General features: G+C 42.0%; 1 protein-coding gene across 2 annotated transcripts; it reads right to left on the bottom strand.

The window, feature by feature from the left end:
- Positions 1 to 12104: 12104 nt before the first annotated feature.
- orai2 (ORAI calcium release-activated calcium modulator 2) lies at positions 12105 to 63158 on the bottom strand. Of its 2 annotated transcripts, XM_087977525.1 has the most exons (3): positions 62851 to 62981; positions 34547 to 34757; positions 12105 to 15413 (listed from the first exon to the last, which is right to left on the bottom strand). In XM_087977525.1, the coding sequence occupies exon 3, from the start codon at positions 15405 to 15407 to the stop codon at positions 14862 to 14864; it is 546 nt and encodes a 181-aa protein (XP_087833651.1). In that variant the 5' UTR covers positions 15408 to 15413; positions 34547 to 34757; positions 62851 to 62981; the 3' UTR covers positions 12105 to 14861. The 2 variants fall into 2 exon arrangements, with proteins under 2 accessions (XP_087833651.1, XP_043574693.1); XM_043718758.2 differs by lacking the exon at positions 34547 to 34757 and having other exon boundaries at positions 62851 to 63158.
- Between the last annotated feature and the right edge of the window lie 8931 nt (positions 63159 to 72089).

Below are 72089 nucleotides of genomic sequence, written 5' to 3'. Positions count from 1 at the left end.
GGGAGTAAGGCTTTGAAAGGATAAATAAACAACCTTCTTCCAACAACAAAAGGAGACAAATTCAAGGTAACCGGCAAAAGAACTAGAGGAAAGATGAGAACTTTAAGCAAGTCATGATGACCTGGAAAGTACAGCCTGAAAGAGTGGTAGAAATAGATTCATTAACTTTCTGAAAAGGGACTGGGGATAAATCCTTAAATTTCAGAACAGATGCTCAAATGGCACATACCAATCCTCTGCCTAGCCCGTCCTCTGACCTAACCAGACTACCTCAACAAGCAACTAACTACATGCTAATCTGATAGCCCCATGAACCACCTCCCACTATAGGAGGCAGTATGTAGTGATGTTGCTGCTGGACCAGTAAGCCAGAGATCTAAACCCAGGTTTTAATCCCACCATGGCAGATTTTGAATCCATAAAATACAAGAGTAATAGTGACTATGAAATTGTTTTTGATTGTGGAAAATCCCATCTGGTTGATTTATGTCTTTTTGGGAAGGAACTCTGCTACCCTTAACTAGTGTGACGGCAGCAGCATGAAAACATAATCAGAGAGATGGAAAGCAGACATTAGGAAAGCCATTTTTTCAAACTGGAGGGAATAAGATAACAATATTTCCCAGGGATCAGTATTGGAACCACTGCTCTATTTGATATTTCATGGATTTATTGAGTAGTTAGGACAAAGTCTGTGGATGACATAAAAAAATGTAGTAATGAGCAATGGAAATAATAACAGACTTCCAGGAGGACAGAGGGTGAAATGGCTAAATGGGCTCAATTTAATGGTAAGAAATGTGAAATGATGTGTGATTCCAGACTCTCAATGACGTAGTTGACTCTTAACTGTCCTCAGAAATCGTCAAGAAGCACAAAGTTGTAACAAACCACTGAAATGGCTCAAAAATGAATAAAACCAGATTAACCACCCTGGCATTGATCTAGGCACCGGAAACAATAACAACAAACAGTCCTGGCAACCATACAGAATCCTCCTTACTAAGATCTTGTGGCTAGTGCCAAAAGCAGGAGAGCTGTCTCACAGACTAGTTAAGCAGCAAACCCTCATAGCTATATTTACCTTACAATGTTCCAGGCACCATCTCACCATTCTTTGTTATTTCCTGTCCTACTGGTGGTGGTGGCGCAGTGGTATGTAATTGGGAGGGAGTTTCCTTGGGAGTCCTTATCATTGACTCCAGGTGCCATAAGGTCTCGTTGCATCAGGGACAAGGAAGCCTCCTGCTGATTACCATGTACTGTTCCCCTCCCAACTGGTGGGTCAGTACTCCTCTATATTGCACACCACTTCGAGGGTGGCAAGGTCACAGAATAGAATAGAATAAAATAGTACAAAATAGAATAGAATAGTACAGAATAGAACTGCCTTTATTGTACTTTGGGTGGAGAACTTCGATGGCCATCTACCAGAGAGGCTTAGCAACATGATTAAGCTAATCAAATCCTACAGAACAGAACATCTAGACTACGTTTGTAGCAGGTGGAGAAGGAAGCAACAAAAACATACTTTACCATGGAGGGGTTTTAAAGCAAAGGTGAGAATTTGTAATTTTCAAGGTGTTACTTGACTGGGAGCCAATGTAGGTTGTTGACTTGGTACAAGTTAAGATACCGGCAGTATTTTGGATGACTTCAAGAGCAAGGATGTTCAAAAGTGTGAGGCCAACTCAAGTGCATTGAAATAGTTAAGTTCAGAGGCATGACAGAGGGCTTCAGCAGCAGTCAAGAGGAAATAGGGATGAATTATGCTGCTGTTAAGGGAGTGGGGCAGGGGAATAGGTGCATTTGTCAGTGGCACAAATGAGAGATGGGAAGTCGAAGTCGGGATCAAATGTGATACCAAGGTTACACAGACTTGATTTGTCTCAGACCATCACCAGGGAGATACAGACAACATTGACAGTTAGCGAACAGAGTTTGGAGTGGGGATGACTCTGATTTTCTCAGTACTTACCTGGAAGAGATTCCTGCTGTCTTGTCGGATGAGCAGTATGATCACAGTGACAAGGTAAGAGGGCTGGTGGTGAGGCAGAGCTGGCGTTTGGCAGCATATACCTGAAGATTACACACTGATTTACAATGATGTAACTGAGGAGCAGTAGGATGGATCACTGGGGGAACGAGAGCTAACTGTGCAGGAGCAGGACGAAAACCACTGCAAATGATACTCTGGCTGCAAAGAAGAGAAGCAGGCGATTGCAGTCCCACCTCGTGGGACAACAATGGAGAGGCTTTGGAGGAGAATGGTGAAGTCAACCATGTCACAGGTGCAGACAGGTTGGTGAGTTAGTGAAGCGGTAGTTTGCTTTTGTTGTGATCACATAGGATGCTATCTGTAACCCTGCTACGAACCGTTTTTTTACCAGGACAGGGACAGAGAAACCTGATCAGAAAGAGTCAAGTATGACATTCGCTAAGCAGATGGCCTCCAGCTTCTACAATATTGGATTTATAATGAACACCAATAAAAATGAAAGTGCCAAATTGAACAGGGGGTGGATTCAGCTGTGTTGGCCGAATTCTGCATTTCAGTACAAGGGCCAGGTTCAAACACAGGTCAGCGAAAGTCTTTGCTGCTTGAAGGTCCCAAGGGTAATTCATTAAAATTCAATTAACTTACATTATTATACTTCCTCTAATTTGGCACCGATGCACAGTCTTGTTCAGAGGGGCCACGGAATGGTGAATGGAGATATCAATTGATGCAACAGAAGTACCAATGAAGATGTGATAATGAATTAAACGATGCTTATAGGAGACTGACTGCCTGAGATAGAAGTTCTGCTGTCCTCAGTAATAACATGCCTCAAACAAACATTAAAATGAAAGAAAATAACTTACAGAGTCATACAGCATGGAAATAGATCCTCCGGTCCAACTAGCCCATGCTAACCATAATCCCAAACTAAACTAGTCCTACCTCCCTGCGCTTGGCACATGTCCTTCCAAACATTTCTTATTCATGTACTTATCCAAATCAAAAAACAAATTGGATTTAAATCATTGGAATAACAAATAGGATGCTAATAGTATAGACAGGTTACAAATGGGACAAAATGGGAGAAGCTATTTACAATGTTTCACTCTATTAACATCTCTTCTACCCACACCAGGACTCAAGTAGATCAACCTTTTAACAAAGAGAAAGTAAGAAGGTCAGAAACATACATCAGCACTGGAATTACAAAAGTATTGAAACAGGAAAGACTTTGCAGTTGATCAGGCAATTTCAAATAATTCCATCGATATGTTGCTACCTCAGAAATGTATGCAATTACATCTAATACCCCAGATATCTCTAATTCCCACAGGTGTCCATTCAATCACTCCACCCACAAACACTTCCATCTTCTAGACATTTATCCGATCTCTTCCTCCCCACTCTCCCCCAGCCAAAACATTGAAGGACCCAGTCTCCCCAACCCATGCCCATCCAATGCTGCCTGACCCCAGGTGTTCACCCAATCCCTAGAAAGATACCTCCAACACCCATTCAATCCTATCCCGGCATCCAATTCAAACGGCCCCACTTGTCCCTCATCAGAATCCATTCAATCTGGTTTACCCCCTCCCCACCTCGGTGCTGATTCCATCCTCCATGGCATCACTTCAGTCTGCCCATTCTCCAACCCGGGCATCAACGCAAAGCTTCCTCCACATTGTTTTATACTGTCTGCTCTGCTACTTGGAGCAGAAAGTTCAACACATTCAGTATGACCATCTGAGTGATGTGATTAGTAACAGTCTGTGCATCTTGCCTATTTGAATAGAAGTCTATTTTGGCATGCAAATACTCTTCAGATCTGGCCTGAAACATTACCCATATTTGTCTAATTGCTGAATAGTTCACGGGTTATTTCCATTATTTTGTGCTTCCACATAAAATTTCCATCCAATATTCAGACTATTCATATATTAGTTCTGGCTTGGTCCAACACACACATTTTTCTTATTCATTAAAATACCAGCAGACCAATTGCTACTACATTACCATACCACTGAGCAGTAACCCTCTGCTGCCAGACTTTAACTAGCTATTGGGAAGAGGATTAATAGAAGGCGAAAAAAATCCACTTGTAGCAAACTCGGCTGCTAGTGTTAATTTAAAGCCATGACCTTTGCATAGCTTTGAGTTTATTAATAAAAAGAAAAAGCATAGTTTCATTCTTTGACCAAAAAAGGTATTGCTACAACTTACAGAACAAAGCATTGCCAAAGCATTAAAAAGGACATCAGCAGCCAAAGACAGAGATGATCTCAAACACAGCAAACTTCATCAAGAACTAGAGAATTAAAACATCAAGAGTAACGATGCTACATATTAAAAATAGCTTTTAATAGGTAGTGAAAACAAATACGATTTTGTTTTATTAAAGTTGACCTTTGAGAGCTCAGGTTAGTCCCTGGTTTGGTCATTACTCGACCTAGACCCAAAACCTACAAGAATCCTCAGCCGACAGAGGCACTGAATTAAGTTGCCAAGGGCCAACCATGTATCATGCCTTTTTTAAGTTTTGTTTGTGAATTTGGTGTACAACTCCCACTAATCACGTGAGGCAATACAATGCTGGGGAAAGAGGCACTTGTCGCTTCAAGTTATGCTTTATCTTCTTCAAAAAGACCTGGGAAGATCAGAACACAGAAAGGAGCAAAGCAGTATTCTACAAATGCACCAGTCTGTCACTACAGCTGACATTTGTAATAAGGGACGTGGGCAAACCCAAAGTCCAGGTAAAGGCTTTGGACCTTCAGAATTTTGATGCAACAAACTAACTTCACAAAGACACTTCAGCAAAAAGACAGCATTTATTCCAACATTCTAAGTCTTGGTTTTGAATGCATGACCATACTTAAAATTATATTTCTCGCAGACAGGTCTTACTGCCTACCAGTATAAAGAGAGATTATGTTGAAAGTCTTTTCACTTTCTAAAAGCAAGCACACCCCACATTGTTTATGTATTGTCAGTTTAACAGTTGTATTCTTTTGCTCAGGAAGTAGCTTTCTTTCACAGTGTAATGGAGACCTCTGCGAGGTTGAAACCAAGATTTCACCATCAGGGAATGTTTGGCAAGGTCTCGTCTTTCTGCGGGAATGTAAACTCGAGCACTGTCTGGCAAATTCAAACTCTAATTTGAATCATCTGTAGAAAGGCAATTAAGGGGGGAACTAAGATGGCGGCGACTCAGCAAGTCTGAGTCTATAGTGCTCCTCCCAAGACCTAGGCAAAGTGGGCCACCCTCCTCCACCATACTCACCAAATCAATTAAAAATAGTTTTTACTTAATGTAATTAGTGGTTTAGTACTACATTTATACAGTTCAGTCTCCTGTAAAAATGACTAGGGGGAAAGGAGCCCACAGTTCTCAGCAGGCAGATACCCCTCCCCAGCTGCAGCAGAGGTGTCCGCAGCCACCCCGGGGGACTTACCTACAGTGGCGAGCCTCGCAGAAATCATCTCTAAACTCGATGCGAAGATCAACACTTTTATTGAAGAGTCCCGAAGTCGGTGGAATTCACTCTCGGCCGTGCTACAAAAGCACGGCCGAGACATCGAAGAAATTGAATGCCGAGTCAGAGGGCTGGAGCTAAAGGCCGCGACCTCCGAGGCCATTGCAGAATTGGCCGTGAATCGGGTCCAGACTCTCGGACCTTAGAGAATCACATCAACAACCTCGAGAATCGAGGTCATCGAAAAAATATTCGTTTGCTGGGCCTTCCCGAACGGGAAGAAGGCCAGCTTACAAGGTTCCTTGAACAGTGGCTTCCACAGTTATTGAATCTGAAGGCTGGATCAGGCCAGGTAAGGGCAGAATGGGCCTACCGGGTTGCAATATGCGGGCCTGGCTCGAACCAGCGCCCCCGTCCGGTCCTGTTCCGGCTGCAGAGTTATAAGGTGAGGCAGATGCTCTTGGAAGCCTCCAGAAATTTTGGGAAAGATCCCCAAACCATGACTTATAAAGGATCCAAGATTATGTTATTTCAGGATTTTTCCCCAGCTTTGGTCCGAAAGAAGAAGGCGTTTGATGAAGCAAAGAAGTGTTTAAGGGATTTAAACATTCGATACTCCTTGTGCTACCCAGCTATACTACGCTTTAGCCATGAAGGGTCCGTGTATAACTTTGGATCACTGGAGAAGGCCAAGAAACTTTTGGATTCTCCTAGACAAATTGTAAGAGTTAATTGATGTTGTTTTGCCCTACCCCCACCCTGGTTTACCCCCCTTTTTTTTCCTTTCATTATCTTACTGTTCAATATTATCTCCGGGGGGTGGGAAGAAGGGTTTATTTATTCATCCTTTACTTAGCGATTTCCTTTCTCCCCCTTTTTTTAAAATAAATATATATAGGCCAGGGGGTCTAGTTAATGTAGATGGGGGGGGAAAGGTGGCTACCTTATCTTATTTTATCTATGTCCTTGGGAGCGGGGTTGTTTTCCCCTGTTATTTTGTATTAATATATTTAATTATTATTTGCTGAGACCGTAATTTTATAGTCATATATGTTCATATATGTTATTAACATTACTAAATATATCCAGGTATTGGTGAGATAGGATACTCACGGTTAGTTCTAGTTCAGTAGTATACTTGAATTTTCTTTATCCTATCGTGGGGTGCCTGGGTCAAGGGTGGGGCACTGGTTGGGACAGGTTAGGATGGGTTTTTTGGAAAGGAAGTGATGCCCCCTGGGAATAAGGGGGAAGATCTCCATTTAAATACGTTTTATACTTTTTTTTACTATTTAGAAATAGTTTTTTTATTATATTGATCTGAATATACTAGAGAGCTTTTATTTTTGTGAATTTTGTATGCTCTATGCTCGGGATGTTTTGGATAAATACGGGTTTTGTTGTGATCTGATGTTAACACATTCCAAGCATGTATATTACTGCTCAATTTATGTGTTATCCGTTGGGTTTTTTTTTCTCTTGAATAATGTAAGAATTTTAATGATACACTCTGGTTAGTTGTAAGTTAGATGAGTAGTTAGTTGAGTCTTGTCTTTTTTTTCTCTTGGTATTTCTGTTTTCTTGTTTGACAGATTTTGGTTATCATTTATTTAAGATTTAACTGTATACCAATGTTTATACTTGGGTCTTTTTTTTTTAAGTTTTCTTTTGTAAACTTGTTAAAACACATTAAAATTTTCAATAAAAATATTTTTAAAAAAAGGCAATTTAATTTGGACAGTTGCAATTGGGGAAGAGAGTGGCGTTGTTGCTAGACTACTAATTCAGAGACCCAGGATTTCACTGTACCAGATGATTGTATCCACAGCTCAGAAAAGGAATAAACTAGGCAGACCACCTGGCATCAAATGAGGCACTGGACACAATAATGGCAAATAGGCAAGGGGGACTTCAGTGTCCATTACCAAACATGAATCGCAGCATCACTGATTGAGCTGGCAGAGTCCTGAATGACACAGCCTCAGGTGGTGAAGAAACATAGGGGAAAACTACTTGACCTCACCTTCAGCAATCTGCTTGCCACAGATGCTTATTACAGTATCAAAAGCGGCAATAACCACACAGTCCTGACAGACACAAAATCCCATCTTCATACTTAGCATACCCACCATTGTGTAATGTGGCACTACCATCAAGCCAACTGTGATAGATTTTAAATAAATCTAGCAATGCATGATTGAGCATTCATGAGGCCCTTTGGGCCATCAATGGATTTATACTCAAACCACAATTTGAAATCTTATGGCCCAGCATATCCCCCACTGAAGCATTTCTATTAAGCCAGGGAAACTTCCCTTGTTCAATGAAGTGCATAGTATAGCCTGCCGAGAACACTACAAGGCACATCTAAAAATGAAATGTCAACTTGGTGAAACTACAAGGCTACTTACGCACCAAACAGCATATAAGCAGTAAGACAGACCGTTCAGTAATTCCATGATCAACAGCTCAGATCAAAGCTCTGCACCGCTGATGCATCTTATAGTGGAATGATGGACAATTTATCGGAAAAAGAGGGTCTACAAGTATCGCCACCTCAATAATGGGAGAACCCAGGACAACAGTGCAAAAGATAAGGGAAAACATTTTGTAATAAATTTCTGCTGGAAATGCCAAATGGATGATCCATCTCAGCCTCTGCCAGAAATTCCAAGTATCAAAAATTTAATTCACTCTACGTGATATAAGAAAAGGCAGAAGGCAATGGGACTCAACAACATTCCAGCAGCAGTCCTGAAGACTTGTGCTCAGAACTTGCCATGTTCTTAATTAAGCTGTTCAATTATAGCTACAACACTGGCATCTGCTCAGCAATGTAGAAAATAGCCCAGATATGTACTGAACACAAAAAGCAAGACAAACTGAGCCGTAGTCTACTCTTGATCATCAGTAAAGTGATGGAAGGTGTCAGCAACTGTGCAACCAAGCCGTTTTGGTGAGCAATAACCTGTTTATTGACCTACAGCTTGTGTTCTGCCAGGACCAATCAACTCCTGATCTCATTACAGTCTCAGTTTAAACATGGACAATAACTGACCTCCAGAGGGGAGGTTAGAGTGACTGCCCTTGACATTAAGGCAGCATTTGACGGAGTATGATATCAGGGATATGATTGCACTAAAGGGGATACAGAGGAGATTCATCAGGAGGTTGCTTGGATTGGAGCATTCTAGCTGTGAAGATAAGCTGGATAGTTTGGGTTGTTTTTTTTTTAAAAAGGCAGAGAAGGCTGAAAGGGGACTTGAGGAAGGTGTATATAGATCAAGAGCATGGACAAGGTGGATAGGAAGCAGCTGTTTCATTGAATCATAGCATCCCTACAGTGCCATTTGGCTCGTTGAGTCTCTACTGAATAAGAATATCCCATCCATTCTCTAAGAACATCCCACCCAGACCCACGCCCCGACCATAACTCCCTAACCACGCATTAACCATTGCCAATCCACCTAACCTGCACATCTTTGGACTGTGGGCAGAAACCAGAGCACCCAACAGAAACCCATGCAGACATGGGGAGAATGTGCAAACTTCACACAGATAGTTATCCAAGGTTGGAATCAAATCTGGGTCCCTGAAGCATGCCTATGGTTAAAGGGTCAATAATAAGAAGAGATTTGAGGAAAAATGTTTTATTGGAACATAGGAATAGGAATAGGCCATGCAGCCCCTCGAGTCTGCATCAATGAGATTGTGGCTGATACGTGGCTGAAGTCCATGTTACCTGCCTTTGGACCATATCCCTTAAAATCTTTGCTTAACAAAAGATTATTTATTTGATTTAAAATTAACAACTGAATTTGTTACTACTTGTGGAAACAGTTCCAAACATCTGCCATCCCTTTTGTGCGCAGAAGTGTTTCCTAACATCTCTCCTGAATGGTCTGGCCCCAATTTTTAAGACTATGCCCCCTAGTTCTATAATCCCCAACTAGCTAAAGTAGCTTATCTTTAGCTACACTATCTTTTTCTGTTGATACCTTGAGGATTTGATTCAGATCATCCCTTAACCTCCTAAATTCTAGAGAAGACAGGCCTAATTTTTATAATTCACCTCAGCCTAACCCCTGAAGTCCAGTTCCATTCTTGTAAAACAATGTTGTACTCCAAGACCAATAGAGTCATTCCTACGGTGTGGTATCCAGATCTGTTCACAGCACTTCAAGGGAGGTCTAGCCAGGGCTTTGCATAACTGCAACATAACATCTGCATCCTTTTACCCCAGTCCTCTAGATATAAAGTCCAGCAATCCATTAGCTCTCGATTATTTTCTGCACCTGTTTGTGATATTTTAAATATCTATGCACTCCCAAATCTCTCTGAACATCCATTATTTAACTTCATTAAATCTAGAAAGTACCCTGATTTATCACTTTTTTGGTCCAAAATGGATAATTTCATACTTGCTTATATCTGCCACAGTTGCACCCATTTACCTTGTCTAGCAGTATGCCTTTGTAGGTTTATGCTATTGTCGACAATGATCTACATCTATCTAAAATGCTGTCTAGTTTTCACACAGAGGGTGGTGGGAATCTGGAATGCACCGCCTGGGAGGGTGTTAGAAGCAGGAAACCTCACAACTTAAACATGTATGTGGATGAGCACTTGAAATGTTATGATACTCAATGCCGTGGGACAAGAGCTGGAAAATGAGATTCAAGTAATTGATTAATACAGATTAATAATCGATGGGCCTCTTTTCTACTCTATGACGCTAAGGAGTCCTAGCAAAATTGGGCTTAATGGGAAATAAGCAAAACTCCTGTTAACTGCAGTTATATATAGCACAAAGGACAATGGTTGTGGCTTTTAGAAGATCAATCAGCTGAACTCCAGAACACCTTTGCAGGAGTTTGAGGATAGATACTTTCTATATAACACCTCTGAAGCAGATAGAATTTGAACACAGGAGTCCTAGCTCAGAGGTAGGGACACTACCACTGTACCACAATGACCCAGTGTACTGGTAGAGTGGTAGTGTCTTAAGCCCAACCATCTTCAACTGCTTCATCAATGATTTTCTCTCCATCATAAGGTTAGAGTGGAAGTGTTGACTGATGATTGCACAGTCTTCATAATGACTCAGATTCTGAAGCAGTCCATGTCCAAATGCAGCCAGACTGGGACAATATTTTGGCTTAGGCTGACAAGTGGCAAGTAATATTTGCACCAGAGTTTAGATCAGAGTGGTGCTGGAAAAGCACAACAGGTCAGGCAGCATCCGAGGAGCAGGAAAATCAATGTTTCGGGCAAAAGCCCTTCATCAGGAATAGAGGCAGGAAGCCTTCAAGGCGGAGAGATAAATGGGGGTGGGTGGGGCTGTGGAGAAGGTAGCAAAGAGTACAATAGGTGAATGGGGGTGGAAATGGAGGTGATAGGTCAGGGGGAGGGTGGAGCAGATAGGTGGGAAGGGAGATTGGCAGGTAGGACAGGTCATGAGGATTGTGCTGAGCTGGAAGGTTGGAACTGAGGTAAGGTGGGGGGAGGGGAAATGAGGAAACTGGTGAAGTCCAACTTAGCACTGTCCTCATGACCTGTCCTACCTGCCAATCTCCCTTCCCACCTATCTGCTCCACCCTCCCCTCTGACCTATCACCTCCATCCCCACCCCCATTCACCTATTGTACTCTTTGCTACCTTCTCCCCAGCCCCACCCACCCCCGTTTATCTCTTCACCCTGGAGGCTTCCTGCCTCTATTCCTGATGAAGGGCTTTTGGCCGAAACGTCGATTTTCCTGCTCCTCAGATGCTGCCCGACCTGCTGTGCTTTCCCAGAACCACTCTAATCTAAACTCTGGTTTCCAGCATCTGCAGTCCTCACTTTTGCCTAATATTTGCACCATCGAAGTGCTGATCTTTGACAATTTCTAACAAGACAGTATTTAACCCTTGACATTTAATGGCATTACCTATCAACATCCTGGGGGGTTACCATCACCAAGGAACCAAACTGGAGTAATCATATAAATACTGTGCCCATAAAAGCAGGTCAGAAGATAGGGGTCCTGCAGTGAGTATGCATCTCCAGCTTCCAAAGGTCTGTGCACCGTCTACATGGAATAAGTTGAAAACGTGATAGAATGCTCCACACTTCTGTGAGGAGGGCAAATGCAACAAAACTCAAACAGCTTGACACCATCCAAAGCAAAGCCATCTACGTGATACACAACATATCCACAAATATATATTCCCTCCACCAATGCTGAGTTGTAGTATGTACCGTCTACAAAATGCACTGCAGAAATTCACCGAGGCACTTTCTATAATACCTTTCAAACACACAACCACAACCATACAAGGATAAGGGCGCAGCAACAAGGGAATATCAGCACCTACAACCACTCCCCATCCTAACTTGGAAACATATCACCATTCCTTTGCTCTTGCTAGTCAAAATTCTGGAAAGCCCTGCCCAACAGCATTGTTAGTATACCTACATCAAATTGACTACGACAGTTCAAGGCATTCTCAAGGGGTGAGAATGAGGGGTCAAAAAGAAATGCTCGCTCAGCCAGAAAATCCCATGAGCCTCTGAGTACTAAAGAAAAATGTGACAAGGAGAAACCATGGGCTAATTTATTCACAAAATGACAAGTCAGAAATTGAAGTTCTCATGTTTTTGACACTACATATTTTATTTTGCAATACTTTGTTTGAAATGTAACTTTAAATTCTCCAACAGCTACAGGACAAATTGCCAAGGTAGCAAAACAATAATGGTACCACATACAAAGTATGTACAAGGTTTGCTAGCAGAAAATAGTAAATAAAGTACTGTACAAGAGAAAATTTGTTTTAAAAAAGGCAAAATCTTTGTCCAGAATTCAGACAGGATACCAACTGTACCTGTCTTACAAGTTACTGTAACTATAAGCTTTATAATAAAGCACAGGAGAAAGTGAGGTCTGCAGATGCTGGAGATCAGAGCTGGAAATGTGTTGCTGGAAAAGCGCAGCAGGTCAGGCAGCATCCAGGGAACAGGAGAATCGGGCATAAGCCCTTCTTCAGGAAAAAGCACAGAATAAAGCACAGGGCACACTTCAGTGCTCTCCAATCCAAGTAACAGAAGTTTTTGACCTCAATGATTTAAGACAATTAGGTGTTCACATATGAAACATAAAGTTGGCAATACATTGTACACAGAAAGCTTTAAGAAATGATTACATGCTGCCTAATCCAAGGAACACATTACAATAATGCATTAAAAAAACACAAATAGTATCAAAGCAGATGAAGTTAAAAGTTTCAGTAAAAAGGCCACAATTGTTGTTAAGCACATAAAAGCTGTACAAGTAAACATCAAAACAGCAAACGTGCAACAATTGGTCTCATTTGATGTGTGCAACAGGGCTGAATTCATAGCCCTCAAAACTTCTATTTTGCAATTTGTACAGTCCAATTGACAGATTTTCATCTCTCCTGAACCCTGACTGAGAAGTATGGATGCTACAGCCAAATTTCCTCCTGGAAATTTCAGATAGAAATTGCTCTTACTAGCCAAATCTCTCCCTTTCAAAAGGGATTATTCATCAGGATTAAACACTTCAAGACTAAATGCTGGATCAGTTCAAAAAGAACATTTAGCACAAATCAGTGTTAGTTTCATTACGGCACAGAAAGGCCATTCAGCCCACGTGAGACTCAACAATGAAATGTCACCAATTTTCATAATCAGCTCATACCCTCTGAAAAAGGCAGCTGATACAGATAAGGTCTGAAATGGGCACATTTTGATTTTTTTTATTCATAATTCAAACTGGCCAGCTTTTAAATACTCCAGATTTACTACAAAGCCCATGCAAGAAAATATCACTTTTATTCTTGTAACTCATATTTTAAGTGATATCTAATTTTAGATTAGATTAGATTCCCCCTACAGTGTGGAAACAGGCCCTTTGGCCCAACCAGTCCACACTAACCCTATGAAGAGCAACCCACCCAGACCCATTTCCCTCTGCCTAATGCACCGAGCACTATGGGCAATTTAGCATGGCTAATTCACCTAAGGGGCACATCTTTGAAATGTGGAAGGAAACCCACGCAGACACAGGAAGAATGTGCAAACTCCACACAGACGGTATCCCGAAGCTGGAAACCTGTGAAGCAGCAGTGCAAATTTAGCTAATAACTACTGGCACCTCTGATATTAAGACATCTTTTAAAAGACTTCAACTTTTAACTGAATAAAGGGCTAAGCTCTCCAGTGCAGGATAATCTCATGAATACAAATTAAGTAAGCAATGTCCAAATAGCCCACAACTGGATTTAAATTTACATCAGAAAATATTTCCCCTTTCTGTCATGAGCAATTGCCCTTTCTGTCAAAGGATGTAACAGACAACAGGCCTCCATTTCAATCCACATCAGTGGTGACATTACTTGCTGTGATCAGAACAGTGGACACCCTATGCATCATTATCTGGGGCATCACAGTAGAGGTGATTCAGGTCAAGATTTGAATCATTTATTGTTAATAAATAAAATGGAGGCACTGTGGCACATCACAATGCAGCATTAGTAAACCTTGTCATGAAATAAGGAGCACAGGCTGGGTCTGCATTCCAGCTAGCTCTTGATACCATTAGCTCAAAGCAGTAATGCTGCAAAGCAGAGAACAAGTAGCAGCCCTATTTCACTATAATACTCTTCAGACCAGTTGGGAGCAGCGTTGGATATCGTTTACACCTGCAAGAACCCAGAAGAAAAAGCTGGTTTTGTTTTCATACTTATAAAAACCACTATTAGTAATTTTGGAGTAGAATAGGGAGGGGAAGAATTTACAGTGATAAGTTTCCATATTCGACAAACAGGCCAAACACTATTCCGTAAGCTCATTTCTGGATCCTCCATTCGGTTTTCCTAGTTATCAAATCCATCACCCTGTCCTTCTGCCAAACTCCTGACCTGCATTCACTTTTGTACTGTTAAAAAACATACAAGCATTAGGGAAAACCTGGCATTGAACAACATCTCTGCATCCATTTCAATCTGGAGTGATAGCTCAGTTTTTATGCCTGTAAGGAACTACGCATTAAAAAAAATCAGCTTCCTTTTAGTTCAAATCATATTTCATCAGCAGTTGGTGTAGTATCTGAGTAATCTGAAGTATTTTTGGATAACCTCATATTTCTAGTTTTACATCTCAATTTGGTGAGTGAGAAAGTTGCATGAACCTTGGTATATTTTTTCATTAGACAACGCAGCAAGTGCTGTAACCACAAAGATAACTAAAAGCCACAGCTGTAAACCTGGATTCCTGAATAAACACGCGGCCACTTGGCACTTGCAATGAGAGCGTCTGTAGAAGCCCAGATCCCAGGATGGTCGAGGAATTAAATCTTTTATTTTTGTCATTTTCAACTATTTCAAACCATTTGCAGGACCCGGTCATGACCATCCAGTTGCACTTTCAGTTTATGCAGCTCTTCAATCTCTTGATTGTGGCGCTCTGTTTTATGCCCTACCAGTGAACGGTAAAAGTGTATTGTGAAAATCACAAAAATAAGGCCCACAGGTACCATGATGATAGTGGATGCCAAAGCTGCATTCCACCCAGTGTGTCCGTCTCCTGCCTGGACTGGACCAGTTTCCTTGTCATTCATTACAGCTTTGTCTACTGGTAGAAACTTGATCCAGCAAAGCAGTACCACCTCCGTGAGAAACAGTAAAATGCCGAGAGCAGTTGAGAAACCCCAAGCTAGCTCGATATAGTAGTGCATGCGCTCATGGGGCGACTCGTTGACAGAATTGAGATTGTGAATGTTGCTGACAGCTTCCACGTTAGGAAGGATGCATGTGCTGATCAGTAGGGCAAAGAGGTGGACAGCAACCAGTACTGTTGTGCAGGCACTGAAAGCAATGAGCAGAAACTTGGGATAGTTGTACTGCATCTCCAGCTGTACTTCAACCATGGCAACCTGCAAAAAAAAAAAAGAAACCTCATTGAGGATTGTTTGATAGATCCTGGCAATTCCACAGCAATATTAATACAGGTAATTTCACAATGATGAGGTAAAAAATACTCTGGGCAGACTGGGATGTGCAGAAAGAGGTAGCCTCAGAGTTTAAGTATGCTATTTATGCCCTCAATACTATTACTGCATGCTTCATATGAAGGGCATCAACCAACACAAGTCACCAAGACAAACATAAAAATACACAAATATTTTATCTGGTATAATAATTTTCCACTTCATATCAATGGAAATGCACAACTTTGTATCAAAAAGTGAGGATTTCAAATTGAACCTCACAGTAGTAATGAAAAATGAATGAAATTTATTTTGAAAAGGCCAAAACATAACACAATAAGCACAGGAGAACATGCAGAAGTGCAGAATTTTGGACCAACGGGATCATGATGCCCCATAAGATAAACAGGATTTGACATGTGGGATGGTATCCATGTGAATTAACACAGGCTACTGAGGTTGTTTAGAGTGCTGTTCAACAACCCACAAAAGTTGGACATTCCACGAAATTGTTAGAATGATGGGAGATAGTTCAGATTTGCAGAACCAAATCTGCCAGCCCATTTATTCTATAAAGATTATCAAGTTACTTCAAACTGCAATATCTCAGCATCATTCTAGTCCTACAGCATTCTATGTGGATAATATTACAGGGTCTGCATTACTTGAGCTCATTGCGTCAGCAAAATTCTGGAGCCAAAAATAAAAGCGCTGAAAAATCAGATTTAATCATCCACATTTTAGTGATATTAAATTGCCTGTCAGAATCCATATGAACAACTGACTGATATTTATTCTTTAAAAGTTCAGAAATCATCCAGAAAATAACAAACATGTAGTGGAACCAATCACAATTTGTTATTATGTCAATGAATGAGGTCACCAAAAAATTTTTTTTTAAATTACTATGAAAGGGAAAAGATACAAGAAATTTGTCATTTTACGAACTGGAACATGGATGTAGGTTCAAGTTCCATAACGCAGAAAGGAATAGAGATGGTGAAGCAAGTTTTGACCAGGTGATGTGAGATTCCAGCCACTAAATGATTTCAGGTATTTGGTCTCCCTTACGACACCAGTTTTCACTTCCAGAAACATGAAATGAATTGCCTATTTTTATTCGATATGAGAAACACATTCAGTGCTGTAAAGCCTTAAATAGTCAGTAAGTGAAAAGAAAGCTGCCTGGGCCATAATTTTAAAAAATCCCAATTCAATTTGACTAAAGAATCCCCTCTCAGGTTAGATTTCTACCCTTGCTACCTGTATAGTTATCGTGATATAACTCCCAATATCAATTCTCCTGATAATTAGTGGAACAGTCCACAACTGTTAAACAAACAGTCCATCCCTTTTGCACCCCACAAAATAGCACAACAGCTGTGTATTGCAAAGCATCGATATAATTCTTCTTACAAACAGAAAGAGCAAATGAGTATTAATGGACTGCACCCCAGAGATCAAGACTAGACCATTTTAGTTTACAGCATGAACGGATGCACACACCCACCATCCACTCCTTCCAACAACAAAGTGGTAGCAGCAGTGAACATCATCTACAACATGAACACAGCAATTCACCAAGGTTCCTTCAACAGTATCTTCACAATCTCTACTGATGACAGAAGAATAAGGACATCAAGTTCCCATCCAAGACAAACAACATTCTGACTTTGAATGATAATACTATTCCTTCACCGGTCAAAAATCTGGAAATCCCACCTCTAACAGCTGTGGGTGTGTATCTACGACATATGGTGTGCAATTGTTCAAGGCAGCAATCAACTCACCACTACCTTCTCAAGGGCATTGGTAGGTAAGTGAGGCAGTTTGCAAGCAGCAAGGAATACTGAGAAACTTCAAAAAGGCTTTGACAAGTTAACACAATAGGCAGAAAATTAAGCTGGAAAAGAGAGAGGTAATTCACAATACTGTTTTCAGTTTGAGTGTATATGAATCCTAGGGGATCCAAATACATAATTTCCTGACAATTGAGGCAGGTAGATAAAGCAAAATATTTATGAAATACATTGTTTAGGTCAGAATTCCACCCATATCCACAATTTGGAACAACCCATGCTAAAATGGGCTTTAAATTACGAGGGCAAAAAGGGGACGAGATAGTTTTATTTTAAAAAGTTAGAGTTAATGAGAATCCAAAGGGCTTTTATAAATACATTAAGGACAAAAGGGTAACAAAGGAGAGAATAGGCCCCCTCAAAAATCAGCAAGGCAGCCTTTGTATGGAGCCGCAGGAGATGGGGCAGATACTAAACGAATATTTTGCATCAGTGTTTACTGTGGAAAAGGTCATGGAAGATAATAGAATGTGGGGAAATAGATGGTGACATCTTGAAAAATGCCCATACTACAGAGGAGGAAGTGCTGGATGTCTTGAAAAGCATAAAAGTGGATAAATCCCCAGGACCTGATCAGGTGTACTCTACAACTCTGTGGGAAGCTAGGGAAATGATTGTTGCGCCCCTTCTGAGATAATTGTATCATTGACAATCACAGGTGAGGTGCCAGAATACTGGAGGTTGGCTAACGTAGTGCCACGGTTTAAGAAAGGTGTTAAGGACAAGCCAGGGAACTATAGACCAGTGAGCCTGATGTTGGTGATGGGCAAGTTGTTGGAGTGAATCCTGAGGGACAGGATTTACGTGTATTTGGAAAGGCAAGGACTGATTAAGGATAGTTAACATGGCTTTGTGCGTGGGAAATCATGTCTCACAAACTTGATCAAGTTTTCTGAAGAAGGAACAAAGAGGATTGATGAGGGCAGAGGGGTAGATGTGATCTATATGGACTTCAGTAAGGCATTCAACAAGTTTTCTCATGGGAGACTGGTTAGCAAGGTTAGATCTCATGGAATCCAGGGAGAAATAGCCATTTGGATACACAACTAGCTCAAAGGTAGAAGACAGAGTGATGGTGGAGGGTTGCTTTTCAAACTGGAGGCCCTGTGTCCTGTGGTGTGCGACAAGGATCGGTGCTGGGTCCACTACTTTTCATCCTTTACATAAATGCTTTGGATGTGAACATAAGGAATATAGTTAATAAGTTTGCAGATAACACCAAAATTGGAGGTGTAAGTGGTCAATGAAGAAGGTTACCTCAAAGTACAACGGGATCCTGATCAAATGGGCCAATAAGCTGAGAAATGGCAGATGGAGTTTAATTCAGATAAATGCGAGGTGCTGCATTTTGGAAAAGCAATCTTAGCAGGACTTATACATTTAATGGTAAGGTCCTAAGGAGTGTTGCTGAACAAAGAGACCTTGGGGTGCAGGTTCATAGCTCCTTGAAAATAATGTCACAGGCAGATAGGATAGTGAAGTAGTTGTTTGGTATGGTTTCTTTTATTGGTCAGAACACTGAGTACAGGAATTGGATGGTTATGTTGCGGCCGTACAGGATGTTGATTAGGCTACTTTTGAAATGTTGTGTGCAATTCTGGTCTCCTTTCCTTCCTATCAGAAGGATGCAGAGAAACTTGAAAGGGCTCAGAAAAGATTTACAAGGATGTTGCCAGGGTTGGAGGGTTTGAGCTATAGGGAGAGGCTGTGTGATATTAAAAAGTTAATTTGCTCTGCTGACCTGCAAGAAATTGAATGCCCTGGGGGTAGGGTGGTGTGTCTTTGTCTTACCGGTGGAATGTGGGAGGTCTGTATTCCCATCCCTTGCCATTCAGGGGTGATTTACCTTTTTCATCCCCTATTCAGAAATCAGTAAGAACATTCCAGTTGGAATTTGACTACTCCCCCATAGTTATAAAAAAACTATTTGCAACAGATTTGACCATTAAGGATGATTTACATTACACTGTTTCTGGGGGGGTGAGGTGATCACTGCTTTGTGTCTTGAGTGGCAGATGACTGTGAGGGAGTGACTGGGGGATGTCTTGTGGGCATTGCTAATTGTGATGTGGAGATTTTCTATAAAGGAAGGACTGTTTCCTTTGTTCAGAGAGAGCTTTTGCCACAACCCATAAGCCTTGTGAGGTGTGTGTTGAAAGGTTCCTCCAGAGACCCCTGGACACAACTCGCAAGCATGGTGAAGAATGTTCAGGGTTTCTCCAAAGCTTGTATTGTACTGTGCTTAATAAAACTTGGTTGTTCACAGAAGTTGGCATGCTGCAGTTGCATCAAGTACATAAGAATCTCAGGAAAAAAAAACTTAACAGCTGAATAGGCTAGGGTTATTTTCTCTGGAGTGTCGGAAGCTGAGGAGTGACGTTTTAGTAGTTTATAAGGTCATGAGGGGCATGGATAGGATAAATAGAGAAAACCTTTTCCCTAGGATGGAGGAGTCCAGAAGTAGAGGGCATTGGTTTAGGGTGAGAGGGGAAAGATATAAAAGGGACCTAAGGGGCAACTTTTTCACGCAGAAGGTTGTGCATGTATGGAATGAACTGCCAGAGGAAGTGGTGGAGGCTGGTACAATTACAACATTTAAAAGGCATCTGGATGGATATATGAATAGGGTTTAGTGCCAAGTGCTGGCAAATGGGACTAGATTATGTTAGGATATCTGGTTGGCATGGATGAGTTGGACCGAAGGATCTGTTTCCATGCTGTACATCTCTATGGCACTCCAACCAGAACTCTATCAACAAATCCATTGACTTGGATCCCATTACCAACACCTGAGAAAAAGAACAGGAAACAACATCACCAACCCAAGGAGACCTAAACACACTAAAAATTGAGTCATACCATCAGTGCTTCACCAGAGGGTCACTGATTATTTTACCTAGTATGGTGACAAAACGTCTGAAAATGAACCTTCCAGCGCAGTGAGCAAACTTACATCCAGAACCTCAACTTGAGCTACAAGTCTTCTCAAACTCGCTAATTTCTAAGACTCTATAAGCCAAGGGTGGGAAACAACAGTTATGCATGAATAACCAAACGAGATACTGGGATTAATTTCACTGGCCTATGGAGAGATGCAACTGCATCTTTTAAAATTGTTCAAGGATCTTCATAGAATGCTTAAAACAAATTAATTTTTCAGATTGAGCAGTGGGTGGCAAGCAATTATCAAATTAAAACTGTAAGGAAGTTAGGATTGTTTTTATGCAGAAAGTTGATGTACAGAATACTTTGTTACAGTGTCATTAGTGTAAACATTTGGACTCTAGTCACAAACATTTAAAGGAGTCGTATTTGGGCAAATTTAATGCCCATCCCCAAAGGTGAGCTTGGAGGTGGAGATGGGAGATAGCACCTCCTTCACACTGTTGCTTTTACACCTTGTTTATGCTTTCTTCGTCTTGCTTTGCTTCACATGCAAGTAAACATAATACAACCTTTGATCTGAATCTTCATGTTAACTCACACAGTGTATGTTCCATGATCAAAACTGATTAGCATAGTGGGCATTCTGAGAATTTACTATATTGAAGATAGATTATCCAACTCATGGTACACTAGCCAGTAATACACAGAAAAGAAACATGTTTAATTCATAGCAGACTGGGATGTTTTTACATAACCATTCCAACAAACTATTTTTGGTGAGGAACTTGGCCAACAGTTCTGTATTTTAATCAACCCTCTATGCTTTTCCAATACTTCCTATTTGAAATGATATCACTGATGTCATTGAAAATGAAAGACTGAACAAGGACACTGCTCATAAACCTTTATTGCAAACCTCACACTCATTCATAGTAACCTCACCTCTGGACAAGGAATGTCACATCCTTCTTGGACAAGCTCAACTAGGTGGAAACGCAATCTGGGCATATACAATTTTTTAAACGCTTGATGAGTTTCAGATCATTAGAAATTCAAAATGTCAGTATGCAAAATTGTCAAACAATTAACAGGAAACCTGCTGCAGAGATACCATGGAAAATTTGCTGTTGGTGAAACAAATTTACTTTAAGAACTAATAAAAAACAGATTAATAATTTTAAAGATCAGTACAATGTTTGATTAAACAGTCATAGTGACATAGCTACTGGATTTTAATTTTAATTTTTATCCATTATCCTGAACAGGTTTATAATCCAGTGTAGCCCAGAAGTATTTATTTTTGCCTTTTAAACAAGATATTCACTGTATTCTCAAGCAGATATAAGGCACTATTTCAGGAAAACTGAGGAATTTTTCGGTAGCCAAAATCCATTCCTCAGCCAACAATGCTATAGATTAACTGCCTTTATAAATGAATCTCTCTTTGGGAAAATTAACTGCTATATCATCTACACCAGTGACTACTTTACAAAAGTACTTCACTGGTTGTAAAGTGCTTTAGGGCATCCTGGATCTGTGAAAAATGCTAAACAAACACAAGCTCTTCTGTTAGATTTTAAAAAAGCATCTTTTTCAAGATTCATGTATTTTTGAACAACCAATTGCATTGGACTTTTAACATAGTAAAAGCACGCCAAGATATTTAAAATAAAAACAAAATCTGCCTCAGAACCAAACAGGATCATGAAAAACTTCAGGAGCTAGATCTAGGGTGACTGCTTAAAAGATTAGAAGAGCAGATTATGAGCAAGGAAATTCCAGAGCTTGCATTGCAGCTAAATATCTGATTGCCAATTGTGGATCAATTAATAACTGGGGATGTTCAAGTGGCAGAATCAGTATAATGGAGAGACTATAAAGATGGGAGCCACTGGAGATTGAGTGTTGGATTGTTCCTTCAAATGTACATATGTCAGTAAATAGAAGCGTGATGGGTGAATGAGACTAGTGGGCAGGAAGCAGAGTTGCACATGAGCTCAAGTTTAGATAGGGTGGGAGATAGTAGGCAATCCACAACAGAATTAGAATGCAGAATTAACGATTTGTTTAACCCTGTACTTGGAAGACAACTATAAACACCAATTTTACTTTATTCAAATAACCTTTACTTTTATGATAAGCATTTTTTAAAACCATCATACACCGCACAGTCCCCAAAAGGAGGAAACGTTTTACACAATATAGTCAGTACAGAAGCACTGCAAATGGAAATAACCCTCTGATAAACTGTTAACCCAAGGATCCTTTTCATATCTGCAATTCAGGAGAAAAATGAACTTGTTTGTCCACAAGGATTATCACCCTATTTTTTCAGCGTATGCTGAAAATTAACAAATGTTTATGTAAATTTAATAAAGGGAAAAGCAAAAAGGGCATCTAAGTTGAGAAAAAAACATCCACAGGTAGTGATTATCTGCTAGCAAAAATTAGCTTTAAAAGCTGGTAGCTGGCAAATACAGGAGATGACTTTGTAGCACAGACCTGAGGTTAAGAGAAATGATGAAGATACAGTAGAAGTTGGTAGAATTTTGGGCTCACTGCAAATGCAGGGAGAATTAAAAAGATGTGGAATAGCAAAGTTGGAGCTTTAAAGGGACTGAATGAAGCTCAAAAGGACAAGTAGCATGGTGATGCCAGTCACAATGAGCAGAAAGGTTCCTTATTATTTGGAGAAATGGTATCAGTCAGTAGGATCCCAGGCCTGCACTCATTTATAAAATGGGTGTAAGTGGATTTTCTCTCTTCCGATCAAAAACTGGGCACTTCAACAGAAAGTATACCAAAAACAAACATGACTAATTATGGTTAATCAACCTTTTCAATGCAAGAAGTGAAATTCTCTTTAGTTACAGCTAAAACTAAAAACAGGGCAAACAATACATCAGGCATCACCTGTGGGAGAAAAAGAAGGATAACTTATCAGGTACGTGCTTCAAATTTCAGGTTTCCAATTCCTGCTTTCATTTTCAGCATCTTCAAAATTTTGCATTTTGCTGGTTTGCAGATGCAGCAGATAATTAAGGTGGCAAATGGAATATTGTCGTTTATCACTAGAGGATTGGAGTTCAAAAATAGGGAGTCTATGCTGCAGCTGTCTAGGGTGCCGGTGAGGCCATACCTGGAGTACTGTGCACAATCATGGTCTCTTTACTTAAAAAAGGATGTACTGGCACTGGAGGGGGTGCAGAGGAGGTTCACTAAGTTGACTCCAGAGTTCAGAAGGTGGGCTTATTAGGAGAGATTGAATAAAATGGGACTATAAACATTGGAATTTAGAAGAATGGAGTTTGGGGGGGGGGGGGGGGTGGGGGGAAGAGGTTGTCTTATAAAACCATATAAAATTATGACAGGAGCAGATAAGATAGAAGCAGGGAGGCTGTTTCCACTGGCAGGTGAAACTGGAACTAGGGGGCACAGCCTCAAAATAAGGGGAAGCAGATTTAGGACTGACTTGAGGAGGAACTTCTTCACCGAAAGGGCTGTGAATCTGTGGATCCCTGCCCTCTGAAGCAGTTGAGGCTACCTTGTTGAATATTTTTAAGGCAAAGATAGATAGATTTTTGAACAGTAAAGGAATTAAGGGTTATGGCGAACGGGCAGGTAAGTAGAACTGAATCCACGAAAAGCTCAGCCATGATCTTATTGAATGGCCAAACAGCCTACTCCTGTTCCTATTCCTTACATTCTTGTTCCATTACACCCAACCAGTACAGGGTAAAGAAAGCATTACGGTCAAGTAGTAAATTTGTTAAAAGTCTGACAGCAAGATCCTTTCACTTCTTCCCGTAAATTTCTCTGTGATGGAATGCTTTATTACCTTAAAGGCACAACATAAATACAAGATATTGTTATATACAGCAAACCAGTGACAGACTGCCTTGTATGCAGCCATACAGATTCATGGAGATGATAATGCCCCATTCCATGCTCAATAAAATCCTCACCCAGAGCAATATTTAATGCACATTTCCCTTGCCTGTGGAATTATCTCCAGGAATCAGTACTTAGTGGTCTACTTCTTGACAGGAGTTTGATACAGTTAAGACTTCACCAGAAACATGTAATGAGTGGCCTGCCCAGTGCTACCACAACACGATTTCTTCAAGTATTTGTGTTTGTCAGGAAGCACTATCGTTAATTGTCTCTAGCTGCACCATAATCAGAAGATCAGACAGCACAGAAGAACAGTTGATACATCACATCTGTGCCAGGTCTTTAGAACAGCTAAATAATTAACTCCAAGCAGCCTGCTTTTCCTGATAACATTTAGATCTCAATCTCTATTGGAAATAATTATAATATCTGATATCATCACCCTCCAAGGCATTGCATTCCAGATCATAACGGCTGCATAAATGTTTTTTCCTCATGTCCCATATGGATCTCTTGCTATTAAAGCAAGCATTATCTATAACAGAAACTGAAAATGTTAGAAAACTTCAGCAAGTTTGACAGCACTGAGGCAAATATGGCACATCTTCACAACCGAAAGGGTTTGGAAAATGGTGGTTTTTATGCTGTTGACAGAAGGGGGAAGAGAAGCAAGTGGACCAGATTGCAAATAAAACAGATTGCAAAAGGCAAAAGATATGTTAGCAGTAAGGATCGATGAGGATGTAAAATAGATGTTAATGATAGGTGTGAAAAGGAGCAAAACCAGAACAACACAGTTGAATTCCATATTGAGTCCTACAGTCCTGAAGGCTGTAAAGTGCCCAAGTGGAAAATGAGGTGTTTCTCCAACTTGTACTGAGCTTTGCTGGAATAATGCAGCAGGCCTAACATAGAACAGTGTCGCATAGGAACATGCTCTTCAACCCACCAGGCCTGTGCCAACCAATATGCTATTCTAAACTAATCCCACTTGCCTGAATATGGTCCATCACCCTCTACTCTCTGTTCATGTGTCTGTCTAAATGCCTCTTAAACATTGCCATCATATCTGCTTCTACACTGAGATGTTAGCATAGGAGCAAGATGGTCTGTTGAAATGTAAAGCAACTAGAAGGTTAGGGTCATTCTATTAGACAGAACAGAGATGTTCTGCAAACAGGTCACTCAATTTACTTTTGGTCTTGCCAATGCAAAGGAGACTGCATTGCAAGCTGTAAACACAGTAGATGAGATTGATAAGAGTATAAATAAATTGCTGTTTTATGTGGAATGTGTGGTTGGGGCCTTGGACAAAGATGGGGAAAGTGTAAGTGTTACACCTTCTGCAATCACACTGAGAGGAGAGGGGTCTAAAGAAGTATTAGCGCTGATAGATGAGTAAACAGGGTATAGTCGAATGAATGGTCTCAGTGGAATGTAGAGGAAGATGTGTTTGGTGGTTGTATCTTGCTGGAGGTGGCAGAAATGTTAGCGCATGATTCTTTGCTTGTGGAGACTTGTATGTGTGAAATGAGGACGAGGGGAATCCTATCTCTGTTCTATGAGAGAGTAAGGGGTGAAGACAGAAGTGTAGGAAATGGGAGATGGGGAAAAAATTGTCAAGTGAGGAAAGACGGGGGCAGAGGCAGTGAAAGATAGTATCATTGAATCAGATGTGACAGATATTGGGAAGATGGAATGGAATTCCTAGAGGAAACAGAGGATGAGGTGGTGTAGCCAAAGTAACTGTGAAAGTCAGTAGATCTATAGTGGACACTAGCGAGCTGCTTATCCTCATAAAATGAAAACAGGAAATCAGGAAAGGGTGGAGTCAAAAGGTGGACCTGTGAAGATGAGGAGGATGGAAACTGGAAACAAAAAGTGATTAATTTTTCCAATCCGAATGACAGCAGGAAGTAGTAGCACTGGAGAGAGTGTTGTGTTTTGTGTGCTCACTGAACATGGGGCGATAAAGAGTCAAAGTAGAAAAAATAAGTGCAGTGGAGAAGTAACAAGCTGAAATGATGGGTAGTCTAGGGTAGCCATCTGTGGATTTTGTGAAGAAGGTAGAAGCAAGATGCACAGGGTTGGGCGACAATAAGATGGGAAACTGTGGAGAGGATATCTCCAGAGATGAGATCAGTGATAGTCCTGGAAATAACAGCTTGATGTCCAATAGTGATGTTTTGGTCTGGGAGAAATAGGAGGAAATATCTGAAATTGAGGATTAGCCTCTGCAAGGCAGATGCTGCGACGCCAAACAACAGCCCCACCATTACCTGCGGTTTTGATAAAGTCAGGGTGAGACCTAAGAGAATGCAGTACAGAATGTTCAGAGGGAGACAGGTTAGAGTGGGTGAGAAAGAAATTAAGGTTGCCAATCAACAGGAACAAACCAAAAGCTTGTAATTACCCCTTTCACTTAAACTGCATTTGTTTTTTTCAAAACTTATTTTGAACTATATGAAGAAAGAATGTATCCAAGGTAAGGGGAAGCAGTGACTTAGTTGTAAATGATAATGTCATATATAACGGTAATGTTACTAGTCACCCAGAATCCCAGACTAACGTTTATACAATTGGAAGATGGTGAAATATGATTTTAATAGAAATCTGAAATTTAAAATGTCTACTAGCGACCATGTAACCACTGAATTATCACAAATATGCATCTGGCTCACTAATGTCCTTTAGGGAGGGAAATCTGCTATTCTAACCTGGTTAGATCCACATATGACTTCAGATACATAGAATTGAGGTTAACCCTCAAATGTCCTCTAAATTGGCCTAGCAAGCCATTCAGTTCACGGGCAATAAATGTTGAATCAACAGGTGACACCCACATTCTATTAATGATTTAAAGAAAATACAAACATGTAAACTGCTCAAAGAGTCACCTGAATCAAATAGGAAACCTTCACTTCAGTGGCCATTATCATTCATTCTATCAAGAGTTGATGCCAAACGATTTCCTTTGACAATTGTAAGCCACTTCGGCTTGCTAAGTCCAAGATAATTAGTAGAATACAGACCAGATGTTACATTCACAAAGCAACCCAAATACTGCCTGTTATTATGTGCAAGATATCCTCTGCATTCTGATTGCAGTTAATGGCACAAGCCATCTCAAACAGCAATTGGAGGGGATTATATTGGAGTCAAGAGTGTGTGGTGCTGGAAATTATATAGGAGTCAAATCTAAGCATCTTGTAATTGACCACTGGGATTTTATCAGACTGTAGCTTGCTGATACACACAACAAAAATAATAATTACAAGCACAAATGTTGCTCCCTTGAGTGCCAGAACTGGACTGGCCTTAAAGCTCTTTCCATGTCTTTAACTAGAGATAATTATGTGAGATAAACTGTGCGGAAGAGTACTAAGCAATTACAATTTATACTTGCGAGATATTTGTGATGCAACAAACATCCAAGATGTTTTACATGAAATTAGTGGACATAAGCAGATAGTGAAGAGTGACTAGTGTGGTTGAAGAGGTTGTTTTAAACCACAGAGGGAGCAACAGAGGATATGCAAGACTTTGGTAAATAATGAAGTTGAGATGAAGTGAAGCCACTGTGGGATTTAAAACTCACAGCCATGTTTTGAAACAGATGCTGGGGAGTCAACTGTCAACTCAGTTAAGTGGAAGATCAACAGAGTAACATGCTGAGTAACAAAAAAGTAACAAAAAAAACTCTGAGAAACAGTTGCATAGCACTATCCTGTGGACCAGACTTCGACGATTTGCTTTCTTTCTCTTCCTTTCTGTTCCTTTTTAGTTTTTTGCTGTTGAGACAAGGTTGTTTGCACACAATTGGTTTGAATTCATCCTTTCACTGACTTTGAAGACATTTTTTTCTCTCCTTCAGCAGGAGCTTTGCTAAGAAAGGAGCGTTGAAAGCTAGCTACTACTGAAGATTTTCTAATATCACCACACAGGAGAGACAGTGAGAAACGTATTGATGTTTTTCTCTTTGAGGGTATGCAGTTCTCTGCTGCAATATCCCACACAAGCAATGGTCATCTGGTCAGGAGCCAATCAGAACTTCAGTGACATGCAGTTTTCCCTTTATTCAACCATTAGCTTTGTAGGGTCTGATTCTGCTCCCACTGTTCCAGAAAAAAATGATACTTTGTACACAACTCTCAGTGTGCTCCAGCAAACATGAGTTTTAAAACTGCAGCCATATCTTTGCACAATCTTCCCTTTTTAATCTACAGTCCAAAAATAAAGGAAATAAAACAATGCGGTATAGCCGCAACAGAATTTTGCGTGGGTTGGAAGGAAAGCACAGAAATGCACAAGATGGGCAAACAAACCCTTGGGGTGATGAAACTTTGATTTGTTTCTTTAATTATTGCAAGAAAGTGTGGGTGGAGATGTGGGACATAAGGGGCAATATTCCAGAATTGAATGGAAGAAATCATGCCAACAGACTGGAAATGGAATAAAAGATAAAGTTCAAACTTCAACATGGCCGAGCATGGCATGTAAGGCTAAACTCAGTATTAAAAAGGATGCCACACGCAGGACATAATAAGCTTGATGCAGTAACTGGAAAGTCAATCAGCCTCAAATGGATAAGAGATGCAATCTTCGTTATGGCTTCTCCCCGATGCAATACTTCACTGCTATTAATGAATTTGACTAATGAAGGTGAGACAGCATTTCTAAGCTAACCTAGATTTCCCTGTGATGCCCAATTTTAAATAAAGAAGGATACGGTGGAGCACAAAGGAAAAAAACTGTGGAGACCGAGCTCACTACTCAAATCCGGGTCCTCAAGAGCTTTGTTACTTCTTGATGAGTTTGGCAATCCATATTATCATGTGGAAAGTATAAGAAAAGGATCAAAATCTGTACTCCGCATTCCTAGAATTATTTGCACAAAGAGGCTGTGATCACATTTCTGAGTCCTCTGTAATATGACCATCTATTAACGTCACCCTACAAGAATAAAGGCTATCCTTTCCACAACAGGCTTTTTTCTGTTCAACCAAATTGCAAATCCAGCAAGCAGAAGGATCTTCAATTCAAACCTCCTGTAGGATATTTGACTTTATCTCACTATTACTGATAATAACAAGGGAATTACTGTACCCATCAATGTGCAATTCATACTATAGGAAGGATGCGACATTACTAGAGAGGGTGGAGAGGATATTCACTAGGAGGTTGTGTAGATCGGGTATTTCAGCTTTAAAGGGAGACTACATAGGCCTGTGCTGTTTTCCTTGGAGCAGAGAAAGCTGCGGGGGCACCTGACTGAGGGCCACAAAATTATGTGGGGAACAGATAGGGCTGATAGGAAGAAGCTAATCCAGTTATTAGAGAGGTCAATTAGCAGATTGAGGGTAAAGGGAAAGAGGTTCAAAGGGGATTTAAGAAAAAAATGATTTTACTCAGAAGATGGTGGGCATTTTGAACTCTACCTAAAAGGATGGAGCAGGCAGGAACCATCACAAGACAAATAACCCTGCACCTGACATGCAAAAGCACATGAATGATAGGCAAAGGGCTGGGAAATTAGATGCCTGCTGAACAGCATGAATGCAGTGAGTCTAATGGCCTCTTTCCATGCTGCAGTATTCCGACTCTCTAGCATTCAACAGAGAAGCACACCATTTGGCCCAACCAGTGCAGAATGGCATCTGTGCTCCACTCAATTCTCTAGTCATCCTTTGACATCTAAATCTATCATGACCCTCAATTGTCTTCTCCCTTGTGCTTATGCAGTTTCCCTTTAAATTAATTCTTTAACTCACCACAATTATTATAGGAGCAAATTTCACATATTTACCATTCACTCAGATGGGTTTCTTCAAAATTATCTATTTTATTTCTTGGTGATTATCTTTTATTGATGAGATCCAGTCTTGCTCAGCCCTACACATGGAATTATCAAAACATCTCGTACTTTTGAAAATCACTAAGTCATCCTCAGCTTACTATTTTCAAGGCAAGAGAGACCCAAGCCATATCCTCCATTTCCAATAGGTGAAATCTTGCATCTTCCTGAAGGGTTTGGAGGCATATGGGTGAAATGCTGGCAAATGGGACTAGATCACATTGCGATGTCTGGTCAGCAAGGACAAGTTGGACCAAAGGGTCTGTTTCCACACTGTGACACTCCTCCAAACCACTCATTATCTTGACTAGGAAATATATCATCATTCCTTCATCGTTGCTGGGTCAAATCCTGGAATTCCCTAAGGGCATTGTGGGTCAACCTACAGCTTGTGGACTGCAGCAATTCAAGAAGGCAGCTCACCACCACTGTTAAGGGATGGGTAGTAAATGCTGGCCAACCGGTGACACCCTTGTCCAGGTGAATAAAAAAACCTTGTAAACGTGTTTTAATCCTCTCTGGTGGGTCAATAGCTTATATATGGTGACCAAAATGGTAGACAGTACTCCAAATATAGTCAAACCAGGGTTCAAAAGAGTTTAACTAAATTTCTCAATTCTATCCCTACAGAAATAAACCCTGGTATCTGGCTTGCTTTTGTTACTTTTCTTTTTTATTTTTGCCTTTGTTATAACTTATCTGCCTGTGCTTTTGTCCTTTCATTGATTATCCCTCCCTATTTGTTGTTCATAAATTTTGGAATTATATTTGATTCCAAAGTCTGAATTGTTAATATAGCTTGTGAACAACAGTGATTTGAGCACTGATCTTTGTGGGACTCTACTTCCCATGGTGTGCCACTCTGAAAAAGTAGCTTTTACCTCTAGTCTATGCCTTCTCTCAGGTGGACAGCTACCCATTCTGTGACTTGTCCTCTGGCATTATTCATTAGTCTACATTACAGTATCTTTTGGAAATCTAAATATTACATCAACTCACCATCTGCACCTCATGTCAAAGTCATTTCAATCTCATGGATGACTGGGGTTTGTGTGAAATATCAGTGTGGTCTTTGGGTTTGTAGACAGCTCAGGAGCTCCATTTTACTTACTCTTACAGGATTACAGAGTGTTAATTGACAGAGGTGATGGCAGAATGTTAGCACAAGCAGCAAGCAGCTTTGCTGTTCTCTCTCAGGATCTGCTCTTAGAGACTGGCAGAAATTGACAGCATTTTTGATGATGGATCGCCATTTTGGTCACAATTGGGCAATAGTTTCCCATGTTGATGTTCATAGAGCAGACCTTCATGGAGCCAGAGACCATCTTTGAAACATTTCTTTTGTCTTCCATGTGAAAGGGCTCCTCAGTGTAGTTGGGGTGGCTGCAGCTACCAACCAGCTATGCAAGCGGAGAACAGCTGAAATATATGAAGGCTGCCTGCAAAACAAGCAGTTAGGATTGTAGCATCAGCACGCTTAGACAGGGGTTGAGGTAAAGGATGGTGACTCTAATCATTCAAAAATCCCATAAACTTACTTTACAGCAGCCTGTGACAAGAAAAGCAAGGGACACCATTCAACCAATCCTACCACAACAAAATTCTTCAATGGCAGATTGGTTCATTACTGAAGATGAACAAAAGGTTGCAGCAATACTCCAAGACATACAGACCCCCGATCATTACAATCTGGTAAAGCTATGCCGAGACTAGGGCCCTATGTGCAACAAGCTCCACATTCTAAAAAACAAATGACAGATTCTTCTCCAAATACCAAATGACAGATATTGCATCATCTTTTTGAAAAATCAAAGAAACCGATCATGCAAGACTTTGCCTTTTGAAACGTTTCTTGAGTATTCATTAAAATGGTTTTGGTTTCAAGATATTTTTCTATTTTCTACTTCTGTTGAAATGCCTTTTCTTTCCTCCGGCTGATAATTAGTTGACTGATCTATTGTCCCCCATTGTGTAAGTCAAAGGCTTGTTAACTGCTAGTGGTCCTGTCCAAGTACCCCATCACTCTCCCCCCCCCCACCCACCCCAACTGTAACTGCTAGAAATTACATTGGAAGGCACATGCTTTGTAAATTAGCATTTTAATTAAACTTCTTCCTTCTTCACAAACAAAGCTCTCTACCAGGAAATCCTACCACCTTATCAAAGTGCATGCTGCTACTTCATGATTATAACAGAGAGAGAAAAAAATCAGCCGCTGTATTAAAAACATTGACACTCGAACGGCACTACAGAAATACAAATTCCCATTTCATTTAAATGCAACATTTTTAAAAAATATTTAATTGTTGCAACTTTCATTCAATTGGATGTTTATTTGTACATTGCATCTCTCACATTTCACGTCTTTTGTAGCAGACTGTAATTGCTGATCAGGAGATCATTCACGTTTAATGGAATGGTCTATTTAAAGAATTGCAGACATACTGAACAACTGAAATTCTGAATTACACTAAATGATGCCTCTAATGAACTTGCATTTATGTTATGCTTTTCAAAGTCTCCAGACTGTCTTCCAATAGTGTCGCACTCCCTCAGTACTACACTGAAGTGCCTGAGACCTGACTTGAAAGTTTAACCCAGAATCTTGCAACACAGCACAAGAGTGCTGGCAACTGAATCACAAGCAATAAGTGCACAAGTCAAAACTCCTGCTTCTGTTTCTTACGATTTTATCAGGAGGCAGTAGATTGTAGAAATGACCATCTCAAGAATGCAGTACAACAAATGGGCTGACGCTGTAGTGAGGTACTGAATTGAGACTTAATGCTCCATCAGGTGGGTGAACTGACACTATAGGATCTTTTACAAAAAGAGGAACAGGAAGCTTAGTTATCTCCACCGTGCCTCATGGCCAGTTAAACTGAGGTCCCACCTGCCTATTCTACTGGATGTAAAAAGGAGGTAAACAGAACAGGTTACTTGATATTCTGGCCCACATTTGGAACTGGAGTGGACATCAATTGGCGGATTGTGAGGTAATGAATTGAACTTATTGGCAATAGTGGCATTTTTACAGTCCATCTTTAATTGCCTTCGAGATGGTGGTAGTGAGCTGCCATTAAAGGCCCAACCAACTCAACTATTCCTCATAGGACACACTTCATCCTAACAATCAGTCTTGTGAACCTTCTATGAACTGTTTTCATTGTAAATAAAACCCTCCTTGTGTACAGAGACCAAAACGGCACAGAGTACACCAGGTACTAGTCCTTTTCTGATCATTTGCTATAACTCCATGCTAACCTTTAGTGATTCATGTACAAGAACAGCCGGATCCCTCTGACTCACAAGCAAGATTGTTGCCAACTGAGTCACAGCTGACAGTTACACTTCATGATTACTGTAATATACTAATGCCTGTTCAAAAGCTTCTCAATTTTGTTCCTTTTACTGCCTAATTGCCTTGAGATTGCCGAGGGAGCCTGATGAACGATTGGCACATAACAAAAGCCACTTATCGAATTATCAAAGGGTGGCAGGGGTTAACAGAACCATAAAGCACAAACATCACCTTTGATGTGGATGGGAAAATTAGAAAAAGGAACATTCAAACTTTACTGTATCTGTTCACACTATTCTACTGGAGGGGAAGAATGAAGTTAATGCGATGTTTAAGCATTACAGGGGGCTTGTACAATTAGAGTGACAGCTGTAACTGGTACAGCAGAAGAAAAGGCTGGCACTTCAGATCCAGCACACTCAGAACCAAGGCTATGCTGATTTCAGATATTTCAAGATTTTAGTTTGGGCGGCTTGGACTGTGAATAGTGATGTGATTGTGTTATAGTTAGTCACTGACACATATGTACATACATCTGCAGATTTTTTTTAACAATAGAACACATTCACTACACAAAACAAAGATATGAGACAGTTGGAAAAATCTTAATACAAACAGCAAAACAAGGTTTTAACTTGTTTCTCAATACTATCCTTTAACAAATATTTAATTCCACAGAAATTTCACTCATATCATAACTCTAGGTGTTTTGGTTAATGAATTCCTCCCAGTTTCTTTTCCTTGGACCTTGGAGATAATCTTACCATTCCCTTCAGAGATCAGTGGCATGAACCTTTCACAATTCTTGATGGCCTAAACTTTTCCAGTTCTAATAACATAAACTTTACTCAACTTATATTGACACATGAAAGATCATAATAATAATGAATTTTTGGACACCTCGATTTTCATGTAGGCTTTTTTTAAAATCCATGGGATGTGGGCATCAAGGGCTAGACCAGCATTTATTACCTATCCCCAGTTTTCAGCGGCAGAGGGAGACACAACAGTGAGGACCAGGGGGCTGCCGGGAAAATGTTTGGGTAGTGCCTGCACCAGAGACACTACACGCGTAGTGTCTCCCACCCACCATCCTTCTCTAACCAAAAAATAATTCTGTGGTGTGTTGGTAAGGTAAGGTTTTCCTATTTTTTTCTGTCCCATGTAATTGATTAAGGATTTTCTTTTTTAATGTATATATTTGTTGGTTATTTGAAAAAGATCATAGCAGAGAAGTGTTAGGAAGTATTTAACTCAAGTTCATATAAAGTAATAAAGTACTAACTAAGCAGAGATGGTTGGGCAGGTGATGCGCTGTAGCTGTATGATGTGGGAGCTGGCTGATTCCATTGAGAACGGCAGTGACCACATCTGCAGCAAGTGTTGGTTGCTGGAGCTCCAGCTCAGAGTTGATGATCTGGAATCTGAGCTTCAAACACTGCGGTACATCCGGATGGGGAGTTACCTGGACGCTTTGTTTCAGGGGGCAGTCACTCCTGGTAGATTAAATAATTAAAATTCAATCAGTGATGAGAGACAACAGGGTGTGACTGCAAGTGAGGCAGGTAGGGGGATCCTGAGTTCAGGAATGGAGGAGCCTCAGCTTTTGACCCTATCCAACTGGTACAAGATACTTGCTCCTTGTATGGATGAGGAACAGGGTTGCGGGAACGATGAGCCAGCCCACCACAGCACCATGGTGCAGAAGGCCATTTAAGAGGGGGGAGGAAAAAGACAAGTGGTAGTTATAGGTATTCTATAATTAGGGGGACAGAGAGTATCGTTTGCAAGCCGGATCAGAAGTCCTGCATGGTGTGTTGCTTGCCCCCTGCCAGGGTGCGGGAACATCTCTGACCAGCTTGAAAGGATATTGGAGTGGGAGGGGGGTAGGTCCAGTTGTTGTGGCCCATGTTGGGACGAACAACATAGGCAAGGCTAGGATAGAGGGCCTGTTTGGGCATTACAGGAACAGAATTAAGGAACAGGTCCTCGAGGGTCATAATCTCCAGATTACTTGCTTGAGCCACATGCAAATTGGCTTGAGATAAGAAAATTAGGGAAATAAACACATGGCTAAGGGAGTAGCATGGGGAAGAGGGGTTCAATTTCATGGGCACTGGCATCAGTTTTGGAACTGGAGGGATCTGTACCGATGGGATAGTCTCCAAATGAACCGATCTGGAACTAGGATTCTAGTAAAAAGGATAAATAGGGTGATGGCTAGGACTTTAAACTAGTGAGTCGGGGTGGAGGGTGAGAAGGGAAAGGGAAAATGACAGGAAGTATGAAGGTAAATAAAAAGGTAAGCAACAGATTAGCAATGTGTGCAGGAGGGTTTAAGTTCAAGGCAGACTATGTAAGAAGCAAAAAGGAAGGATAATTCAGGAGGTATTATTGGAGATGTCAGAAATGAGGGTAAGAAAGCTAGCAAAAAGGCACTTTAATTGAATGCTCATAGCATTCGTAACAAGGTTGATGTGTTAATGGCACAAATCATTGTGAATGAATATGATTTGGTTGCCATTACGGAGACATGGTTACAGGATGGTCATGAAAGAGAGTTAAACATCCAAGGGTACCAGACTATTCAAAAGTACAGATAGGAAGGTAAGGGCGGTGGTGTAGCTCTGATATTCAAGGTTCAACATCAGGGCGACGCTGAGAGGTGATATAGGTTCCATGGAGAATGAGGATGAATCCATTTGGGTGGAAGTTAGAAATTCTAAGAGGAAAATTCACTGATAGGCACAGTCTATAGGCCACTAAATAATAACATCACATTGGGATGGTCAATAAACAAAGAAATAACTAATGCCTGTAAAAATGGCACCGCAATTATCATGGGAGATTTTAATCTACATGTAGATTGGTCAAACCAGCTCGAGTCATAGTAGCTTTCTAGAACAATATGTAATGGAACCAATGAGGAAGCAAGCTATTCTAGATGTGGTCCGGTGTAATGAGACAGGAATAATTAATGATGTCATAATTAGGGATCCTCTTACAAGGAGTGATCACAGTATGGTTGAATTTAGAATACAGATGGAGAGTGTGAAGATAAAATCCAAATTCAGGGTCCTGAGCTTGAACAAGGAGGACTACAATAGAATGAGGGAGGAATTGGCAAAAGTAGACCGGAAACAAAGATTTTATGGTGGTACAGTTGACGAGCAGTAGAGGACTTCCAAAGCAATTTTTCAAAAAGCTCAGCAAAAGTATATTCCGGTGAAAAGGAAGGATTGTAAGAAAAGGGGTATGCTGCCTAGGGTGCGTATAGAGTAAAGAGAGGCTATCGAATTGAAAGAGAAGGCAAACAAAGTGGCCAAAAACAGCATGAAACTACAAGATTGGGAAAACGTTAAAGGTCAACGGAAAGCCACAAAAACAGCTGTAAAGAAAAGAAAGATAAAAACGTGAAAAAAGACTAGCACAGAATATAAAGACAGATAGCAAAAGTTTCTATAATTATATAAAATGAAAAAGAGTGGTTAAAGTAAATGTTGCCCTTTACAGGATGAGAAGGGAAATTTAGCTATGGGATATGATGAAATGGCCGAGGCTTTGAACAGGTATTTTGAAGAGGTTTGTTGTAAACCTGGGACCAAGGTGTCTGCGCCATGGAAAGCAGAACAAACTGCTTTAAGGCGACAGAAGAAGCATCAGTGGGTGAAGTTAGGGCCACACAGACTCAGGGTTTTAGATTTTGTTTGCAGTTGTTGAAGTCAGGGTTTCTTTGGAGTTGAAGCTGTGAGATACAGCTCGCTCTTTACTGTTACGTTCATTCTGTCGATGTTCCTTCTCCTGGACTGGAGGAGACAGGAAGTGAGCTAGATCTGTTTTACCAAACTTTGGAACAGTTGATGAGTTTTAGTTAAATGATATAACAAATGGACATGAAGCCTTGAGTTGAAGTGTCCAAAATCTTAGTCATGAGCAAATAATTGGAGTCCATATGTGATTAATTGCATTTCTGATTGGCACATAATATCTAAGCAACTGATCCAGTCATTGGACATGTGAATTACGAGTACAGGTCATTTTGTTATAATGTATGTTTTGTCAATGTGAATTCACTGTAATGTGATCGACGAATTGGAGATGTGGTTTCTAAAGCACAAACTTTAAAAATGTGCACTGGCTGTAATGCAATTACAGCACCAACACTTTAAACACTGTTTCTAAAGTGCAATATTTCTATAGCACGGGATTGCACAAGAATGCAACCATCGCGTTATAGAAGAACTGACTGTACTGAGATTACAAGATGTTTGTGCACTTCAATCATTTTTATCTGTTTGTTAGTAATAGTCAAATGAAAAGCTGTATTCAAGCACCTGTTGATCATTACAAGTGCTTCACTTTTGGCTACCGGAAGCTTGTTAAGAAAACACACATAAAATACATTTGTCGTTATTGTGTGCCTATATGGTACCTTCTATTAATGTGTGCAACAAACAACTTCACCACAGCCACACCTTTGACTGGTCAGTACTCTTTATTGGGCACCACAAGGTTAAGGAACAATCTGGTTTGGCAGGTACACTGAGAAATTTAAGAAGTACGCCTTAATTTAAATTTTAATTCAATTTGGATGCAGCAAAATAAATGCACTCTAAATAAATTATTGATTAGATTCATACTTTGACTTGACCAGAGTGCTATTTTACCAATTGAAAAATATAGATAAAGCAAACTGTAAATATCTCTCTATGTTTTGGAGTTACGTTTCCCATTTATTCAGTTTAAGTAACATATGTTTGCTTCATACTGCAAATCTTTGTCACACTTGAAGCCTGGAAATGTCTCTTGGGCCTAAAACTAATCCATTACAAATTAGCAAGCAAGACTTGAATACATTTCTATGAATACATTGAATATATTGATGGATGCTCCTGAAGTTTGAATTTGGGACTCACCCATGAGGCAAGAGGCAAAATAAGTTAAGACAAGGAAAGCATAAAAAGAAACTAAGTTAAATACCAAGTCTGACTACTTGTCTGAATTATTTAAAGTCACCTTCTGGTGCTAGCTGATCTTGGTATCCGAATTTGGAATTTATCCACCAGTCAGGCAGCAGCACGGGGAAAAAAAAAATTCTAATTCTGTAGACACATGATGGACTGGGCTCTCTGAATCAAACTGTCTGGGCATACAGACTGTGTGTGGTCCTGCAGGGTGTAACGTGGAGTATCTTTTTGAGTGAGAGAGGTGTTGAATAGAAAGAAAGACTTGCATTTATAATAGCACTTCTCACAATCACAAGATGTCCCAAAGTGTTTTATAGCTCATACATTTGAAGAATAATCAGTGCACACGGCAAAAATCACTTAATCAGTAATGTAGTATTTGCTTTTATGTTTTTATTTTCTGTTTCACAAGATATGGGAATCACTGGTTGGCTCTACACTTCATGCTCCTCAGGTGCTTGTGAGGTACTATCTTGAATTTACCATGTTTTTTTAGTTTTGTATCTTTAAAAACAATGGACTGCAAGGAGCAATATTTTCTTTTCTAAACAAAAATAGGGTATGTACCAATGTGGCTACATAATTTCAAAGCAAGGAATTTGAAACTTAAGACGAACTCTGTGTTTGAGAGTTGAGTTCCTGCAGTTTGTGGAGTATCAGGAGCCTAGGAGGTGTTTACGTTTGAAGCTAATTGGTTCTAAGCGAGCTAGGTTGGAAACAATTTACAGAGACACAGAGAGAAAGAAAGACACAAGTATGTGCTGTCGTTCATCTCAGCAGAAGCTGCCTGTTTGTTCTCTGTAGTTAAAAGCCTCAGTTAAGCTTGAAGAAAATCTGTTTTGTTTCTTGAGTAGTTGCTGTGTGCTCTGATTTTTGAACTGATAAATGAAGGAACTTTTCCAGGTGAATCAGTCACTATCATGTCTTACAAACCAGTGGAAGCTTCCAGAGAAAGTCATCTGAACACAAGAGTCAAAGAAAGGTCATCTCAATATTAAAACTAGGAAGCAAAGACCACTGAACTGACTTTCCAGCTTTTTGGCTAGGCAAAAGTGAGGACTGCAGATGCTGGAAATCAGAGTCTAGATTGGAGTGGTGCTGAAAAAGCACAGCAGGTCAGACAGCATCCAAGGAACAGGAAAACCGATGTTTTGGGCAAAAGCACTTCATCAGGAATCAAGGCAGGGAGCCTCCAGAGTGGAGACATAAATGGGAGGTGGGTGGGACTGGGGAGAAGGTAGCAAAGAGTACAATAGATAGATGGGGGTGGTGATGAAGGTGATAGGTCAAAGAGGAGGGTGGGAGGAGGTAGCAAACAGTACAATGGGTGGATAGGGGTGGGGATGAAGGTAATAGGTCAGAGAGGAGGGTGGAGCAGATAGGTGGGAAGGAAGATTGGCAGGTAAGACAGGTCATGAGGATGGTGCTGAGCTGGAAGGGTGAAACTGGGGTAAGGTGGGGGGAGGGGAAATGAGGAAACTGGTAAAGTCCACATTGATGCCCTGGGGTTTAAGTGTTCCGAGGTGGAAGATGAGGCATTCTTCCACCAGGCGTCGGGTGGTGAGGGAGCGGCGGTGGAGGCGGCCCAGGACCTGCATGTCCTTGGCAGAATGGGAGGGGGGAGTTGAAATATTGGGCCACAGGGCGGTGGGGTTGATTGGTGCTGGAGATGTTCTCTAAAGTGCTCTGCGAGCTTTTCTACCACCAATAATCTATCTTCCTTAATTCTTTGTGTGTATATATAAAAAAGGGGGAATTTAAAGGGGATTAGAGTTTTAGTTAGTAGTGTTATATGCCAATATAACAGTTTAATTGTAGTTATAACTCAACTGCACAAATAAATAACAATTCTTGTTGAGTACAGAAATCTGTTCCATGCTTTTGATCACTTTGGTCTGAAAGTTAGGTGGTGGTGTATGGTTTGGAGGGGAAGTTGCAAGTGGTGATGCTCTCCCACTTATGCAGCCCTTGACCTTCTAGGTGTCCAAGGCCACAGGTTTGGAACATGCTATTGAAGCAGTCTGAGAGTTACTTACATTTATTGAGGGTAAGTTTTGGTTCTTTAAAAACTGCACCCAGTATGTCAGTGTCAAAACTTGTGGTGTTGAAAAAGCACAGCTGGTCAGGCAGCATCCGAGGAGCAGGAGAATTAACATTACGAGCATAAGCTCTTCATCAGGAACGTAATGAAGAGCTTATGCTCGAAATGTCGACTCTCCTGGTCCTCAGATGCTGCCTGACTGGCTGTGCTTTTCCAGCACCACATGTTTTGACTCTGATCTCCAGCATCTGCAGCCCTCACTTTCTTCCTGCACCCAGTATGTGTCAACACTTCCAGAAGACAAATGGTAAAGCCGTGTAGGTCATTTCAGGTACAAGTGAGGTCAGGTTGCAAGGTATAAATGCACAGAGTGAGAAGGAACCTTGGATTTCACTGATGGGTAGGTAAAAATGAAAAATTAAGACTAATACTGGTATAACTCTAAAAGTTTAATATTCCCATCATAAAACTTGTAGCACAAACATATCTTCTCTCTTTCAAAGAGTGGCTGGCCTGTGAATTTTCACATTATGTTTCAAGTAAGGTATTTTTGTTAGGGCAATCAAAATGTTCCTCATTAAAAAAAAAATCAGAGATATGGGTCCGTTTTCTTTTGAGGGCAGTTGGTGGTGGCTAAATTGGTCTATTCCTTGGTTTAGTAGACTCGAGTATTTGGCTACCATGGAAGGTCGTTGAAGTGAGCCATACAAATGCGTTTCAGTGGCAATTTGATTTTAAAAAGGGATTGAGGATATGACAAGTAAATAATTTATACAACCATCAAAAGGGGTATTACTGTAAATAATGTAAAGTGTTTTGATCCTGAAAACACAGTCTGATACTCTTACAAATTAAAGCTCTTTAGAAAAATCTAAAGTGCATTAGAACTCACAGTAGCTCTTTGGATTCGTGTATAGAAAGACAGGCAAAAGGAAATGTTCTATTCTGTGTGACATTGCACAAAGCATAAAAAGAGTAATAGAGGTGATGAAGCAAATCAGACAGAAGTGATTAAGCAACATAAAATTTGCATTCTTAAAAAAACGCTGTCAGTTGTAGGAGGAAGAGCTGAGAGAGAAACATGGTGCTACATTTTTGAGAGCCTAGAAATGAACTAGGAGTGGGGAAATTTTAATTTCAACACAAAGAGGATGGCTGCAGAGGGTAAAAACTATGTTCAATGGAGTGAGATTTTTATGCATGATGCAAAATGGATTCATATACCGAGACAAATTTGAATTCCTATTGCCCACACAGCTACTTGTGGTAACTTTTTTTTTGAAAATATGAATTATCCAATAAATAAGTTTAAATATCACAGAAGTGGGAAATTAAAGCCAAAAAGTTGCAATAGACAACTTGAATTGGTTTTGTTAAGAGTAGATTGCAATTAGAGATATATTGTATTAGACTAGTACCTATGCTGCTAATATAAATTGACTGATTTACTGTTGTGACGCACCTACTGTGAAAACTGTTGTTTTGCTTGCTATACAGGCATTTGTGCATCACAGACAGTGCACCAGGATAGCAGAGCAGAGTGCAGAATACTGAGTTACATTAACTGCAAGAAATTATTTATGAAGTGAACACTAGTCTTTAAGCAGTGGAGTCCTACTTCACAGTGCCTGGAATGCCTGCAAACATTTTGTGTTGCTGATGAATCAAGCAACCAGTTGTGACAAAAAGATTTTATTAAAGTGAAAAGGAAATCTGCTTCTATCATCAAAAGCATCACATCCTCAAAAGTGCTGTGCACTCAGCAGAAACACTTAAGGTTGTGTATCTCAAAAACATATGTTATGAAATGCCTTCAGCATGTTCCACAAACTGACAATCACATACCAAAAGATAAATTCCACAATCTACCATGTTTTTACTGAAACATCTGAATCTCTTCACAATCAATAAATCACTTCAAGATCCAGTGACTCTTGGCAAATGTAACAGGCATCTTGTGCACACACATCCTGTAAACAGCTGCTTTTGACAATGAGCTGAGGGAGGAATCACGGCCAAAATGTTCATTAGAGGCAGAACATCCCACAGAGCAGATCGGCAGGGTCAGAGTGCAATGTCATTTTGAGAATAACCGCCTCATCTCAAAGCTTCCAAGCTCTCAGTCACCCAATCCTGCACATCCCACTTCTACTTTCTTCCCGAAATCTACAATCAGTACTCCTTGAGCAGACCCACTTTTTCTGCCCGCTTCTGCCCCAAGGAACTTATTTCTTCTTACCTCTGACTTGATGTACATCTGCAATTCTTCTGATACTTTACATCAGTTTCAGAATTTCTAGTTCACAGGCATCAGCTGCCGTCTTTTCACCACGGGCATGCAGTCTCTTTACATGACCATCCTCATCAGGATGGTCTCAGGGCTTTTGTGCTTCTTCCTGGAAATAAGGCCTGAACAGTCCCCATCCTCCTCCACCTGGGTTAGTCCACCCTCACTTTGAATGTCTCCTTTAACGCCTCTCACTTTCTTCAGTGAAAAGGTGGCGCTATGGATATCCACATGGGCATCAGTTAGACCTGTCTCCTTGTGGATTACATGGAACGTTCCTTGTTCCAATCTTACTCTAGTCCATCCCTGGAATTTCTCTCCAGTACACCGATGACATAATTGATACTGCTTCCCCCATCAGTTGGAACTGGAAAAATTTATTAATTTTGCTTTCTACTTCCACTCTGTTCTCAACTTCACCTGGTCCATCCCTGACTCCTCCATTCCTTGACATCTCTGTATCTACTTCTGGAGATGGCCACTCCGGTTTCCTCCCACAATCCAAAAATGTGCAGGTTAGGTGAATTGGCCATGCTAAATTGCCCATAGTGTTAGGTGCAAGGGCAAATGTAGGGGAATGGGTCTGGGTGGGTGCGCTTCGGTGGGTCGGTGTGGACTTGTTGGGCCGAAGGGCCTCTTTCCACACTGTAAGTAATCTAATCTAATCTAAAAACCACTCACCGATTCTCAATACATTCCCCCCTCCTCTCCACCTTCCTGTAAGGACTCTAATCCATTCTCCCATTTACTCTTTCTCCATCAGATCTGTTTTGATGATGTCACCTTCCACAGAGGGGCATTAGAAATGCCCACTTTTTTCCTCAACTGAGGATTCCCCGCCACCATAGAATTCCCTGCCCTGAGCCATGTCCATTTCATTTCCTGTACTTCTGCCCTCACACCTTCTCTTCCCTACCACAGCACTATAAGGGACCACTGGATCCCACTCACCATCCACCAGCCCCTATATCCAAAGGATCATTAGCTTTCATTTTTGACACTTCCAGCAGGATGACACCACCAGACCTTTCCATCCAGTTAGCATTTCAAAGGGGCCATTCCCTCTGAGACTGTTCCTTCTAGAATACTCTTGGTCTACTCCTCCTCTACTCACAACAGCACCTTCCAATGCTATTGTAGGTGTTGTAATACTTGCCCATTTACCTCCTCCCTCACCATCCAAGGTTCCAGACACAGCTCCCTGATTAAGCAATTTGTCTGCACTTCATTCAATCTAGACTACAGTTTTCACTGCTCAGAATGTGTCTCCTCTACAATGGGGAGACAAAATGCAGACTAGGTGATCGCTATGTCTGTAAAAATGACCCCAAGTTTTAGTCACCTGCCACTTCAACACACCACTGTACTCCCTGGCCAACATTTGTCTTGGACCTGCTGCAGTGCTCCAGTGAGGCACAGTGCAACCTGGAAAAAAACAGCAACGCACCTTCTGCTTGGTGACCCTTACACTCAAAGACTCAGTATCAAGTTCAATAATCCTGGAGTCTAAACACCTCCTTCCTTTTCCTATGTCGACACCTCAGGTCCCATCATAATGCTGGTTTCAGCAAAGCCAACCCATTTTTATCTACTTCCTTGTCCCCATTATCAGCTTTCCTCCTTCCCCGGCCTACTATCAACCATACCCCCCACCTCTCTCTCTTTCTCTCTCTAGGCTCAGTGTCCACCTATTTGCTCATTCCTTTGCCTGCCCCCACCCCACCCCCCAACAACCTGCTGTCATCATCAAAACTTCCTCATCAGCAGTTTTTCCAGCAATTTCTGTTTTGATTCAAATCTAAGCATCCTCAGTTCTTTGTTTTATATTGGATCAGGAAGGTTTGGGTACTAAGTAAATTTCTGCAAATAGTAATTTTTTTTAAAAAGTAAGTTTAGGTCGAGAACTTCTTCCACCCCAACACACTCACAGTTATGGACTATTGCTCAAATTTTCCTGTAAACAAGTCCATAAAAGATGAATGAAATCCTATATAAAGCAGAGATGAATAAACAAAAACAATATTGAGCAAGAAGAGTTCTGACAAAAAAAGGACAAATGGGAACAAATTCCAAAATACATGCTGAAGTTATGAAATGGATTATGGCATTATTGATAATAGAAAGAAGACAATCTTTTTTTAACATACCGCTCAACTAAAGTAACTGGGTTTTCATGACAGAGTCTCTGAGATAAAGAATCTATCTAATACCTCTGTTGCCTATATTAGTTAATAATTAAGATCTTACCTATGTGATGTCTACTAGCCCACTGTAATACAAGGGAAATAGCAATGGCATCGCCTAAGTAGGTAATGACTTTTACTTTACAAAGTGGCTTTGGCCACCATTGCACCAAATTTTATTTTAGAAATAGATAATAATGGCAGGGCAAATATACCTCAATACATTAAAAGCGATTTATATAGTGCAAGATTATGTCATGTGGAGGTCTGGTTATCCTGAAGGATACCAGTAAACTAGGTAGGTTTTCACTGCAATCTAGCATTTTCTCAGACTACCCACAAGTTACTAATTGAACACCTGCACAGTTTTCTACTGGTGGGATTTGAACTTCACCCAGTCTAGACTGCAAATGCAATCCCCTGAACAAAAATGATCTTGGAATGTAATACTGTTGTCATGTTACAGCTCAAATACTGGACTAACAATGCAGGATTTTACAGAAATGTTTTCATGGATGGAAATTTGCCATCCTTACTGGCCTGGCCTATAGGAGATGCCCATCCTACAGCAATATGCTTGAATCATAACTGCCCTCTGAAATGGCTACTCAGATGTAACCAAGATGAGGTCTTACACCATCTTCCCAAAGGCAACAGTGAATAAAAAATAATTGCCGTGTAGCGCCACTTACATTCTCAGGACATTCCAAAGTGCTTTAAAGCCACTAGGTTATATTTGATATACAACCATTTAGCTGCCAGAGAAATGAAGAAATCAACTTGTATACAAAAGGTCTACAAAATAAAAATAAAACAAATTACAGGTTACTCTGTCAATAGTGGTATAGAAACTTAGGAGTGGGACACTTATTCCTTTGAACCTGCTTCACCATTTAATCTGATCGTGGCTAATCATCCAACTCAGTACTCTGCTCCCAATTCCTATCCATATCCTTTGATCCCTTTAGCCATAAGAACTATGTTTAACTCGTTCTCAAAAACAGAGTTTTGGACACAACCACTTTCTGTAGTAGAGAATTCCACAAGTGAATAAATTTCTCCTCATCTGTCCTTAATGGCCTTTCCCATATGCTTGGATTGTGGCATCCTAGTTTTGGACTCCCCACTCACCGGGAATATTCTTCCCCAGTAATCAGTCTGATCCCTCCTTCCTCAGATAAGCCGACCAAAACTGCAGACCAGAGTGATCTCACCATGGTCCCATACAACTGCTACAAGACATCCCTACTCCTGCACTTGAATCCTCTCACTATGAAGGCCAATATACTGTCTTCATTCTTCACCACCTGGTGTACCTACGTGTTTACTTTCAGTGACTGGTGTACAAGGAGAACCAGGTCTCATTGCACCTCCCCCTTTCTCTATCGATTCACATTCAGAGAAATGTGTTAGGATACAGAATTAACTTTACTTCTTTGAACGTAATAGAAGACTGGATGATATAGGAGCAAAATTATTCATTCAAGTCTGCTCTACCATTCGATCAAGGCTGATATATTTCTCAACCCCATTTTCCTGTCTTCTCCCCATAACCTTTATGCTATAGACTTACAATGTGCTAATGAGACCACACCAGTAGTACTGTGTTTGACTCTGATTACTAGGCCTAAGGAATGATATAATGCCTTGGACAGATTGCTGTTTGCATCTACCAGACTGACACCTGAAATCCAAGCGTTAAATTATCAGGAGAACTTACTCAAACGCAACATTGTTTTCTTGGAATTTGGAAGAATAATGCATGATATGGTCCGATAGTAAGGGGAACTTTTTGTGTGAATAGACAGAACTATTTCTGTTGGCTATGGAAAGCAAAGAGATGATGGGACAGCCAGATTTAGACACTTCAGCCAGTTATTTCAGGTGAGTGGTTGTTAAAAACAACAGAAGTTTAGAACTCTTGACCACTAACAGCAATTGATGTCAGATCAATTTCTAAATTCATAGAATCCCTACGGTGTGGAAGCAGGTCATTCAGTCCATCGAGTCCACACCAAACTTCTGAAATGCATCCCATTCAGACACATCCGCCTCCTTATCCTGTAATTAGCATTTTCCTTAGCTAATCCACCTAGCCTGCACATCCCTGGACACTATGGGCAATTTAGCGTGGACAATCCACCTAACCTGCAATTCTTTGGACTGTGGGAAGAAACTGGACGCCTGGATAAAACCCAAACATGAGAAAGTATAGAAGGTATAAGCAGGTAGGGAAAGAGTTAAGTTCTGAGTTTTGTGAAACAAGGGGTTCAGCTGAGCATGCCTCAGATCAGAGAAGAACTTACAGTTAACAATGGTGTGCTGGAGGCAAGGGTAATGGGTTAACAAGGTGGAAAAGCATTCATTATGTATAGCCATTTAACAATATTGGAAACATTCAGTATGTAAGGACAGTTTAACAAGTTGAAAAGTATCCATTACATGAAGCCAGTTAAGGTTGAGAACTTTCATTATTTAACAGCAGATGGCTTAATCTTTGCTATTGACACTTGCTGATTGTAACGGTCACCCAATCAATATTGTACGTTGCCCTATCTGGATGCTGTAAAATGACGATATAATTTATTAAGAAACTGCTATTCCAGAGAAGACCGAGAATTCATGTCTCAGTACACATGGGCGATCATTCTCTCTCCCTCCGGGGCCTGGAATAAAGGTAGAGGTGTTAAAACTATACTGTGTCACTGAACGTTTTGCTTCGACTGAGGGGAGAAATGGGAGGACACGTAGATACGGGGAGGATGTGCCAACTCCACACAGACTATCGCCAGATGGTAGAATCGATTTTGGGTCCCTGGGATTGTAAGACACAAATGCTAACCACTGAGCCACCAAATGCCCATTTGCATTTATGACTGTCGAACTGTTGGCAAAACGTGTGGCTAAATAATATGTGGCAATCGCAGATATCTTTCAAACCTATCTGAGACGGTCTCGGCAATTTATTTTAACATTTCACCTGAAAGATAATGCCTCTAACAGTACCGAACTCCACACTGTGAATTGTTTGCTGAAATTGTAGAGTGATTTTGGAATCATAATTTTTAAACTTAGACTAATATTTTTCTAGCTATGGACAACAATGGCTTCGGGTGAACTAAAGTATATTAGTGAAATTTTTTATATGATTAGCTGAATAAATTACCCACTTCGGTAGAGAGATAGGAGAGTCATGTGGCCTGCAACAATATGTAAATTCAGAACATGAGCACTTTATTTATGTGGCAAAGTTCCACACAGATTTCAAAGTTAGGATTAAGACAGTTATATCATTCACATGACAAATTTCTATGGAATGAAGAGTGAGGACATCCAATTTCAATTCCTAAACTGCTTCGTTATAGGAATAAATTGAGAAATGGAAGCAAATTGAACAGCTCATTTAAAAAGCTGGCATAGGTTTAATGGATTTGATGGTCTCTTTCTGTGCTGTAATATCATATGATTCTACATGGCAATGTAAATTCTTATTAAAAACCTGATCAATGTGCAACTATGATAAATCAACTTATCATGACAGACCAGTTCACAAATTGTACCAAAACATCCCATAGCATTTTCAGATTTTCAAATTCCATTGTTTTAAACGTCGGCACAAGTTGGTTTTTACTGCTGCTAAAGAAAAGACACTCAGAAAATCTAAATTTCCAACCCCCAACTCCTAGAGCAGAATGTTACTTGTAGGTTGCCAGATCAACCCACACATGGGTCATAAATCATATCACAGATTATATCCTCTATGCATTCCACAGAAAGAGCTATTAATCCAAGGCATCTGTAAAACTCTATGCAGCCAGACACTGAATTACAAACAAATTAATGAAAGGCATTCTTGAATAAAGAAACAGTTACGCAATGAAGTATTAAAATGAAGAAACAGAACATAGATTTACAAGCTCCAGCTCAGCCAGTACTGAAATTGTTGGCAAGGATAAGATCTCAAAGTATCATTATATATCTCCAAAGCTGTATTTGAGTTCGATTCTGAACTTTGCATCCAAGTAACAATAATTTGCATTGAAGTAAAGCTGAAATAACTCCAAATCATTACAATCCACATGACTTATTGTTCAATCTCCACCAAAAACATTCCCTTTGATGTTTAGACTAGATGAATGCCTTCCTGAAGTTTCTTATTTCAGTAACTGTGTCACCATTTCACAATATACACAACCTTATTCCACTGCTGTTTACAACTACCCTTTTTCTTCATCTTCAGTTCTCTAAAATATCTAGCTTTTCGTCTGAGTTTGAAGATTGCAGAAAAATCACAATGAAACTCCTCCTGGCAAATCAATGTAGCAACTCAGCAGTGTGGGCGAAGTGCAAGAGAACTAATAACAGACAGAAAATTGATTACCAACACAATCATTTTCCCTCAAGTTCAACTTCACATTAAATGGAGATTTTAGAGAACTCGGGTTGTAAGTTTGCTTGCCTTGCTGATGGATTTGTTCTCTGACGTTTTGTCACCATGCTCTGTAACATCATCAGTGAGTTTCCAGTGAAGCATTGGTGCTCTGTCCCACTTGCTATTTATATGTCTCGGTTTGTTGTGGTAGGTTATATCATTTCTGGTTCTGCTTCTGAAAGGTTGGTAAATGGGGTCCAAATCTATACGTTCAGGTTTGAATGCCAGGCCTCTAGGAATTCCCACGTGTCTTTGTTTATCCTGTCCCAGGATGGATGTATTGCCCCAATCGAATTGGGGTCCCTCTTCATCTGCGTGTATGGATACCAGTGATAGTTGGTCATGTCTTTTGGGGGCTAGTTGGTGCTCATGTATCCTGGTGGCTAGCTTCCTGCCCATTTGTCCATTGTAATGTTTGTTGCAGTCCTTGCAGGGTATTTCATATATGATGTTTGTTCTGCTGGTTGTGGGTATAGGGCCTTTAAATTCATCAGGAGGTGTTTCAATGTGGTGGTAGGTTTGTGAGTTACCATGATGCCTCAGGGCTGGAGTAGTCTGGCCATCATCTGAGATGTCTTTGATGTATGGTACGGTGGCTAGAGTCACTGGGCATGTTGCATCTTCCTGTGTAGATCTGTTGTGCAGGAATCGGCGGACTGTGCTTATCAAACACCTGACAGCACCATCTCCATCAGCAAGGACAGCATCGTCAAACTAGTAGACCTGTGCCTCGCAACCCACTATACCTTCAACGGCAACATTTACAAACAAATCATCAATATCAGGGCTTGCATCTTCCTGTAGGTTTTTCAGTTTGTGTTGCAGTCCCTTTGCTACCCTGTATGCCAGTGTGTCGGGATGACCTTTATCATCATGAAACGCAACAAATTAGAAGAAACCCACAAATACATAAACAGCATCGTTACCGGAATAAAATTCACCGAAGAGGAAGAGAACAATAACTGACTCCCCTTTCTAGATGTCACAGTAGAACGAAGAGCTACTGGAGAGCTGCAGACCAGTGTTTACAGGAAAGCCACATACACTGGCCAGATGCTCAACTACAGGAGCAACCATCCCAACACCCACAAACAGAGCTGCATAGGACGTTATTTAAATGATCCACAACACACTGTAGCACCAAGGAACTACAAGCAGCCAAGGAAAAACACCTATACAACGTATTCAGGAACAGCGGGTACCCAATAAGTGGTCTGCTGATTCCTGCACAACAGATCTAAACAGGAAGACACAACATGCCAGAGACTCTAGCCACCGTACCATACATAAAAGACATCTCAGAGATGACGACCAGACTACTCCGACCCCTAGGCACCTGGTGGCCCACAAACCTACCACCCATACCCACAACCAGCAGAACAAATGTCATATACAAAATACTCTGCAAGGACTGCAACAAACATTACATTGGACAGATGAGCAGGAAGGTAGCCACCAGGATACATGAGCACCAACTAGCCATCAAAAGACATGACCAACTATCACTAGTATCCATACACACAGATGAAGAGGGACACTAGTTCGACTGGGCCAATACATCCATCCTGGGACTGGCTAAACAAAGACAAATGTAGGAATTCCTAGAGGCCTGGCATTCAAACTGGAATTCCATTAACAAACATATAGATTTGGACCCCATTTACCAACCTCTCAAGAAACAGAACTGGAAATGATATCACTCACCACAACAAACCGAGACAGATAAACAACAAGCGGGACAGAACACCAATGCTTCGCCAGAGGCTCACTGATAGTGACGAATCCAGCAGCTCAATGAGCAAACTTACAGCCTGAATCACATCAAACTATTTCTACAATAAATATCTGCAAATTAAATTATAAATTTATATCAGTAGGACTCAAAAAAAGTAAGAAAACATCTTGGAACCAGATCAGATCTTTATCCAAGGAGACTAAGAACCTCACTAAGTGTTGAACTCAGCAGCAATAGTTAAGTACATCACAAAGAGATGGTCAGCCCAGTCAGACGTTTGCCCCTTTGACACTGCACTATGTAAATTATACCCACAACAGATCTCAACTATTGTCGTATAAAAAACTAGAAACACCATAGCAGAATAGTACAAGGAAAATACTTAAAAGCAGAAGTAGCCAAATAGACCAATTAAGATTCAAAATCAGCCCCAGGATTCTGGAGAGGTCATCACTGAACTAACAAACTATTTGGAAAAACAAATAAGCTGGCTGAAATTCTAAAGAATGAGAATATGCAGGAACTCCAGCTGGTGTGAAGATGCAAAGATTGGTGAACTGAAGTTCATCTGTCATTCTTGTCTTAAAGGGGTGTTTGGGTTTCTTTTAGCACCTCAAAGTTCTATCCACAAAACTAAATGTCACTTTCAGAATATAAATGTGACTATTACTTTGGCTTTGTGGTAGCTTTCACTGTTTTATTTACAAGAATATTTGACTGTTATTGGGGCTCCACACCAACCCTCTGAAGAGTAACCTACCCAGACCTACCTCCTTCTGACTAATGCACCTAACACTATGGGCAATTTATCATGGCCAATTCACCTGATCTGCACATCTTTGGACTGTGGGAGGAAACCAGAGCACTTGGAGGAAACTCACCCAGACACGGGGAGAATGTGCAAACTTCTCATAGACAGTCGCCCAAGGTTGGAGTCAAACCTGGGACTCCGGTGCTGAGAGGCAGCAGTGCTAACCACTGAGCCACCGTGCCTCCCCTTTGGCACAATGCTAGTGTCCATCACTATCTATCAAATAGGACAAAAATCCACAAATGAAAAATTTACTCGACAAATTCCGAAATGTCTCCTTGAGCAACTAAAAGCGAGAATTCAGCAGATGATAGATGAGGGTTTTGTTGTGCATTGGTAGTTCCCCACCTCTGGGCCAGGAGTGCCGGGTTCAAGTCCCACCTTCTCTAGAGGAGTATAACAACATTTCTGAACAGGGTTGATTAGAATATCCACAGCATATGAAGGTTAGGTTTCAATGAAATTCTCAGTTCATAAGTCATGTAAGTGATATGGGGTTTGCAAATTGAATTTATAGCCATGCTGTCCACACAATCACAATGATATCAATATAGGAGGTGGTGGAGGTTGGAAGGGAGGTCATGTTGCAGCTGTACAGGACACTGATTAGATCACTTCTGGAATGCTGAATTCAATTCTGGTCTCCCTGCCATGGGAAAAATGTTGTGAAACTTGAAAAACGTAGACAAGATTTACAAGGATATTGCCAGGGTTGGAGGGTTTGAGCTATAGGAAGAGGCTGAATAGGCTGGGGCTATTTTCCCTGGCATGTCAGAGGATGAGGGGTGTCCTTATAGAAGTTTATAAAATCATAAGGGGCATGGATAGGGTGAATCGTCAAGGTCTTTTCCCCAGGGTAGAAGAATCCAAAACTAGCGGGCATAGGTTTAAGGTGAGTGGGAAAGATTTAAAAGGGACCTAAGGAACAACTTTTTCATGCAGAGGGTGGTGCATGTTTAGAATGAGCTGCCAGAGGAGGTAGTGGAGGGCAATATTATTACAAAGTTTAAAAGGCATCTAGGATGGTATATGAATAGCAAAGGTTGAGAGAGATATGGGCCAAGTGCTGGCAGGAGGAGGAGATTAATGTGGACAAAGTTAAAAATCTCACAATACCAGGTTATAGCCCAACAGATTTATCTGGAAGCACTAGCTTTCAGAGCACTGCTCCTTCATCAGGTAACTGCGGGACAGGATCCTAAGGCACAGAATTTATAGCAAAAGATTACATGCAACTGTTATGATATATTGAACAAAACTAGATTGCTGTTAAGTTGTTCATCTTTTAGAACGTGGAGAAAGTGAGGTCTGCAGATGCTGGAGATCAAAGTTGAAACTTTATTGCTGGAACAGCACAGCAGGTCAGGCAGCATCCAGGGAACAGGAGATTCGACGTTTCGGGCACAGAACGTTGCAAGTTTTGGTTCATTACTATGTAAATTTCAGAACTTCTTTTAAGTCACATTCTTGAGATGACAAGGTTTTATAACAAAAGGTGATATTGCAGCTCAGACAAGGCATTAAAGGTGTGAGGTTAGAGTCTGTCCATATCCCAGTTTTGAATTTATAAAATATTACATGAATTGACTACCTGCATCGACTATCTGCAGGTTGTGCTCTTTTTGAACAATATAGAATGCATCCGCAAATATAATCCCGCAAATGCAAATTCACCCCATAGACTTGAATGTATGCGCATGCATAAGAGAGAATATGAGTGTGTGCGAGTGAGTGTGACTGCGCATGAGTGTGCTTGTGTGTGGTGCATGCTTAGTAAAGTGTGTGAGAGTGTGATGGAGTATAAGCCTGTGAGATGTGTGTGCATGGGTGAAAGTGTGGATATGTGTATGTGTTTATGAGAGAGGGTCTGTGGGAGTGAGAGAGTCTGTAAGAGCATGAGAGAGTGCGTGAGAGCACACGACAGTCCGCAAGAGTGTGCGACAGTCCGCAAGAGTTTTTTTAAGATTAGATTACTTATAGTGTGGAAACAGGCCCTTCGGCCCAACAAGTCCACACCGACCCTCCGAAGAGCAACTTACCCAGACCCATTCCCCTACATCTAAGTCTACGGGCGATTTAGCATTGCCAATTCACCTAACCTGCACATTTTTGGATTGTGGGAGGAAACCGGAGCACCCGGAGAAAACCCACGCAGGCACACGGAGAATGTGCAAACTCCGCACAGACGGTTGCCTGAGGCAAGAATTGAACCCAGGTCTCTGGCACTGTGAGGCAGCAGTGCTAACCACTGTACCACCGTGCCACCCACATGTGCGCGATAGTCCGTAAGTGTGTGCGACAATCCGTAAGTCTGTGTAGTGTGGTTGAGTCACCTTTAGTTTCACATGAACCCAAGGTCCCTGTTGAGGCCATCTTCATAGGTTCCAAACTTGGCTATCAGCCAAGCAGAAGCTGATAGCCAAGTTCTCTCTCATGCACACACACACACTCTCAACGGCTTATACTCCATGACACACACACACACAAACAAACTCCTGCACAGGAACACGCAGACACTCTTTCTCTCATGTATGCACACACACATTTACGTTTATGGGATGAATTTGCATTTGCGGAATTATATTAACAGATGCATTCTATTTTTGCTCAAAAAGTACACAAACTGCAGGCAGTCAATCCATGAAATATTTTATAAATTTCTGTTTTGAAAATAGAATCAGTCTTATTCAAGATTGGGATACAATCCAGGCAGTTGATGCACTTGAACAGGGAGCTGGGGTTAGTGGTATGTGGAGATGTCTTCATCCTGACAGTAGGGACTCACCTTTTTTTCTAACTCATATAAGTGTTATACTAGAATTGACATATTTTTTGCCCAATCAGCCTTTTTGAATTGGTACTGCCCTGCAGAATTGGGAACATAACCATTTCTGATCACGTGGCATTGTACATGGAGATTAAGGCCAGTGATGATGAGACAGGCTCGCGGCACTGGCACTTGGATCCTTTCCTCCTGAGGGATAGCAAGGTTAACGAGTATTTTTTGTGGGAATTAAAAATTTTTTGGGACATAAATTCAGGTACAGCCAATAATCCGTCAGTGGTCTGGGAGACTGCCAAGGCTTATGCAAGGGGTTTGATTATTTCTTACTCGGTGAATCGGAAGCGGTAGAAGGGAGAGCAGCAGCTTATGCTCGAGGTTTGGCTGAAGGCAGCTGAGACAGCATACTTTGACAGACCGTCTATAACTAAGTTGCAGCGGATTACAGGCCTCAGGGCTGCTCTGAATGCTGCATTCATCCAGACAGCAAAGAGGGAGATTACCTTTGCGCAACAGAGGTTATTTGAGTATGGTGATAAATTGGGTAGGTATTTGGCATACTTGGCCTGAAAGAAGAGTGCCCCCGAATCGATCACATCCATTAGAGTGTGTTTTGGTACTATCACCTGCAATCCCAAAAAGATTAAAGCAACATTCAGGAAGTCCTACTCTGGGTTGTGCCGGTCAGAGGGCTATGAGGACAGATTGGCGAAGGTGGAGTCCTTTTTAAAGACCTTGGATCTCCCAGGTGTAACTTCAGAACAGGCATCTCTTTTGAATGCCCCTCTGACAATCCAAGAGATACAGGATGCGGTGAGACAGCTCCAGAGTGGTAAAGCGTTTGGCCCAGAAGGATTTTGGAGTGAGCTTTATAAGTTTATAGACATGCTGGCCGGGCCAATGTTGGATATGTACAACTATTCGTACAGTCAGGACTGCCTCACACCGTCTCTGAGAGAAACAAATACTTCTCTTATTCTCAAGAGAGGGAAAGCCCCAGAGGATTGTACTTCGTACAGGCCTATATCGTTATTAAAAGTGGACTTTAAAAGTTTGTCGAAAATGCTGGCGTTGAGGCTGGAGAAGGCTTGCCTTTCATTGTAAGGGAGGACCAGACAGGTTTAGTTAGGGGTCGCAGTTCCTCTAAAAATGTTAGGAGAATGCTAAATATGGTTCAGGTATGCCAACAAGGGTCGATTCTGGGCTTGGTAGTCTCCCTGGATGCAGAGAAAGCCTTTGAACAGGTGGAGTGGGCATACCTCTTTTATGTCCTGGAACAGTTTGGTCTTGGAGGGGTCTTTGCCAGGTGGGTGGCAGTGTTATATAGTGACCCTAAAGCAATGGTTCTCACTAATGTTATACGGTCTGACAATTTTAATATTGGCAGAGGCAGCCGATAAGGGTGTCCCCTTTCCCTGTTGCTATTTACATTGGTGATTGAGCCAGTGGCAGAGGCCATCTGGAAGGACCCCAATATAATTGCCCCAGAGGTAGGATCAGGAAGGCATAAGATCATCCTTTACGCAGCTGATGTTCTCCTCTTTCTAACTAACCCAGTGATATCTGTGCCCCATTTAATACAAGTGATTAATTTATTTGGCTCTTTCTTGGAGTATAAAATCAATATTATGAAAGCGGCGGCCATGCCTATTGGGGGCCTTATTAGAGTACCTGATCTTGGGGGTGGAACCCACTTTCTTTTCAGATGGACACAGGGAGGTTTCTTGTATGTAGGCATTTTTATCACCCTGCCTTCGATCAATTATATAAAGCTAACTTTGTGCAGTTGCTAGAGAAGATAAGACAGGACCTTCACTGCTGGGAGGATCTTCCAATATCCTGGTTGGGTAGAACAGCTCTGCTTAAAATGAATGTTCTTCCTCATTTATTATATTCCATGCGAATGCTCCCTTTGATTCTGCCCAGACAAGCACTACGAAGGCTTAACAGTTGGCTTGGCTCTTTTATCTGGCGTCACTGGCAGCCTCTTATTAAGCTTGTCGAATTGCAGCTTCCACAGAGGACGAGGGGAAGGAAGGGTGTATTTTCCAGACTTTAAGGAATACCAACTAGGTTCCCTACTATCCTATGTGGCTGACTGGGCCTGCTAGGACCCGCAGACAATTTGGCTGGACACCGAGGCCTCCCAGGCAAACTGTTCCTTCATTAATCTGTTGTCCATGAACAAGATGAGGACTGTTATGGACCACTGCAGAAATCCAATTGATCTTAACACAGTTAAAGCATGGAGAATGATGTGACAAAGTGAGGGCAATTTACAAAAAACTTCTCCTTTTACTCCCATATTAGGAATGGTAGAACTCCGGCCGGGATTGATGGATTCTGGCTTTGGACACTGGGAGTCCAGAGGAGTTTCCTGTTTGGGAGATTTATTTGATGGGGAGGTCATGATACCTTTTGAGCAGCTGAGCCAGAAATATGAACTATCTAGGAGGGGCCTCTTTTGTTATTTCCAGATTAGGGACTTTATACAGAAAAAAGACTACATTAGTGGTTAGTCCCTAGAAGTTGGATATGGAGAGGAGAGTACTTCAGTCCATGAGCATTCTCTCGGTCAGCACCCTCTATCATTTAGAAGAGGTAGTGTCTCGAAGGATATCGAGCAGCTGTGTGGAATCTGGGCTCAGGAATTAGTTAGGGGGGATCTCATCAGAGGAGTAGGAGGATATTTGAGAGAACATAAGGAAGATTGTGATTTGCAACAGGACGCAGGCTATGAAATTGAAGGCACGCCACAGGGCTTATTTGGCACCGGAGCGGCTTGCGAAATTTAAGATGGGGTGTACCCAATGTGCCCCAAATGTAAAATAGATGTCAGTACTCTTGCTCATTGCTTGTGGTCATGGCATACGTATTGAAGCGCTATAGCAAGTGTTTTGGAAGGGGTCTTGAGAACTGAGGTCAAGGTAGATCTGGTATCCCTTCTCTTGGGTTCGCCAAATCTCCCCTCTTTGGACGTGCATGGGAAGAAATTGTTCAGTACTGTTTCATTTTGTGTGAGGAAGAACATCTTGATGAGCTGGGTGTCAGAGAATCCCCCGGGACTCTTGGGGAGGCACAGGTTAGTTATGCTCCTGGACTTCCCTACAAGTATGGTTGACCAGAAAATGGAACTTTTTTCGGACGTGGCAGCCCTCTTTGAACCAAATAAACGCAGACCTATGGGCTATATTGGTCAGGACCTTTGGGTAGCGGTGGGGACTATGTCTGGCAGGCTGGGGGCCCATGGGAAGAAGAATTCTGAACAAATATGGGTATGCCTACTGATGTTCCTGGTGAAGGGGAGCTTTGGTGGGATTGTGCTGAGTGTTGTAATTTAATTTATTTAATTTGCCTTGGTTCAACTCGATTAAATTTGGTTTCTTTTCTTTTTGATTTAGTTATCTATTGAACTGTAGTCTGTGCAGAGTGTTTTTCCTCCTAAATTGTTTGTGGAGTAGAGTAGCAGTTTGTTTACTATTATTGTTGTTATATTGCAAGATTGTAATATTAGTTTGTAGTGATTTTAATATTTTCATAAAAACTTCAAAATCATCTTCTCAATAAAAATATTTATTAAAAAACTGGGATACAGACAGACTCTAACTTCACACCTTTAATGCATTGTCTGAGATGTCACTTATTTTAAAATAAAACCTTAAGCTATCTCGAGAATGTGACTAAAAAGAAGTTCTGGGATTTACATATTAATGAACTGAAACCTGCAACCCATTCAAAAAGATGAAAGCAATCTAGGTTTGTTCAATATATCATTTCAGTTGCATGACACTGTAATCTTTTGCTATAAATTCTGTGTCTTATGATCCTGTCGCAAGGTTACCTGAAGGAATACCGCTCCATAAGCTAGAGCTTCCAAATAAACCTGTTGGACTATCACCTGGTATTGTGTGATTTTTTTCTTTACCCACCCCAGTGCAACACTGGCTCCTCCACATCATAAATTAATGTGGACAATCTGGTTGGCATGGACAAGTTGCATCAAAGAGGGTATTTCATGCTGTACAACTCTATGACTTTAGGTACCAAGCAAGGTAGCCTGATGATCATAAAAATGATCAGTCACCACAATTTTCACGGACTTGAAGCTGACCAATCACTACTTAAGTAACCGGGGCTTTGTATAAGCCAACTTCAGTAAGGCATTTGACAAGGTTCCCCATGGGAGACTGATTAGCAAGGTTAGATCTCATGGAATACATGGAGAACTAGCTATTTGGATGCAGAACTGACTCAAAGGTAGAAAACAGAGGGTGGTGGTGGAGGGTTGTTTTTCAGACTGGAGGCCTGTGACCCGTGGAGTGCCACAAGGATCGGTTCTGGACCCTCTACTTTTTGTCATTTACATAAATGATTTGGATGCGAGCGTAAGAGGTACAGTTAATAAGTTTGAAGATGACACCAAAACTGGAGGTGTAGTGGACAGCAAAGAGAGTTACCTCAGATTACAACAGGATCTGGACCAGATGGGCCAATGGGTTGAGAAGTGGCAGATGGAGTTTAATTCAGATAAATGTGAGGTGCTGCATTTTGGGACTTATACACTTAATGGTAAGGTCCTAGGAAGTGTTGCTGAACAAAGAGACCTTGGAGTGCAGGTTCATAGCTCCTTGAAAGTGGAGTCGCAGGTAGATAGGATAGTGAAAAAGGCTTTTGGTATGCTTTCCTTTATTGGTCAGAGTATTGAGTATAGGAGTTGGGAGAAAGTGAGGTCTGCAGATGCTGGAGATCTGAGCTGAAAATGTGTTGCTGGAAAAGCGAAACAGGAAGGAGTTGTGAGGTCATGTTGCAACTGTACAGGACATTGGTCAGGCCACTGTTGGAATATTGTGTGCAATTCTGGTCTCCTTCCTATCGGAAAGATGTTGTGAAAATTGAAAGGGTTCAGAAAAGATTGACAAGGATGTTACCAGGGTTGGAGGATCTGAGCTACAGGGAGAGGCTGAACAGGCTGGGCTGTTTTCCCTGGAGCATCAGAGGCTGAGGGGTGACCTTATAGAGGTTTACAAATTATGAGGGGCATGGATAGGATAAATAGATAAAGTCTTTTCCCTGGGATCAAGGAGTCCAGAACTAGAGGGCGTAGGTTTAGGATGAGAGGGGAAAGATATAAAAGAGACCTAAGGGGCAATGTTTTCATGCAGAGGGTGGTACATGTATGGAATGAGCTGCCAGAGGAAGTGGTGGAGGCTGGTACAATTGCAACATTTAAGAGGCATTTGGATGGGTATATGAATAGGAAGGGTTTGGGGGGATACGGGTCAGGTGCTGGCTGGTGGGACTAGATTGGTTTGGGATATCTGGTCAGCATGGACGGGTTGGACCGAAGGGTCTGTTTCCATGCTGTACATCTCTATGACTCTAAAATAACACTGCAAAGATTGGAACTCATTGTATTCACCGAAAGAGGTTGATGCTGCTCTTGTACGCATTGTGACTAATTTAATTATATGACAACAATGATGTGATAGTACTGTATGGTCCTGACACAGCCATTCTCAAGCAACCTCAATGCAGAGGCAAGCCTTTGGGAACGGTCTAGTTTTTTAAAACTAGGTCTGCTGGCAGCCTAACCCTGCTGCTGGGAATACCTGCACCAGATCCACACTTTGGAAATGACAATATTAAAACACTTTATGGTGTACAGACAGAGAAAATCACTCATTTCCTGGCACTGAAACAGTGCAAGTCATAAGGTGACCAAATATAGGCAAAATGTGAAGGCAGAAATCAATGGAAGCACAGAGCAGATCAAGTAGCATTGTGGAAAGTAGTAGGCATGGTTAACACTTGATAGAAGATCATCAGCCTGGAATGTTAACCTTATCTTCCTTGCTCTAAGGCTGGTGCCTGACTTGCTGAGCATTTCTGGTGTTGATTCAGTTTCAGATTTCCAACAACCAGCAATTTTTTACATATCATTTGAATCCTGGAGAAATTCAAATTCAATTACAGTCTATTGCTTATGCAAATTTATGTCAACGATAAGGAATTTGAAATTTTCAGTAAAGAATTCCTATTTTGCTTTCTTAGCTGCATTGTTAAATTCAAAGCGCTGAATAATTCAAAAGCAAAAAACAGACATAACATGTAATCTTTAAATAGATTTTTAATTTGCTAGTTGGGAAGTTGCACCTGTAGAGGAGATAGTAATATTGATAACAGATTAAGCGACGTCACACAGAGCTCTGGTAAATCTTAGAGTTACATAACTGGCAGCAGAAGAAAAGAAGGAAAGAAAAGGTCAGTAGCCAACCAATAAGCCCAGAAGATATCTAACTTCCAGCCATAACACTATAGTGGATAAATTGATGGATAATGGGATAGCTGCTGATCTCTGGAGCTGCCAGCTGATTTGCGATAGTCCCCATGGAGCCACAGTTCTGCAGGAGGCACTGCCAAAACTGCAGACAGGACGACAAAGGCTATACAGACTCTGACACAAATCAGATGGATTTCGGTAAGGGGAGTCAAAAGAAGGGGGCTAACATCTTCACAAGGGATATCCCAATGGACAAAGCTCATCCTCCACCAAAGATCAGCATCCACTTACCCTCTGTATAATGGCAATAGGAAGGAGGGTTATTGGCCAGTCATCTGACCCGAAACACACAATATCCAGTCCAAGGAAACAAACTTCTACATACATTATACACATAATGTAAGGAGCCGGTGTTGGACTGGGGTGGACAAAGTTAAAAATCACACAACACCAGAGTTATGGTCCAACAGGTTTATTTGGAAACACTAGCTTTCAGAGCACTGCTCCTTCATCAGGTGGTTGTGAAACAAGATCAGAAGATAAAATTTATAGCAAAAGATTACAGTGGCATGCAAATGACATGATCATTTGCTCAAACTCTGTGTCATATGGTTCTGCTTCACAGCTACCTGATGAAGGAGCAGTGCTCCAAAAGCTAGTGCTTCCAAATAAATCTGTTGCACTAAGACGTGGTGTTGTGTGATTTTATACATCACAAAATGATGTCACCAGTTGATCACATTACTGTCATTTGTAGCATAACAATGAAGATTGCTGCAAGTGCCTTTTGAAAGCTCGGGCTGAGAGGTTACACAACTGTCCAAGTGTAGTAATTCAAAATGCTGAATTAATAAGGCATTGGCTAAAATGTATGCCTTCAGCATGGTATCCTTAATCAAACTCATCGACAGCATTCATCACAAACTGGCATGCTGACCCGCCACACCACCAACTCACCAAATCACAAATAGGCAGAGATGAATTATTCAACAACCACATTCCAACTCCTCTGGAGATGACCATCAGAAAATCATAGTTTTTTAAAAAATTAACAATTTTGTTTCGTATTTGCAGAAGCGCAAAGCGAAATAACGACTACCGGAGCATTTAATGCAAGCAATCTAATGTGGGACATCAAATAACCATGGTCGACAAGCTATTGCTAAAACTCGAGTCAAAATTAGAGTGGTGATGGAAAAGCATAGCAAGTCAGGCAGCATTCAAGGAGCAGGAAAATCGACATTTCAAGCAAATGCTCTTCATCAGGAATGATTCTAATCTTAACTCTGATCTCCAGCATCTGCAGTACCCACTTCCACCTATTGCTAAAACTATATGGCCACATACTTCCCCCTAACTATGCAATCCTGTCAGCCATTCAAGTCTGCATGATACAGCATGCACGGTCATACAAAGGAACAACTATCCTTTCCTCTTAAACTATATGCCAAACATCTACCCATCTGCAAAATGTAGCCAGACACCCCCACCCCTGTCTCTCCATCCCCCACATAAGAAGGTGACTACACATCTCTCTCCCCTACCCCCAAAGTATGGCCAGACATCTTACCCCTGGGTCCCCAAAACAAAAATTTTGGCCAGACATCTGTCTCTCTTCCCTACACCCACCACCTCCTCACCCAAACCATGCCAGGACCATCTTCTCCATGTCCACCCAAACCGTGCCAGGACCATCATCCCCATGCCCACCCAAACCATGCCAGGACCATCTTCTCCATGTCCACCCAAACCGTGCCAGGACCATCATCCCCATGCCCACCCAAACCATGCCAGGACCATCATCCCCATGCCCACCCAAACCATGCCAGGACCATCTGCCCCATGCGCCCCCCCCCCATCTCCACCCCCTGAGCCCCGGTTGTAGTGATGGGGTAAAGTGCTGAGTGAAGCTGAGCTCTGGGTGTGTCACACACACTAATGGGTGATAATTTACAGGCGGCTTTTGTTTCTAACGAGGCGGATGGGGATCCCGGGCGGGGTCTGGGGGTGGGGGTGATGACCCTAGGCCGCCCCCTCCCACCCCCCCCCCTTCTCCACCGGGGGCACTCACCATGGCGAAGCCCGACAGGAGAGCCGACGTGCGGCTCGATGCTTTGAGCTTGGCCCGGCTGAGGTAGAGCTTCCTCCAGGAGAGAGCCTGCACCGAGTGGTGGTTCGAGGAGACCAGCTCCAGGTAACTGCGCCTCACCCAGTCCCGGTAATCGGCCGCCCCGGCCTCTGGCTCTGAGCACGGAGGGGCAGGGGAACCAGCCGGCGCTGACCGCTCCGAGCTCATGGCTCCACCGGCTGGAGCCTGCGAGACCAACCGCCACCCGCGAGACCTCAGGCTGATCAGCGATGGGAAAAGGCGCGCTCCCGAACGCCTGGGGCTCTGGCGCCGGCGCCGGCGCGCGCTCCCGAACTGCACGTTCCCGCAGCCAGGGGGCGAGCGCAACCCCATCCCCGGCGCCACTGCGCATGCTCAAGGGGACCTGGTTGGAGCAGATACTGGCATTAAAACTCATCAGTTGGTCAGTATTGGACCATGTATAGGTCAATGATCAGTATTAGAGTCATAGAGATGTACAGCACGGAAACAGGCCCTTCGGTCCCACTTATCCATGCAGACCGGTTATCCCAACCCAATCTACTCCCATTTGCCAGTATTTGGCCCATATCCCTCCAAACCCTATTTATATACTCAACCAAATGCATTTTAAATGTTGCAATTGTACCAGCCTCCACCACATCCTCGGGCAGCTCATTCCATACACGTACCACCTTCTGCGTGAAAAAGTTGCCCCTTAGGTCCTTTTTATATCTTTCCCCTCTAACCCTAAACCTATGCCTTCTAGTTCTAGACCCCTTCACCCCAGGGAAAAGACTTTGTCTATTTACTCTATCCAAGCCCCTCATGATTTTATAAACATCTATGAGGTCACCCCTCAGCCTTCGATACACCAGGGAAAACAACCCCAGCCTATTTAGCCTCTCTCCTTATAGCTCAAATCCTCCAACCTTGGTAACATCCTTGTAAATCTTTTCTGAACCCTTTCAAGTTTCACAACATTCTTCCAATAGGAAGGAGACCAGAAATGCATGCAATATTTCAAAAGTGGCCTAACCAACATCCTATACAGCTGCAACACGACCTCACAACTCCTCTACTCAATGCTCTGACCAATAAAGGAAAGCATACCAAATGCCTTCTTCACTATCCTATCTACCTGCGACTCGACTTTCAAGGATTTATGTACCTGCACTCCAAGGTCTCTTTGTTCAGCAACACTCCCTAGGAGAAAGTGAGGTCTGCAGATGCTGGAGATCAAAGTTGAAACTTTATTGCTGGAACAGCACAGCAGGTCAGGCAGCATCCAGGGAACAGGAGATTCGACGTTTCGGGCACAGGCCCTTCTTCAGGAAGGGCCTGTGCCCGAAACGTCGAATCTCCTGTTCCCTGGATGCTGCCTGACCTGCTGTGCTGTTCCAGCAATAAAGTTTCAACTTTGATCTCCAGCATCTGCAGACCTCACTTTCTCCTCGAAGATTTCAACCTACTGCGAATCCTCTTACAAGGATGCCTTCCTTGAAGAAGCTCTCTGCCTCTCTCTACAAAGATTTCAGTGAGTCCCTCTCTCACTGCACACCCCAGGTCATCTCCTCTGCACAGAAGCTCTTCAGCCACATTCTGAAGCAGACTCGTTACCACAGCCATATCTCCTTCCTCAGCACCTGCCTACGGAACCGACTGATCCCCCATGGACTCCAGATCACCTTCCGACCAACACAATTTGGACCCAACCAGGACAACCAGTACCTGCAACAAATCCGCAGCCTCCAGCAACGGACCTCCCTCCGGATCAATTCCTGAAGAAGGGCCTGTGCCCGAAACGTCGAATCTCCTGTTCCCTGGATGCTGCCTGACCTGCTGTGCTGTTCCAGCAATAAAGTTTCAACACTCCCTAGGACCTTACCATTAAGTGTATAAGTCCTGATAAGATTTGCTTTCCCAAAATGCAGCATCTCACATTTATTTAAATTAAACTCCATCTGCCACTCTTCAGCCCATTGGCCCATTTGATCAAGATTCCAGGATCAATGATCAGTATTAGATGTATATTTAGGATCAATGGTCAGTATTGGACTATATGTAGAATCAATGGTCAGTATTGGATATATAAATATAGGACCAATGGTCAGTATTGGACAATATATCAGATCAATGATCAGTATTAGACTATATACAGGATCAATGATCAGTATTGGACTATACACAGGATCAATGGTCAGCATTAGACTGTATATAGGATCCCTCATCAGTATTGGACTATATATATAGGATCAATGATCAGTATTAAACTATAAATAGGATCAGTGGTAGTACTGGATATATACATAAATCAATGGTCTGTATTGGACTATATACAGAGGAACCTCGATTATCCAGCATTCGATTATCCGAATATCAGATTATCCTACACGATTGCAAGGTCTCGATGCTTAACTCAACTATGTTATCCAGCATTTGATTATCCGGAATTTGATTAACTGAACAAAATACTCCCTGCCCATGTCCTTTGGATAATCAAGGTTCCTCTGTATAGGATAAGTGGTCAGTATTGAACTATATATAGGATCAATAATCAGTATTGGATATATACAGAAATCAATGGTCAGTATTGGACTTGAAATAAGATAAATGAGCATAGGGAGGTGATGGCCTAGTGGTATTATCGTTCAGTTATTAATCCAGAAACCCAGAATAATATTCTGGGGACCTGAGTTCGAATCCCGCCGTGGCAGATGGTGGAATTTGAATTCACTAAAAACCATTGTCAATTGTCAGAAAAACCCATCTGGTTCATTAATGTCCTTTAGGGAAGGAAATCTGCCATCCTTACCTGGTCTGGCCTACACGTGACTCCAGAGCAATGTGGTTGACTCTCAACTGCCCTCTGACATGGCTTTCAACCCACTCAATTGTATCAATAGCTAGAAAGTCACAACAAATAAGTTATACTGGACGGACCACCTGGCATCGACCTTAGAACCGGAAAAGACAACAGCAAAAACGCAAACAGCCCTGTCGACCATGCAAAGTCCTCCTTACTAACATCTGGGGGCTCGTGCTGAAATTAGGATACCCAGTTTGGGTTTCGCCAGGGTCACTCAGCTCCTGGTCTCATTATAGCCTTGGTTCAAGCATGGACAAAAGAGCTGAATTCCAGAGGTGAAGTGAGAGTGACAGTCCTCAACATCAAGGCCACATTTGACTGAGTATGGCATCAAGGAGCCCTGGCAAAACAGGATCAATGGGTATCAGGGGACAAACACTCCCCTGGTGAGAGTCATACCTGGCACAAATGAAGATGTTTGTGGTTGTGGAGGGTCAGTCATCTCAGTTCCAGGACATGTCTGCGGGAGTCCCTCACGGTAGTGCCCTGGACCTAACCATCTTCAGCTGCTTCCCTCTGTCATAAGGTCAGAAGTGAGGATGTTTGCTGATGATTGCACAGTGTTCAGCACCATTTGCGAATCCTCAGATACTGAAGCAGTCCATGCTCAAATGCAATAAGATCTGGACAATATCCAGGCTTGGGCCGACAAGTGGCAAGTAACATTTGCGCCACACAAATGCCAGACAATGACTATCACCAATAAGAGACACTCTAACCACTGCCCCTTGACATTCAACGGTATTACCATCACCGAAGCCCCCACTGTCAACATCCTTGGGATTACCATTGACCAGAAACTCAACTGCACTCACCACATAAACACAATGGCTACAAGAGCAGGTCAGAGACTAGGGATACTGCAGCGAGTAACTCACCTCCTGACACCTCAAAGTCAATTCACCATCTGCAAGGCACAAGTCAGGAGTGTGACGGAATAGTCCCCACTTGCCTGGATGGGTTCAGCTCCAACAGTCAAGAAGCTTGACACCATCCAGGACAAAGCAACCTGCTTGATTGGCACCACATTACAGACATCCACTCTCTCCACCACCAGCGCTCAGTAGCAGCAGTGTGTACTATCTACAAGATGCACTGCAGAAATTCACCAAAGATCCTTAGACAGCACCTTCCAAACCCACGACCACTTCCACATGGGCAGCAGGTACTTGGGAACACCACCATTTGTATGTTCCCCCCAAGCCACTCGCCACCCTGACTTGGAAATATACCACCGCTCCTTCACAGTGATTGGGTCAAAATCCTAGAATTCCCTCCCTACTGGCATTGTGGGTCAACCCACAGCAAGTGGACTGCAGCAGTACAAGAAGGCAGCTCACCACTACTTCTCAAGGGCAAATAGGGATGGGCTATCAATGCTGGCCAGCCAGCGACACTCAAGTCCCACAAATAAATAAAAAAAACAGTATTGGCTATATACAGAAATCAATGGTCAGTATTGGATTTACAGACATGGATATATTGATCAATATTAGACTATATGCACAAATCAATGGTCTGTATTGGATATGTAGAGATAAAACTGAAGTGTTATTTCTGAATGCATGCAGTATAAGGAATAAGGAAAATGAGCTTGTGGCGCAGATCAAAATTAGCAGGTATGATGTAGCAGGCATCATGGATACGTGGCTGCAAGGGATCAGGAATGAGAGCAAGGATGTACACCCTATTAAAAGGATAGGAGAAAGTGAGGACTGCAGATGTTGGAGATCAGAATCAAAAAGTGTGGCACTGGAAAAGCATAGCTGGTTCATCAGGAAGATGAAGAGCTGATGTTTGAAATGTCAACTGTCCTGCTGCTTGAAGCCTGACCGGCTGTGCTTTTTGACTATCAAAAAGATAGGCAGGTGGGCAGAGGGGGTGGGTTCCCTTATTAGTAAGAAATGAAATTAAATCCATAGTAAGAAACAAAGTAAGGTCAGATGGTGTAGAATCTGTGTGAGTAGAACTGAGGAACTACAAAGGTTAAAAAAACATAGTTGGAGTTATGTCCAGGCCACCAAACAGTAGTCAGGAGCAGCTTTTGGTGGAGCCCACTAAGGAACAGGCAATAATGGATTTAGTGTTGTGCAATGAGGCAGACTTAATGAGGGAGCTCAAGATAGAGGAACCCTTAGGAGACAATGATCACAATGTGATTGCAATGCAATTTGAGAGGGAGAAGATAGAATCAGGGGTAATGTTATTACAGCTGAATAAAGGCAACCACAGAGGCATGAGGGAGAAGCTGGGTAGAATTGACTGGGAAAGGAGCCCAGCAGGAAAGACAATAGAACCGCAATGGCAGGAGTTTCTGGGAATATTTCAGGACATATAGCAGAGATTCATTCAGAGGAAAAAGAAGCATGGTACAGGGAGGATGAGGCAACTACTCCTGACGAGGGAAGTCAGGGATAGCATAAAAGCAACAGAGAAAGCATATAATGTGGTGAAGGGCAGTGGGAAACCAGAGCATTGGAAAGCTTACAAAGACCAACAGAGGGCAACAAAAAAAAATGAGGGAGAAGATTAAGTATGGGGGTAAGATAGCCAGGAATATTTCAGAAGAATGTAAGAGTTTCTTTAGATATATAAAAGGCAAAAGAGAGGCAAAAGTGGACATTGAGCCACTAGAGAATGACACTAGAGAGGTATAAGTGGGGAACAAAGAAGTGGCTGAGGAACTGAATAATTACTTCATGGTGGAAGACACCAGTAATATTCCAAAAATTCAAGAGAGTGAGGGGGCAGAGATGAGTATGGTGGCCATCACCAAGGCGAAGGTACTCGAAAAACTGAATGACCTGAAGGTGGATAAATTAGCTGGACCAGATGGACTGCACCCCAGAGTTCTAAGGGAGATAGATAAAGAAATAGTGGGAGCGTTAGTGGTGACCTTTCAGGAATTACTAGAATCAGGAAGGGTCCCAGAGGGCTGAAAAATCGCTAACATGACACCCTACTGTGACTATATATACAATTTGGGAGAAGATTTGTAGCTCGGGTGCTCGTTGTTGTGGTTCTGTTCACCAAGCTGGGAATTTGTGTTGCAGACATTTCGTCCCCTGTCTAGGTGACATCCTCAGTGCTTGGGAGCCTCCTGTGAAGCGCTTCTGTGTTGTTTCCTCCGGCATTTATAGTGATTTGTACCTGCCACTTCTGGTTGTCAGTTCCAGCTGTCCGCTGCAGTGGCCGGTATATTGGGTCCAGGTCGATATGCTTATTGGTTGAATCTGTGGATGAGTGCCATGCCTCTAGGAATTCCCTGGCTGTTCTCTATTTGGCTTGTCCTATAATAATAGTGTTGTCCCAGTCGAACTCATGTTGCTTGTCATCTGCGTGTGTGGCTACTAAGGATAGCTGGTCGTGTCGTTTCGTGGCGAGTTGGTGTTCATGGATGCGGATCGTTAGCTGTCTTCCTGTTTGTCCTATGTTGTGTTTTGTGCAGTCCTTGCATGGGATTTTGTACACTACATTGGTTTTGCTCGTGCTGGGTATCGGGTCCTTCGTTCTGGTGAGTTGTTGTCTGAGAGTGGCTGTTGGTTTGTGTGCTGTTATAAATCCTAGTGGTCGTAGTAGTCTGGCTGTCAGTTCAGAAATGTTTTTGATGTAAGCTAGTGTGGCTAGTCCTTTGGTTTGTGGCATGTCCTCATTTCGTTGTCTTTCCCTTAGGCATCTGTTGATGAAATTGCGGGGGTATCCGTTTTTGGCGAATACATTGTATAGGTGTTCTTCATCCTCCTTTTGCAGTGTGTTGTGGTCCTTTTGAACATTGTCTTGATGCAACCTCTTTTGTGTGTGTGTTGAGGTGGTTGCTTTCATAGTTCAGGACTTGGTCTGTGTGTGTGTGGCTTTCCTGTATACCTTTGTGGTGAATTCTCCGTTAGGTGTTCTCTGTACCATCACGTCTAGGAATGGGAGTTGGTTGTCCTTTTCTTCCTCTCTAGTGAATTGGATTCCTGCGAGTGTGACGTTGATGATCCGGTGTGTGTTCTCTATTTCTGTGTTTTTAATGATTACAAAGATGTCATCTACATATCTGACCCAGAGTTTGGGTTGAATTTGCGGTAAGACTGTTTGTTCTAATCTTTGCATTACCGCTTCTGCTATGAGTCCAGAGATGGGTGAGCCCATGGGTGTGCCATTGATTTGTTCATATATTTGGTTGTTGAATGTGAAGTGTGTTGTGAGGCACAGGTCCAGTAGTTTGAGTATGCCGTCTTTGTTGATAGGTTCCCCGTCTTGTTGTCTGTTCTGTATGTCCAGCAGGTTTGCTATTGTTTCTCTGGCTAGAGTTTTGTCGATAGAGGTGAATGTGCCGTTACATCGAATGAGACCATGGTTTCTTCCTTATCTATGTGTATATTTCTGATGATGTCCAAGAACTCCTGTGTTGACTGTATAGAGTATCTGGATCCGCTGATCAGGTGTTTCAGTTTCTGCTGTAGTTCTTTAGCCAGTTTGTGTGATGGTGTCCCTGGTAGTGATACTATCGGTCTGAGTGGGATGTTTGGTTTGTGCACTTTAGGTAGTCCATAGAATCTGGGGGTGTTGTTGCTTTCAGGTTTCATTCTCTCTAGGTCAAACCTGGTTATCTGTCTGTGTTTTGTAGGTTCCTCAGTGTTGTTTATCCTATTGGTGAGCTGTGGGGTGGGGTCAAACTCCCTCTTTTGGTAGGTTTTGGTATCTATAAGTAGTTGTTGTGCTTTTTGGATGTACTCTGCTTTGTTCAGGATGACCGTCATTCTGCCTTTGTCTGCTGGTAGTATGATTATGTTCTTATCGTTTCTTAGTGTTTTTAGTGCTTCCCTCTCCTTGGTGTTGAGGTTATGTGTTTTCCTTGTTATCAGAGGTGCGATACTTTGTCTCACTGTTTGTTGTTGAAAATATGTTGCTGGAAAAGCGCAGCAGGTCAGGCAGCATCCAAGGAGCAGGAGAATCGACGTTTCGGGCATGAGCCCTTCTTCAGGAATGAAGAAAGTGTGTCCAGCAGGCTAAGATAAAAGGTAGGGAGGAGGGACTTGGGGGAGGGGCGTTGGAGCGGAGGAAAAGGTGGGGGGTGGTGCCAGTGTAGCTGCGGAAGATGGACTGTTCCACATATCCTACGAAGAGGCAGGCATAGCTGGGGCCCATGCGGGTGCCCATGGCTACTCCTTTGGTTTGGAGGAAGTGGGAGGATTGGAAAGAGAAGTTGTTCAGGGTGAGGACCAGTTCAGTCAGTCGAAGGAGGGTGTCAGTGGAAGGGTACTGGTTGGTACGGCGGGAAAGGAAGAAGCGGAGGGCTTTGAGTCCTTCGTGATGGGGGATGGAGGTGTACAGGGACTGGATGTCCATGGTGAAGATAAGGTGTTGGGGACCGGGGAAGTGAAAATCATGGAGGAGGTGGAGGGCGTGGGTGGTGTCCCGAACGTAGGTGGGGAGTTCTTGGACTAAGGGGGACAGGACCATGTCGAGGTATGCAGAGATGAGTTAGGTGGGGCAGGAGCAGGCTGAGACAATGGGTCGGCCGGGGCAGTCAGGTTTGTGGATTTTGGGCAGGAGGTAGAAACGGGCGGTGCGGGGTTGTGGGACTATGAGGTTGGAGGCAGTGGATGGGAGATCTCCTGAGGTGATGAGGTTATGGATGGTCTGGGAGATGATGGTTTGGTGGTGGGAGGTGGGGTCATGGTCAAGGGGGCAATAGGAGGAGGTGTCCGCGGGCTGGCGTTTAGCCTCAGCGGTGTAAAGGTCGGTGCGCCAAATTATTACCACGCTTCCCTTGTCTGCCAGTTTGATAGTGAGGTTGGGGTTGGAACGGAGGGAGTGGAGGGCTGCACGTTCCGAGGGTGAGAGGTTGGAGTGGGTGAGACGGGTGGAGAAGTTGAGGCGGTTAATGTCGCAGCGGCAGTTGGCTATGAAGAGATCGAGGGCAGGTAAGAGGCCAGCACGGGGTGTCCAGGTGGATGGGGTGTGTTGGAGGCAGGAGACGGGGTCGTGAGAGGGTGGGCGAGAATTCTGGTTGAAGAAGTAGGCGTGGAGGTGAAGGCGGCGGAAGAATTGTTCGATGTCTCGCCGCGTGTTGAACTCGTTGATCCGAGAGCGTAGGGGAATGAAGCTCCTCCCCCAAGACCCTCCTCCCTACCTTTTATCTTAGCCTGCTGGACACACTTTCCTCATTCCTGAAGAAGGGCTCATGCCCGAAATGTCGATTCTCCTGTTCCTTGGATGCTGGCTGACCTGCTGCGCTTTTCCAGCAACACATTTTCAGCTCTGATCTCCAGCATCTGCAGTCCTCACTTTCTCCTCACTGTTTGTTGTGTCAAACCACTATAAATGCCGGAGGAAACATCACAGAAGCGCTTCACAGGAGGCTGCC

The sequence above is a fragment of the Chiloscyllium plagiosum genome, unplaced genomic scaffold (genome assembly GCF_037043375.1).
Source record: "Chiloscyllium plagiosum isolate Xiang-an unplaced genomic scaffold, Cpla_swu_hap1 HiC_scaffold_31, whole genome shotgun sequence".
NCBI classification, from domain to species: Eukaryota; Metazoa; Chordata; class Chondrichthyes; order Orectolobiformes; family Hemiscylliidae; genus Chiloscyllium; species Chiloscyllium plagiosum.
This window is presented reverse-complemented; position numbering and strand designations above follow the sequence as displayed.

Excerpts from the sequence above, each read along its gene's own strand:
- orai2 (XM_043718758.2), bottom strand. The coding sequence starts at position 63,075 with ATGAGCTCGGAGCGGTCAGCGCCGGCTGGTTCCCCTGCCCCTCCGTGC. Across the intron at positions 15,414-62,850 it reads TCCTGTCGGGCTTCGCCATG|GTTGCCATGGTTGAAGTACA; the intron begins GTGAGTGCCCCC and ends TTTTTTTTGCAG.